The 72089-nt window shown below is 32.9% G+C and overlaps 1 long non-coding RNA gene and 6 other non-coding genes across 7 annotated transcripts; 3 read left to right on the top strand and 4 right to left on the bottom strand.

Moving 5' to 3' along the window:
- Positions 1-22960: 22960 nt before the first annotated feature.
- TRNAM-CAU (transfer RNA methionine (anticodon CAU)) lies at positions 22961-23033 on the bottom strand. Its single transcript has one exon. It is a non-coding gene; the product is annotated as a tRNA-Met (tRNA).
- Positions 23034-23541: 508 nt separating this feature from the next.
- On the bottom strand, positions 23542-23614 carry TRNAM-CAU (transfer RNA methionine (anticodon CAU)). The gene has a single exon. It is a non-coding gene; the product is annotated as a tRNA-Met (tRNA).
- Positions 23615-25407: 1793 nt separating this feature from the next.
- On the top strand, positions 25408-25480 carry TRNAM-CAU (transfer RNA methionine (anticodon CAU)). Its single transcript has one exon. It is a non-coding gene; the product is annotated as a tRNA-Met (tRNA).
- Positions 25481-26878: 1398 nt separating this feature from the next.
- On the bottom strand, positions 26879-26951 carry TRNAM-CAU (transfer RNA methionine (anticodon CAU)). The gene has a single exon. It is a non-coding gene; the product is annotated as a tRNA-Met (tRNA).
- Positions 26952-57769: 30818 nt separating this feature from the next.
- On the top strand, positions 57770-59848 carry LOC149477306 (uncharacterized). Its single transcript, XR_016317659.1, has 3 exons — positions 57770-58321; positions 58448-58509; positions 58584-59848. It is a non-coding gene; the product is annotated as an uncharacterized LOC149477306 (long non-coding RNA).
- A 5425-nt stretch (positions 59849-65273) lies between these two features.
- On the top strand, positions 65274-65346 carry TRNAM-CAU (transfer RNA methionine (anticodon CAU)). The gene has a single exon. It is a non-coding gene; the product is annotated as a tRNA-Met (tRNA).
- Positions 65347-71303: 5957 nt separating this feature from the next.
- TRNAM-CAU (transfer RNA methionine (anticodon CAU)) lies at positions 71304-71376 on the bottom strand. Its single transcript has one exon. It is a non-coding gene; the product is annotated as a tRNA-Met (tRNA).
- Positions 71377-72089: the final 713 nt, after the last annotated feature.

Here is a 72089-nt window from a genome sequence, read left to right as displayed (position 1 = left end):
GTGTGTTCCAGTGTGGAAAAAGGACAGCTATAGGTGATCTAGTGGCTAGTGCCATCACTTTTCCATGCTGGAAATAATAGCTGTTAGAATGCATTACTTCACATGAAATATGAAGTTTAAAAATAAAGTTATTTTCTAATACAAATTTCTTACTGAGCAGTATGGACAAAATGCACACAGTTAAAATGCTACGTGGTTTGAATAAATCCGTATTCTGTGCAAATATAAGCAAAATTAAATTTTTATCGGGAAAAATAGGTCATTTACCTATTTTATGGAAAAAAATAAGTTACAAATATAAATTTTACTCAAGTTGTTCGAAATCGCTTTGTACAATGAAAATAAAAATGTTTATGAACGTTTTAAAAATGGGAAAATGGATTCCGGTAAAATCCTGTCTTGCAAAATCTTAAGACAACTTCGCTCTATGTAACAGTGTAGAAATTCCTAGAATGGAGGCTAAGTGAGAAAAAGGTATCAAAGTACAAAGACATAAGGCGCTAAAAGGTTGAAAGTTTAAAGAAATACTTTCTTGGATAAAAAGGAAGATTATAATTTCATTATTATCACAATACTCACATTTCCTGCAAAAAAAGAGCTTATTTGTCCATAAAAGGCCGGCAAAGCACCTGTAACACTCAAGTGTTACAGGTGTTTATGGGCGGTGATGACCACTTAACATCAGGTGGCCCATCTGCTCCTTTGCTTGCTCCAACATAAAAAAAATTCCTCAACAAGCCATTGAAATTTGAAATTCGGAAAGCTTATGCGAATATCAGCTTAATAGCAAATCAATAGAAATGTGAAAATATTCGACATTAAAAAGGGTTAAAAGTCGTAGCGTGTATCATCTCATCAAAATCAAGTAGTTTTTATATCATCATCATCAGCCCATATATTATGTTCACACTGCAGGGACACGGGCCTCCTATGTACAGGCCATAATCCACCACATTGGCCAAGTGCGGGTTGGCAGATGACACATGTCGTCGAACTTTTGATTTTTCCACATGTCGGTTACCTCACGATGTTCTCCTTCACCGTTCAAGCAGTGAAATGCATGCGAAGATAAATTGAAAAATCAATGCTTAAACGTATATTGAATTGAGAAACTTTTTCGAAGATGACCATCATAACAACCTATACTTTTATGATTTAATATTGCGGGGTCATATTATACTTCCTGGTAGATATCACATGTCGCCAATCTTACAAGATAATTGACCTACATGGGAACTGTCAAAGTTTTTGAAGTGGTTTGACCTCAATATACCAAAACGTCAGTTCCCTTATAAAACTCATATAAAGTAAGTTGGATGAATAGGAAAACGTTTGTTGCTCTTTCGTGTAATATAATATAGAAACACATTTAATAAGGCAGAAGAATGAAGGTTTGAGATGAACAAATAGTATTTTTTATATAACTATCAGAAAATTTATTATTTTTTTAATTATGACAAAGGAACTAATTTTAAGTACATAGATACCAACTCGAGCTAAGCCAGCGTGGTGGATAATGGCCTATACCTTCAAGAGGCCCGTGTCCCAGCAGTGTGAATGTATATGGGCTGATGGTAATGATGATGCAGATTTATTTAAATCTATACATGTCATCTATATATATAAAACTCAAAGGTGACTGATATAGTGATCTATCAACGCACAGCCTAAACCACTGGACGTATCGGGCTGAAATTTGGCATGCAGGTAAATGTTATAGGACGTAGGCATCCGCTAAGAAAGGATTTCCCGAAATTCTTGCGGGAACGGGGAAAAACGGGGATGCACGTACAAAGTCGTGGGCGGAAGCTAGTCATCATATAAACTTATCTATTTAAATTAGATTTAGAACTGCGCACTCTATCACACCGTGTGTTTTAACTAAATCCACATATTTCTGCTTTTACTTGTCACTCAGATTCCTTTGTAACAGAAAATATCTGACACTCTTTTGGTTTGATTTTAATTTGTAATTTATATTGAGTCTTAAGTTCTCCTAAAATAGAAAATGACTTAAAATCGATTAAATGTAAGGTAAAGTTGATAGTGAGTAGCTAGTATATATCGAGGTAAAGTGATAAACTATCCCCACGATCAAACAGAATATTATGTTATACCCAAAGTTTATTTAGTACCGTGGCAGGTGCAAGATGATGGAGAGGTTGGAAATTAATTAAAATTTACTGTTTTGTCCTATATCTGTAGAGGAAACGTCTCAGTGTATCGATTTTGATGATAAGTTTTAGTTTTGAGTCCCTATTGTATTTATGTTTTTTTAATAATTTCTGTTACACTGTCTTCTTTATAAAAAGCAGTCATTAAATTATAACCTTTATGATTTTTAGTTTTATAGATCTGTGGTATTAAATAAACTTTTTCAAAAAGTCTAAGACTGCTTTTAAATTGTTATTAAGATTATATGCAACAATGCGATTAATAGTTTAATTCGTTTTAAGAATAATTAAATATTTGAAGAACTTTCTTGCGAAGTTATCGTCTGTATCACTAACTTTGTCATTAGGTTCTTCAAATATCTAATTATTAATAATTATTAGGGTGCTCAAAATTTATAGTTTCATAAGAGAATCATTAAATTTTAGCTCTATTCTGTTCTTTATTTTTATTATTAACGGTCATTGTATTTACACACATAAAAAGGAATATTGCAAGTCCAGTAATAATTATTAAACTTGATTCAAGATAGGAATGCAAATATTCAAAGAATTTAATTAAATATATTAATTTTCATCGCTCCACGACAAGTGTCTCAGTAGGCTAAAATAAAGATGAAGAAATTGCTTAATCAAGCGATAGCATTTAAATTAAAAGAACTTCTTTTAACGCCTGTAAAGATCTCTAACTAGAATCAGATGTGATTTTCATAAAAAATACGAAAGAAGTATCTACGTTTGTATTCAGCTTTTGTCTAGAGAAAAAAATAATAATTTGATTACTAAGGCCGCGTTTCCATCTGTCCGACAGTCTCTCTGACAGCAAATTGCAAGTCTACTTGCAGGTGGAAACGCGCAATAAGACTTGCAAGCTGCTGTCAGACAGTCTGTGGGACATTTCTTGCGGAAGTTTTCTTGCAAATGCACAGGCGGCCTTACATCATTATTTCATATTTGTCACATTGCCTTCCTTTACATTATAAATAAATGAATTCTTGGCGGTACGATGGTGTTTATAATATAAGAAGCTTAGTAGAAAAATATAACTAATCATTTACCTATATGAATTACCTTTTAACAAATACCAAGAAATTCATATTCTTCATGGATTACATACTCGAAGACTAAAAATTATATACAAAAATACATGGAAGAAACATATTTTTACAAAGGATACAAAAGATTGTTACCCTTTACCTTTGAAAGATTTACATATAGCTGTATAGTAACCGTTTAACATAATATCTTTGTTGTTAAAGGATCTTAAATAACATGTCCATGCCCGAACTAACAACCCCTTATTTTTGTCTTATGGGTCTTCTACACTATGGCCAGCGTTGGTCCAACAAATGATCGTCGATGCTTGCCGCAATTACAGCGATTATTGTGGTATAATGTATTGTATATGAAGGCAGTTATTCAAACGTATTGTACATCATAATTATGAATAAACAGCTACAATGACGCCCATTAATAGACATTTAGGCCCTCTCCACTATCATGATTGCCTCAACTCGCCCAACGCTGCCCATTGTGAAGAGGGCCCATTACAAAACTGTGGTACGACCCTATTAACGTATACGTCAGTTATAAACCCTTTGTCATTAAGGTAGAGAACTGACATTTTGGTAGGTACATGAATTATCTACATAAAGGATCATTTTTCGAAACTTATTCGTGGAATGTCGTTTTATACAACCAAAAATGTGTTAACTTCCAGCCATTTTATTATACACTGTAGGTTTTAAAATAATTTTGATCAAGAATTGAAAAATGGTCTATAAGACTACTGATCTCTACGAGAAATGAGGGGAGGTTGTAAGGCTTTCTTTAATAATTATTTATGATGTACTGTAGTTTTGTGTTTTTGAATGCTCGCTTTCACGAGCAGAAAGCTACATTATTTCTCAGTGACATAGTTATTTATTTTTTATTGTATCCCGTGTCAACTCGAAGTTTACCAGCAAGTAAAAAAAAAACAAAAAAATATGTAATAAACAGTAATAGTAACAGTAAAATGAATCTATTGGACGTGAGCCTCCCCTCACTGACCCAAATTTTGTGACCTAATCTTATTTCACTTCTAATTTTATCATCTCACTAGCTTTCCACCCGTGGCTTCACCTGCGTTTTCAAAGAAAAACCCGCATACTTCTCGTTCCCGTGGGATTTCCGGGTTAAAACCTATTCTATGAGTTAATCCAAGTTATCCTCTATATGTGTGCTAAATATAATTGTAATCGGTTCAGCAGTATTTCCGTGAAAGAGTGTCAAACACATAAACATATACATCCATCCTCACAAACATTCGCATTTATAATATTAGTAGGATAGGATAGGATAGAATAGGATGAAGGATTGACCACTCGAGTTAAATACAATTCCATATTTACAAAATGTGTACTTTAATTGAATCATAAAATTAAATCAAAAGCCGTGCCTACAAAATCTTAGCAATCAAAGTTTTATTACGCGCCATTAAGGAATGAATGAATAATTAACAAAATTAGTCACGTTTCATTCATAACGCGAAATGAATTTTTAGATTTTAATTAGGCGCAAAACTTTGGGTAATTGAGTTAAATGTGCGATCATTTGTATTAATGAAGCGATGATTCGGAAGATTGAATACATTTATCCTTTTGTTTATCTTTGACTAGCTGCGCTTCGCGGTTTCACTCGCGTATCTCCGCTCCTGTTGGTCTATAATATAGCCTATGGCCTTTCTCGATAAATGGGCTATCTAACACCGAAAGAATTTTTCAAATGAGACCAGCAGTTCCTGAGATTAGCGCGTTCAAAGAAACAAACTCTTCAGCTTTATAATATTAGTGTAGATGAGTGAAATAACTAAGATTGCAAGTTCTAATCTGTCGATCTTATGCATTTATTGTAGTTTTAAATGTACAAGCATCAAAAAGCTTTTCTTCGCTTGGATAGCTTACATTAAAATGTAGGTAATAATACCAGTAGTTTAGCAAAGTAGCATAATATAACAATACGTTGTAAAAATAATTTCAACTCACGGCAAGACGATATAGCTTTCCGCCCGCGGTTTCACCCGCCTTTTATAAGAAAAACCCGCATAGTTCCCGTTCCCGTGAGAGTTCTGGGATAAAACCTATCCTATGTGTTTATCCATGTTACCTTCTATATGTGTGCTAAATTTCATTGTAATCGGTTCTGTAGTATTTGCGTGAAAGAATAACAAACATACACATTACACACACATACATTCATCCTCACAAACTTTCGCATTTATCATATTAGTAGGATAGGATAGGATAGGATGTAATAAAATTTATCCAAAACAAGCCAGCATTAGTAACTGAGTCACAAACTTACATTGTTTACATTGGAATCAGTTTTATATTAAAAAAGTCCCAACATAATCAAGATGTTCCATTGCTTACAAAATAAATATAGTACCTTAAAACATAACAATTCACCAACAATGGGTCCCAACTAGGCGAAACGTGTTACAACTCTGTTAGCACCGAGGCAATTTGGCTAAAGAATACGTGGAATTTGACATTAGGATCGCGAACGCTTGTAACCGAATACAACGAAGGTTGGGGGTGGACTGAGAAATAGTTTCAGCTACCAAGAACGCGAGAAAAAAATACATGTCCGACAAGGTTTCTATTTCGCTTAATTTGCATTTTACAATAAAATTTATTATTGTAAATAACATTCTTACCCCTCCCAATTACTTCACATGTAACTCGACGAAAACTTTCTTTAATTATCTATTGTAACATAAAACCATGGGTAAAAATATTGCCGAGGTGAAGTTTTTTATTAGGTATTACATCTACAAATATTTATTAGGTAATCTACAGTGTTTTTATTCATATTCATTTAAAGAGTTGGATCGATTTTTATGAAAGTATAGTGCATATAATATCTTCGGTGGCAAACTATTATTAACAAATTCAAACTCAAACATTTATATTTTATTCAGTTAGACTTCTTCACTTTTGAATCGTCATTAGATACATATTTTATACATTTACCACCGATTCGGAAAGCAGTATCTATGAAGAAGAACCGGCAAGAAACTCCAATACCTCTAAATGATAAGTGTGTTTTTGTAGAGCAACATTTACCGGTCGCTCTATTATAATATACAGAATTATCATTCATAACAGTCCAGTATATAACCACCTTTTACTCAGTAAATTCCGGTCATTTTTCACCCGCTACAAATGAGATAGGTACGTGATGGTCGGACACGATAGCTTCCAAATCTAACGTAGGTACCTCCTTGTGAAATTTATAAAAGCATTGTATAGAACCTTAAATTAAATGTGATTTATTATTAGCCCGCAATTTGGCAATCTTTTGAATCTTTTGTTGAAAACATGGGTTTCTTTTTAATGGATAAGGGTCAGATATCTATGTCCTTATTTTATTCTTGCTGGTATAGGCAATGTTATTATGGGGATAAATGTGTTTTAAGACTGATACTGTGAATTGAAATCGATTGAGCTGTTTTTGTGTGATTAAATATCACACATACAAACTTCATACATAGGAAAACTGCAATGAAATTTATGTAGGATGTTAAAACTGCAATGAATATTTATACTATAATTATTTCCAAATACAGGTGATTATTTTTCCGACCCAAATATCGACCAATAGAATTGCACCATTCGACGTCACGTGGTACAACCTACATGGTATTATACTGATAATTTTTTGAAAATTTTCTCTGGTCGTTGACGTCAAACTGACAGGTTCAATTCAATTGTGAAATTATTGGCCGACATTTGGGACGGAAAAATAATCTCCCGAATACCACACGAGCTTCAAAATTATCTGGCATTTCCCTCAAGGTTCCCTGCAAACAAATAAAGTCGTCAAATTTTGACTAAGTTTTGACTAATATTTAACCTTGACTAAGAACTTGACTCCTTCATTTGTTTGCAACGAACCTATCGGAAAATACCCGATAATTTTGAAGCTCTTGTGGTATTATAAGTGAATATTGAAACCGTAATATTATATTTCTCATGATTAATAGCAGGTAATACAATATTGGACGTTTATATTAAAGTGAAACTTTTATTACATCGTCTCAAACTTTTTGGTCTGTGTAGCGCATGTCGCGTGTATCGCGGCAACCGACCGTCACGCGACATGCGCTACACAAAGCAGTGTTCGGAACCGTTCGAACAGTTTCACTTTTACCGTGGTTTCATAAAACCACACAACATTTTTTTTTATGTGCTACGATTTAAGAGGGATATATAAGTAATATTATGTATGGGTACCTATATAAACATATTACACATTTTTATAACCCTACTTTTTCATTTAGATTCTGTACTTTTTGTCTCCGCAGGTTTGGCTTTAAGATACAAAAAATCTTAAAGTCACAAAAACAGAGCTTAATCCCAATGTTTACTTGATTTTATTGTAAATAAGATGAAGTTGATTCATCCCTGTTTGTTTAGGGTGTGGATAGCAAAACACCATACACTCAGATTTATTACATTTTTCCTTGTATTTTCACTGTTTTATGGTTCATATATTTCGGGATGTTGATGAAATGTTTAGTTTGTTCTGAGAACATTCTAGTTTCATTTTTAGAGCCTGTAAACACTATAAGATGGATGGGAAGAAATAATTTTGGATGGAAAAGTATGACGATAATTTTCATATAAAGAAAATTTTAAACTGTCGAACTGCTTTATTGAAAAGACAACACAGTTTTCTTTCTGTACATCTATATAATAAAATTAATAAATTGCTTGATATTTATCCATGTACTCTGCGTGATGTAGAATTAAAAATTAAAAACTGGCTTTTTACTCTAGATTACGAAGAAACGGAAAATCTTATAACTTGAGTATATAGTACCCACTATTACACACACACACACACACACACACACACAAACACATACACACACACACAAATACACACAACACACACACAAATACACACAACACACACACAAATACACACAACACACACACAAATACACACACACATTCAAGGCCTAAACACTAAAACACACACATGCATGCCGAAAAAAACAATTTCTACTTTTATTTTTTGTTTGTTATACATTTTTATCTTTTTTTATTTTTCTTATTGGCATTTCTTGAATATTCTTTGGAAGAGGGCGCTGACTCCTGACATACAGGTTTTTTACCTAGTTTGGGAGTCAGAGACTTCAGCATTTAAAAATGTTGTATTCTATTGTCAATAAAGAATTTTTATTTATTTTATTTTAAACAAGTTAATTTATTGCGCAAGCCGAATAAAAGCTCCTCCAAATTTAGAATTTGTCGACTTTAATTAATAATACCTACAATAAATTGGTTTCAATTTGGTTTCAATACTGTTTCGAATAAAATAGTAGTGTTAATTTTTTTGTCCTACGTATTGCCTAGAAGAAATTTGACAATAGGCACAGATTAAATATCTCATATGCACATATGCACTGACAGAATAAGTTACAGCTTGCCATACGCAAAAAACAATATTAACCCTTGGCATGCCTGGTGGGCATAAGTTACACTCTATGCCTGGTGGGTCTCTCAGACCCCGATTTCAAAATGTTTTTTTTTTTTCTATAAATTTTATTATGTAAGATGATTTAATGATTCAAGACGCATGCTTAAAGGGCAAAAAAGAGATAGAACAAAAAAACCCTTTAGAAATTAATCAACTTTATTAAAATATTTGAAATTAAACTTTAACTCACATTTTTAAGCAACATTTCGTGACTATAACTTTGTTAACATATAATTAGTATCCAAAGTAATGAGATCATAATCAGACTTTAATCCAGTGTAAGGCACTATCATAAACTTAATCTAAATAACAAAATAATTAGTCTTCATCACTTGCATTTACACTTTGTAAAGCTTTCTTTTGGTAACACTTTGCGCATTGAAAAATCGAGTGGTTAAGACAAATGTGACAACTACATGTCTCACAAATGTACTAATGGATGGACAGAGGCACCTCCATTTCAGTATCCGAAGTGGTGGAGCCTGCATCATTTTCTTCCTCCTCAATCAAATGCAACTAAGTCTTCCTCATCCAACTCTTAGAATAATAAACTAGCTATATCCTCGTCTGTTAGTTGTTTATTCATGATTAAACTGAAAGAAACAATAAAATAGGATAATGTAATGTACAAACTAATATTATTTAACGCCAAATTCCAATATTTATAAGAAAAAAGAAAAATAAATACTTACAAAATAAAGTCACGCCGTATGCCTGGTGGGGTCTGTGGGACCCGCACGCACTTTATGCACGTCTTTTTACGCTCGTAGCTCGCCTCGGGCTGAGGAAGCAGGCGGAGGGCATTCCGCAGTTAGTAACGGCCAGCTACTAAAAACGGTGAGGCGTGAAATTCAAATATAAACGAACTACAACGGTTCGCGCGTTGGTGTGGGTCTGACAGACCCTACCAGGCATGCCAAGGGTTAAATTCTCCACCGTAATATGTACTGAAGATATAAAAGAATAATACAGTGATATCAATCACGCGAATGCAGCCAGGTGACGAGGTAATTGAAAATACATTACCTTATACGTGTTTCAAGATACGAATGTTACTTTTTTATTACCCGGGTTATACCTGCGTTTTGATTGCCATGTCACACGCCTGGTTTATGTTATCTGTGTTCTGTTTTATTTTTAACTTGTATTGTGTAGTACTAATTATATGTAATTTTCAGTAAGTATAACAAATTTTCACATTCAGATTTAAAATATTTCTTTTGAGAGAGCTATTTTTGTTGAACGAAACTATTTTTTGTTTATTTCCTTTATAAGATAGTCTACAATAATATATGATTGAAACACACAAAATATTATGAACTATATTTTAATAAACAACCGTAAACTAAATGTAGGTATTAAATATTAATAAATCAATGCGAAGCTAATTTACGATCATGTTTGAATAGGCACAGGTTAATTGTTGGCTAGTTTCATCAAACTGCGTTAATAATTGAATAATGCTTGTAATACTAATATTTATATTTTACATTTTGCACGCCTCATAAGCGAAGCGTTGAGGTGGGTACTACTGTCACTTCGCGCAAAACATCTGATTTTTCAAACTTAAAATGTCTTTATGTATCATACATTGCACTTGTAAGATAATACATACACACACATATTAAGAAAAAACACTATTTTTAACGTTCATGATATTTTTGATGTCATTTTTGTTATTTAAACTAGTTAAAAAACAGTTTAAAAAAGTTCTGTCTTGGACGTCCGTGTGTCTGTATGTGCGGATCCTTTTTCTTGTTAACACGATAGCGACCGAAATACTTTACTAATCGAGTCTTTTTTTTTCTCTTACGCTTGAGTATGCTCAGGAATAGAACCCTTTCATTTTTCAGGGTCTGATTCGATGTGGTTTAAGGACGCATATACAAATTGACGCGCATCAATTTTACGTTTTGAGCACGGACATGTATCAAGATAGACTAAGCGAGTGTATGTACTTCCCGTGTCCAAACTAAGATTATGAAACTTACTTGACGCTGGCCTACACTCAGTCCGCGCTTGCAGTTCGCCAAGGAAAGACGTGAAGCTGAATAAAGTAAAATGCCGAATTACGCCGTTATAAACTGTAGAAACTCCACAGCTGTGAGTGGCCGAGTTAGCAGAGATGTTTCCTTCCACCGGTAAGTAATTTTCTAATCAGAATATGCACTATTTATTTTAAAATCAAATAAAGAATATCTGTGGAAAACGATCGTGACAAACACGGATACCAAATCATACGAAATGATTCGGAATACATTGCGGCTTTTACTTGGCACGGTAAAGATCGAGTCGTATGATAACAAGCAATGAATAGCGTCTTCTCATTTTTCTGTTCTCATTTTTCTGTCCAATTTTGTGGTTAGTGATGTTCATTTGATGCAACAGTTCTCGATTCTAATCGATTTTATAATCGAACAGAAAAATGATAATTTGAAGGAGCAATTTTTCAGAAAAAAAGGCATAGATTTTTTTTGTCAAAACTCCTTATTGCTTAGACTATGTTTGTTTTTTCAGTTTTCCAAGTAACCCGAACATAAAAGAAAAATGGATTGATGCAACGGGACATAAAGATTGATTGATTGACAGTTTCATTACTTTCTTTCGATGGCCTCTCTAGTACGTAGTACACGGTAACTCAATGGGCATATGTAAGAAAAAGCTAAAACACATTAGTTTACTTGTTAGAATATTAAAAGGTTTATAAATTTATTTTATCATTCCTCTGTCTATGGTAATTATCATTTTTCTGTCTTGAATCGATTTAGTAATCGATTACGATTCATTTATTTAATTACCTCTTATGCTGGCCATACACCATACTTTCTATCGTCCGATCGGCATGACGCTGTAGCTTGATCCAATCTGCAGTTTGTCCATAGAGACCACACACACAACGTTTGAATTGTCCAATCGGCAGCAACGTTGAGTTGAAGCCATGGCGTCACCGGTGACAGACGACGATGTTTTAGCCATTTTGGGCGTTTTATTCGTAAAAATGAAACAAAAAAAGGATTATATGCCGGGAAGATTGTTGTTATATATATGTACCTATTTAATGAGAAGTACCCAATGTGTTAAGTAATCTGGTACTTCATCTATCTCCCAAACAAATCTTATCCAAATCCGTAACCGTTGACATCTAAACATCCATATACTTTCATATTTATTCACCAAGCGAGCGAAGCGCCTATGCTACAGCTTGGACGAAAAATGACCAGAAAATTGACCAGACTGAAGTGACGATCGCATACCGCCATACACGGTCCAATCGACATGATCCAATCGCCATGATCAAGCCAAAAGAATCGAAATTCGATTGTTCCGTCAAGTATAACTATCATGCCAAATAATGCCAATCCACTCCCACACATGGTCAGTTCTAACTGATCCAATCGGTAGCGTCATGCCGAATGGACGATAGGAAGTATGGTGTATGGCCAGCATTATACTGGCCATACACCATACTTTCTATCGTCCAATCGGCATGACGCTGTAGCTTGATCCAATCTGCAGTTTGTCCATAGAGACCACACACACAACGTTTGAATTGTCCAATCGGCAGCAACGTTCAGTTGAAGCCATGGCGTCACCGGTGACAGACGACGATGTTTTAGCCATTTTGGGCGTTTTATTCGTAAAAATGAAACAAAAAAAGGATTGATGGAAGGATATATGCCGGGAAGATTGTTTTTATATATATGTACCTATTTAATGAGAAGTACCCAATGTGTTAAGTAATCTGGTACTTCATCTATCTCCCAAACAAATCTTATTCAAATCCGTAACCGTTGACATCTAAACATCCATATACTTTCATATTTATCCACCAAGCGAGCGAAGCGCTTATGCTTCAGCTTGGACGAAAAATGACCAGAAAATTGACCAGACTGAAGTGACGATCGCATACCGCCATATACGGTCCAATCGACATGATCCAATCGCCATGATCAAGCCAAAAGAATCGAAATTCGATTGTTCCGTCAAGTATAACTATCATGCCAAATAATGCCAATCCACTCCCACACATGGTCAGTTCTAACTGATCCAATCGGTAGCGTCATGCCGAATGGACGATAGGAAGTATGGTGTATGGCCAGCATTAGACATAGATCTAGTTTGATCTGATTTCTTTCGATTTACTTCGATGGGATAGGACGATACTAGAATCGCCGCGCGAGTGGCGTCCTAATCGATTTAGCGTAAAATGAAATTACCATCACTAAAAAGCGCTCGTGACGTCATAACGCGTCAAGGTCAGTACAAAAAATATGACACGCTTGGTTTTCATACAGATCGCGGTACTTGCGTAGTCTATCTATGTCTGTGGTTGTATATGTGTGCGTGGCTGCGTCCGCGCCTGTGTTGAGTCAAGATAATAAAGCAGTGCGAATCGAGCCTTCGAGTGTTTCTCCTGTTTCCTACTACGTATCTAACAGAAACAATGTCATGAATTTACAAATTACAAATTAAAGATTTTAACGATTTTAATTTTTAAATGTATGTATTCACGTAAAATCAAACACAAGAAAATAGTTACGAATATCATGAATGTTTAAAACTTGAAAGCTTTTTTCACCACATTCGTTCCTTGTCTTCCATCTCACTCCTACAATATACAACGAACATGATCTCTGACATTTAACTTCCAAAGACCGTTTCCTGAATATTTCCGCATAGTTAAACAATACCTCTGGTTTATAGTTATTATGCCCAGTGACCCAAAATCGCGATCCGATGCTATCCTACTTTATGAGATTGTAAAACACAATTTGTTTTACAAAACATATTTACTCGTATTTATGTCGGCGGCTTGGGGGTTTATTTTAATTAATACTAAGATTACAATGTGTATGACAAAGTTCTGTGATAGATATTTGATTAAAATAAATAAATCGAAAGATAATTTTCCACATCATTTTCGAAATAATAGAGCTATTATTATTAAGTCTAAGCAGACTTCAAATAATATTACTAAAAATTTCATACACTAGCTGTGACCCGCGGTTTTTGTATTGCTCCGCTTCCGTTGGTCTTAGCGTGATGATAATATTATATAGTCTTCCTCGTTAAATAGGCTATCTAACACCGAAAGAATTTTTCAAATCGGACCAATAGTTCCTGAGATTAGTACGTTCAAACAAACAAACTCTTCAGCTTTATAATATTAGTATAGATTTAGCTTGGAACTTAAGAATTTGTGTCTAGCAATACATCAATTAATTTATAAGTCTTCACATTTGATCTAGGCGAGGTAAACGTTTAATCTTTATATGTAAATGATAAAAGCAAAATATGAGTAACAAAATAATACAGTAGTTACATTTCCCGGCACTAAAAAGTGATTAGTGAGTATGTTTGTGCCATCGTTACTCCAAAATAAATGAACAGATTTGGTAACGTTGCTAGAATAAAGGGTTGCATGCATGCAATTTCCGGCGTCAACAAGATTAGATATCTGTATAAAAAGCAACATTTTCAAAGCTCCTAAAGTACAAAATACACACCAATTTTCAACACTTTATCACAGATAATATATACATTGAATTAATAAAAAAATTCTTAACTAAAAATACCTCATTACTAGTTATGTAACGCAGCGAAACACTATCTTTTAATTAGACATTCGTATTCAGGGAAAATGTGGCAAATTATATTTTTTTCACTCTAGTTATATTATAAATACAGATTATATAATTCAGGACTCCGATCTTGACATGTTTTTTATCCAGTGCTACCTGGAGTGGCTTGTCCAGCGCGAATTAAAAAAATACAAGCACTTTTAACCCGAAAACAACTCTATGCCTTTTTCAGTTCTGAGTAGTAATTAAATTTTGTATTTACAACGTTGCATTTTGATATTTTTAATTTGTAAATTTATTATGAGGCAGTTTCTTTTGCTTTAATAATTGTGGCTTGTTTTAAAATTGGTATTATTTTAAAATAAATTTCATGGATAATATTATGTATTTTATTTTATGTACCAATGTATTGGATAAGAGAGAAAGGAAGTTTCTTTATTAGTTGATCAAGATAATATTCAATCTAAAAAAACATAATTCGAGGAAAAAATAATTAATTTCTCAAAATCTGTTGAGTAATTTTAAAAATCTAACAACATCAATCAAACATACAGGCACACAGACTGCGGTAAGCAACTATTAGACTACAAGCCCGCATATGAAAAAAATATGGGTCAAATGAACCACCAGGGGTCATATCTAGAACGAAAGAAGAGCAAAAAATAATAAGATTCATCACTATGCCGTCACTTGTAAGCTGTCCAACTGAGTGCAGATGAGAATTGAAAAGTACAGGTAGACTCGGTAAATTTTGGTCATATATTTTTGTACGGCATTCTTAACCATCGATAGATCCATTAAAAATAATAAGAAACCGCTCAGTGCCGTACAAAAATGTTGGTCCACCAAGTCGGAATTTTTATTTAATTCCCGAGAGTTACCGGGGGTAAATTTGGTCATTTGACCATGTACGGCATCTGTGTCATACTATTGCTATACTGCTTTTAATCCATTATTCCGCAACGCCGTACAAAAATCATGGGGACAAGGGGAAAAAATCGAGAGTTGCAATCCCCTCTCTTTCCCCACTCCAGGGGGTCATTTGACTAAGTACGGCTTCGGTTCCAAAACATTATCTAGCACTCAAAAGTACTATTAAAAGCAATGCCGTCAAAAAATAATTGTTCTTTTAAATGTATACCAATAATCATCTTAATTTCATCGAATTCTTGATATAAAGAGCTGTAAGGTCATTTGACCCTGTACGGGAACTTTTTTTTTAACATGATATTGTAAAATTAAATTGTTGTATAGTATTGCCGTTCAAAAGAAACCGTTCTAAAAAAAGTTATAGAGAAATGCAAAACCAGAAATTTTGTTAAAGTTTAAACATCGTAGGTTAATGAAATATAATAGTTTTCTACACTTTATTCGTTGTTTTAAATAGTATAAACATAGATAAATAAGGAAAAAACGATGCCGTACATTTTTGTGCAGACCACATCTTTTAGGCTGATGAAAGCGACGAAAGCTACAATTTTAAGGGTGCTTTATGGCCATTTGATACAGTACGGCATTAACATATTTTTACCCAACTACGGCAAAGCAAAAGGAGGGTTATGGTTTTGACAGGTCATGTATGTATGTTCATCTATTCCCTCGTAACTTCTAAACTACTTATCAGAATTCGACAAATGACATATCATTAGAAGCGTCTGAATTGTTCACTGGATAACCAGCGACCAGCTAGCTAAAGGCTATATGGGGTTTCACAAAATCTAATGTGGCGCCCTCTAGCGGACAAAACATACAGAGTAAAAAAATAAAGTTAAGATAAATATGCCGTGTTTGGTATCATTTGAAAGCGCTTTACTTGTACATTTTGAATATGTATATATTACTAGCATTTGTTTGTGACTTTACCTGTATTCATGGGCTGATTGCATATAATTCACATCTTTTCGTTCATAGCTTTTTTATTAGTTCATCAATTTAACGGAGTCCATTCCACTTGACTCCGACTTTCCAAGGTGATAATTAACCACCTCGAGCTTCTTAATATTAATGTATATTTATATTTTATTATCAAAATATAAAGCAAACATTTCGTTATATGGATTTTTTCTTTTTCAGATTTTTCCCCTTTGAACCAACGAAAATGTACGGCACATGAAAAAATATTATCTATGCATAAAATACTTTAAAAATAAATTTATTTCGTGTTGTGTCAAATGACCCCCTGGAGTGGGGAAAGAGAGGGGATTACAACTCTCGATTTTTTCCCCTTGTCCCCATGATTTTTGTACGGCGTTGCGGAATAATGGATTAAAAGCAGTATAGCAATAGTATGACACAGATGCCGTACATGGTCAAATGACCAAATTTACCCCCGGTAACTCTCGGAAATTAAATAAAAATTCCGACTTGGTGGACCAACATTTTTGTACGGCACTGAGCGGTTTCTTATTATTTTTAATGGATCTATCGATGGTTAAGAATGCCGTACAAAAATATATGACCAAAATTTACCGAGTCTACCTGTACTTTTCAATTCTCATCTGCACTCGGTTGGACAGCTTACAAGTGACGGCATAGTGATGAATCATATTATTTTTTGCTCTTCTTTCGTACTAGATATGTCCCGTGGTGGTTCATTTGACCCATATTGTATGTTATATATTTGACCCTAGGACGCGTTTACGAATCTGACAAAAATACGCAGTTTTTCGGTGCATTTTGCGGCGAAATAGTACAAAACCAAATTAAACTAATAATTACCATAAATAGATTACTCCTTAATCTTTAAATGGTACTATATTTTAAGTCGAAAATTTTGGTTTATAATATTGAAAAAAATAATTTCCGTTGCCTCTTCACCCAAAATTGACAATATCGTGCTGAATAAACGAACATTTTTCTTGTATTTAATAAAACAAATTGATTTATTTAAAAATATTTTAAGTAAGTAGACATGTCTAACTCAAAAAGGTACTAGATAAAACTATCAAAATGTTACAAATAGGCTGAGAAAAAAAATAAAATCAAATCTTATTTTTTCACATATTTAGCTGTATCGCGTGATACTTATTGCATTGAAATAAGGGTTATTTTATTTGTCACTACCTTGAATTTTTGCAACACAATTTGTAATGAAATATTTTAGTAATTTAGTCTGCGCTCAGCCGCCGTTGTGAGTAGACACTGTGACGCTTGTAAGCAGCTCCTCGTTTACGAAAAGATCGCTGTACGTATACAAAATAGTTGACATAGTCAAACTTGATCCTTCACGCATTCTGCACCGACAACCAAGGCACAACAAGGTAAGATTTTATTTATAGTATTTTATACTTATGGGATTATAAACTAGAGTTTCTGACTTGACGGAGTGACCTGCAGGTGTACTTCGAAGACTGCTACTGGAACTAATAGACGAGTAGAGCTAGGTATGCCGAGTTTGGGCTCGTTTTGTTAGTTATGTCGAGACCTTACCTCCGGACTTGATGGAGTGACCTGCAGGTGTACTTCGAAGACTGCTACTGGAACTAATAGACGAGTAAAGCTAGTTATGCCGAGTTTGGGCTCGTTTTGTTAGTTATGTTGAGACCTTGCCTCCGGACTTGATGGAGTGACCTGCAGGTGTACTTCGAAGACTGCTACTGGAACTAATAGACGAGTAGCGCTAGGTATGCCGAGTTTGGGTTCTTTTTGTTAGTTATGTTGAGACCTTACCTCCGGACTTGATGGAGTGACCTGCAGGTGTACTTCGAAGACTGCTACTGGAACTACTAGACGAGTAGAGCTAGGTATGCCGAGTTTGGGCTCGTTTTGTTAGTTATGTCGAGACCTTACCTCCGGACTTGATGGAGTGACCTGCAGGTGTACTTCGAAGACTGCTACTGGAACTAATAGACGAGTAGCGCTAGGTATGCCGAGTTTGGGCTCTTTTTGTTAGTTATGTTGAGACCTTACCTCCGGGCTTGATGGAGTGACCTGCAGGTGTACTTCGAAGACTGCAACTGGAACTAATAGACGAGTAGAGCTGGGTGTGCCGAGTTTGGGCTCGTTTTGTTGGTTACGTCGAGACCTTACCTCCGGACTTGATGGAGTGACCTGCAGGTGTACTTCGAAGACTGCTACTGGAACTAATAGACGAGTAAAGCTAGTTATGCCGAGTTTGGGCTCGTTTTGTTAGTTATGTTGAGACCTTGCCTCCGGACTTGATGGAGTGACCTGCAGGTGTACTTCGAAGACTGCTACTGGAACTAATAGACGAGTAGCGCTAGGTATGCCGAGTTTGGGTTCTTTTTGTTAGTTATGTTGAGACCTTACCTCCGGACTTGATGGAGTGACCTGCAGGTGTACTTCGAAGACTGCTACTGGAACTACTAGACGAGTAGAGCTAGGTATGCCGAGTTTGGGCTCGTTTTGTTAGTTATGTCGAGACCTTACCTCCGGACTTGATGGAGTGACCTGCAGGTGTACTTCGAAGACTGCTACTGGAACTAATAGACGAGTAGCGCTAGGTATGCCGAGTTTGGGCTCTTTTTGTTAGTTATGTTGAGACCTTACCTCCGGGCCTGATGGAGTGACCTGCAGGTGTACTTCGAAGACTGCAACTGGAACTAATAGACGAGTAGAGCTGGGTGTGCCGAGTTTGGGCTCGTTTTGTTGGTTACGTCGAGACCTTACCTCCGGACTTGATGGAGTGACCTGCAGGTGTACTTCGAAGACTGCTACTGGAACTAATAGACGAGTAAAGCTAGTTATGCCGAGTTTGGGCTCGTTTTGTTAGTTATGTCGAGACCTTACCTCCGGACTTGATGGAGTGACCTGCAGGTGTACTTCGAAGACTGCTACTGGAACTAATAGACGAGTAGAGCTGGGTGTGCCGAGTTTGGGCTCGTTTTGTTAGTTATGTTGAGACCTTACCTCCGGACTTGATGGAGTGACCTGCAGGTGTACTTCGAAGACTGCTACTGGAACTAATAGACGAGTAGAGCTGGGTGTGCCGAGTTTGGGCTCGTTTTGTTAGTTATGTTGAGACCTTACCTCCGGACTTGATGGAGTGACCTGCAGGTGTACTTCGAAGACTGCTACTGGAACTAATAGACGAGTAGAGCTAGGTATGCCGAGTTTGGGCTCGTTTTGTTAGTTATGTCGAGACCTTACCTCCGGACTTGATGGAGTGACCTGCAGGTGTACTTCGAAGACTGCTACTGGACCTAATAAATGATTATAGACTGTAACTAATAAACGAGTAAAGCTATCTTATAAGAGTGATATAGTCTATAGCTCTTATAACACAATTTTTGTTTTAGATGCCAAGGCCGTTCGGGAAAACGTAGTTCAATAATGTTTCTCTGGCACGTGTATGAAGTAAATAGGGAAGCGCTTGACCACAATCTCGCCTGATGTTAAGCTGAGATGTGGTCCAAGATGGAATGCGCTTCCCTAGAAGGTACCTGTTCACTCTACGCTTGAAGACCCCCATATTGTACTCGTCGGGGAACACAGATAGTAGTCTAATTATTGTTTTATTTTTATTCTATTTACCTATACCTATGTGTTATTCATCGAAATAAAATACTGTTATATATATCTATATTTATTTTGTATCATTGTATTCCATTCATTAAAGCCTAAATTAGTTCCGCGCTAGCGGTACAAAGTTCGCCGGGCCAGCTAGTAGTAATAATGGAAACTAAGAATTAATAAAAAAATATATTTTTGGTGAGTATTATCCATTTTTTTATCTTATACCCTACTCTTCCCTACCCTATCATACTCTATCCTACCCTACACTACTCTACACTACTTCACCCTATTCTACCCTACTTTACCCTACTCTACCTTACCAAACTTCACATAAACCATCTACTAAATTGTCCGGAAAAAGCCTTGTTTGGATAGGTGAGCCCTTTCTTGAGTTATAAAATGTTTCAGTATATTTGAACCTAAAAAGTTTTTGTAAGTACCTATCAGTAGTATATGCATGTACAAAATAAACGTTTTGTCTTTCTAGTTTTCGAAAACCCACTTACATATTTTGATACCACAAAAAAATTATATACTAACAAAACGAGCCCGAACTCGGCACACCTAGCTCTACTCGTCTATTAGTTCCAGTAGCAGTCTTCGAAATACACCTTCAGGTCACTCCATCAAGTCCGGAGGTAAGGTCTCAACATAACTAACAAAACGAGCCCAAACTCGGCATACCTAGCTCTAATCGTCTATTAGTTCCAGTAGCAGTCTTCGAAGTACACCTTCAGGTCACTCCATCAAGTCCGGAGGTAAGGTCTCAACATAACTAACAAAACGAGCCCAAACTCGGCATACCTAGCTCTAATCGTCTAGTAGTTCCAGTAGCAGTCTACGAAATACACCTTCAGGTCACTCCATCAAGCCCGGAGGTAAGGTCTCAACATAACTAACAAAACGAGCCCAAACTCGGCATACCTAGCTCTAATCGTCTATTAGTTCCAGTAGCAGTCTTCGAAGTACACCTGCAGGTCACTCCATCAGGTCCGGAGGTAAGGTCTCGACATAACTAACAAAACGAGCCCAAACTCGGCATAACTAGCTTTACTCGTCTATTAGTTCCAGTAGCAGTCTTCGAAGTACACCTGCAGGTCACTCCATCAAGTCCGGAGGTAAGGTCTCGACGTAACCAACAAAACGAGCCCAAACTCGGCACACCCAGCTCTACTCGTCTATTAGTTCCAGTTGCAGTCTTCGAAGTACACCTGCAGGTCACTCCATCAAGCCCGGAGGTAAGGTCTCAACATAACTAACAAAAAGAGCCCAAACTCGGCATACCTAGCTCTAATCGTCTAGTAGTTCCAGTAGCAGTCTTCGAAGTACACCTTCAGGTCACTCCATCAAGTCCGGAGGTAAGGTCTCAACATAACTAACAAAACGAGCCCAAACTCGGCATACCTAGCTCTAATCGTCTAGTAGTTCCAGTAGCAGTCTTCGAAGTACACCTTCAGGTCACTCCATCAAGTCCGAAGGTAAGGTCTCGACATAACTAACAAAACGAGCCTAAACTCGACACATCTAGTTCTACTCGTATAATAGTTCCACAATAGTTCCAGAAGAATAATAGTTCCGAAGTACACTTTGGCATGTACTTGTTTACCAATCAATCACTGTCCCATGAAATTAGGTAAATGGTATCTAGTATCTACTTTTGTGACCATTCAACGTTACAAACAAATCAAAGTAAATTATAAAAAAAAAATATTGCAATAAAAATAAGTTCAATTATCAAGTCGTGTCAGTTTAGTCATAATTTCGTCGTTTCTCGCATTTCGCTGTGTGTGTGAGCCGTGCACGTGTAGTAGTTAGACTCAAAACCGTGTATACAACAGTTTCTTTATTGGATTATCATACTAATGATATGCATTGGCTATATAGCCACCACATTTTTTACCTATAGGAATTCATATCTTGAATTGAACCGATTTTTCATTATTATAAATAACTAAAGAATCGTGTGTGATAAAGGATTCTTTGTATTTAATTCAAGCGGAGCATAGCCGTTTCGTATAAAATACATATTATGTATTTGTTAAATAATTAATAATTATATCTACAGCAATACTTATAATTAAAAAAAAACTCGAGCGATGTCAAGAGACATCCGGATGGAACGAAGTGTTAAGTTAGAGAGAGACAGACGGCTTACAGCTCTAGCAATGAGTATCGTGCCAACTTTTCGTAAGAATTTTTTCCGTCTAGCCCCCTTTCACAACGCGCGATAAGGAACTTCGTTCAAAAACTCTATTTATATATATATAGCTAAACGCTTGCTTAACGTTACTTATTATTTTTAAGCTATTGCATAGCTTCTATCGCGGGCCTTGAGCGCGGGGACCGAATCCAGAAATTCCGTAACGAAAAAACCTCACGCTACCCACTCCGACGGGCACGGAGGTGTGGCTTGAAGGCATAGCATGCAATAGCTTTACCGCGGCAGTCTCCGAGTGCCACGCGTCTTTTTATTAGTAAGAATATGAAATGAAAAGATAAGATCGTGCAATAAAAAGTTGTGTCGCAGAATATTATTATAATATGATGTAATTTTTCCCATTACATGCAAACATTCTCCTCTATATAAAATTAATATAGAAGAGAGGAAAATTCTGTTCCTTTTAACTTTATTATAACTTCAGCTTGACTGGACCAATTTTTATTATCTATTTTAATGGATTTTTCCTCAAATAAGAGATATTATTAAAACATCTGAGAATTTCGCAAGGCTGTATTGAATTTATCGGGTCAGCTAGTTTAAGCATACCTATTCTATATATTGTATATTGGCTCCTTTTTTTCTCGCGGAATTAAATAAATTAAGTGTCAAAATAGTTTTATCGTGATATAACCAAAACTAAAAGTAATTTAGTAATTAAACAAAATGTCTTGTCAAATCCCTCGCAAATGTTTTAACTATTAATGTAATTGTTTATGAAAAAAAAAATCATAGTAGTTAGGTTGTCATGTCAAGTAGAAATCGTAAAAGTGTGAAAATTAGAGGTAACTTCGTGATTTTTTTTATCGAGTCTGCAATTTTAATATTTTTTTTTTGATCATACAGAATCCTCGAAAACATCATCTAGTCTGATATATATTTTATTTTTTAGTTTTGGTCTTGAATATTCATGTATTATCTAATAGAAGATTGGAAATTTTACTTTATAACCACTCAAAGATTATCAAACAAACAAAAAATATTGCCCCGGGTGAGGATCGAACTCACGACCTTAAGATTATGAGACTTACGCGCTGCCTACTGCGCCACCGAGGCTGGTGATTGCATTTCGAAACTATAGATATTATTCAGCATACTATTTAATGATCATTTTATTTCCTTTCAATAAAAGCCTGTAGTTTAGTCATTCATTTGTTTAGACCTAATAAATAATTTTCTGGAACATTAGTGTAGTGTTAACTACTAATTATTTTAATGATTTTTTTTAATAACTCACATAATATTATTATAATGAAATTCAAAAGAAAGAAAATACCTACATTTAATCGCAAAATTTCTACTTAGGTATAGTAATTTGATTTTTTTTTAATACTGCACATATATTGAAATTTGAAAGAAATAAAGCAAGAAAATACATTTAATCACAAAATTTCTACTTTTACGTAGATTTTTTTAAATTGGTTGAAGTAGATGCATCTGAGTAGAATTATTACGTACTAATGTATGTATAAGTATTAATTATGTGTTTACCTTTCCAATGGCGAAAGACTTGACAAGAATGCCTTATAATAGCACTCCAATAAATGATTATACAAAAAAATATTGCCCCGGGTGAGGATTGAACTCACGACCTTAAGATTATGAGACTTACGCGCTGCCTACTGCGCCACCGAGGCTTATATGCGGGTAGATGAAAATAATAATTGAACTTTTTAATAAAAACAACAACAAATAAATAGATGTTACAAAATGTTGTTATTAAAACCGCATGATAATATTTAGTAGTTTTCAGTACAATTTTAGAACTACTTCATTAAAATATTATTTTATAAGTTCCCTTATCTTAATAATTTAAATTCATTAAATTTTATACTCACTTTGGGGCGCTTATCTCAGGAACTACTGGTCCTATTTGAAAAAATATTTCGGTGTTAGATAGCCCATTTATCGAGGAAGGTTATGGGCTATAATATATTATCATCTCGCTTAGACCAACAGGAACGGAGCAATGCGGGTGAAACCGCGGGGCATAGCTAGTCTTATATTATAATCTAAACGGACGAGTATCTTCAAATTACATTACACAGTACTATAATATAATATTATATATAGGTACCTATGTCATTTATATTCTAGTTAAAATTAACGAATTGCGCTATGGAAGTTTTTGACTTTTAAAGTAACAATATAAATTATCACGACACCTCATTCTTATGACACCATATTGTTTCAAAATAATAATACAGATTCCTATATATTTATTTTAATCTATACTAATATTATAAAGCTGAAGAGTTTGTTGTTTATTTGTTTGAACGCGCTAATCTCAGGAACTGCTAGTCCGATTTGGAAAATTCTATCGGTGTTAGATAGCCCATATTTTATCGAGGAAGGCTATTGGCTTTATATCATTTCGCTAAGACCAACAGGAGCGGAGCCACGCGGGTGAAACCGCGAAGCGCAGCTAGTATAACATAATATCTTTTAAAATTAACATTAGACATAAGAGAGATACAGAAATAATTTTCATTGCACTTTATTATACAAAGATGGCATTAGGGTCATTAGACACTAATCAGGTCGTATCGACGAGTTCGTAGATGCTCTAGAACCGCTACGCCTACTACGTCGTAGCTATAGCTGTAGCTGTGCAGTAGACACGGCTACAGAATAACCATTTTCAAGTATATAACGCTCGCCAAACTTCTTGGTCTCAAAGTAACGTGGTGGGGGAAGTTTGCGCATCAAGTTTTAGTACATTTTTATATGCGCAAGCTTAGTTTGAGGCCTAGAAGTTTGGCGGGCGCTATATAAATACGTCTCTGAGTTTTTTTAATTTATTTATATTGATGTCAGTTTGATAAAAAAATAAATCAAAGTTAATATCAATCAGTATGAAAGTTTGTTTGTTAATCACATTTAGACTACTGCAAAATATACATACTGTGCCGGTTGGAGTTAGGTTAGGCTTAGGTTAGGCGGCGGCGTTAGGTTTTTTCGTTACGGAATTTTTGCATTCGGTCGCCGCGCTCAAAGTCTGAGATAAAAGCTATGCAATAGCCTAAAAATAACCTGTGCTAGTCAGAATACTCAAACATTCAATAAACCACAACAAGTTCAAAGCAACCATGCAAAATAATAAACCGATAATCTTCGATAATCAGTTGAACTAATCCACAGACTACACAATACAGACAGATGCCAAAAACTGAACACGCCTCAATAAACCGTTTCAATCGTATGCATTATGCATCACTGCTCTGTGTGAAAATTTTTATCGAAATCAATGCAGCTGATAATGTTAGTGAAATATTGGAACATTCATAAACATTCAATAACATATTGCTATAAATAGATGTTGTGGTATAAATACAAATTGATATTTCAATACGACAGAGATTCACAATGATTATTTTTTACGATTTTCTTCGATGGTACCTACATAATTATTTCAACTACCCACATACCAGCCTCGGTGGCGCAGTAGGCAGCGCGTAAGTCTCATAATCTTAAGGTCGTGAGTTCGATCCTCACCCGGGGCAATATTTTTGCAACTTTTATGGTAAATAGTTAATACAAAATAATTTTGAAATGGAAATTAACGTAGGAATAACGTAATCAACACTCCAAATGAGTAGTATAATACAAGACTTTTTGAATTTGCGTATTATGTATGTAGAGGGTTAATCACAAAGAAAAAAAATTTTGCCCGCGATATAAAAATTTGCAGTAGAAGGATCGAAGGGGCTTTTCGATATTTTATTAATAATCATGTATTTAACGTCTCTGACAATTTTCTGTTCTATGAAAATTTATAAGTTGTTTAACTCACAAGTTTTTCTATTTAATATAATTTTGAGTATTTTTATTTTTTATATTAACGCTACATACAAAGAAAGATATAACCAAAACAACATTTCGACCTTGTATTAAGATCTGCTTTATTCCAACTACAAAACTACATATATCATATAATAAAAGCTATCTAGATCCTACCTACCTCAGCCTCACCCTTTCTTTTAAAAATACGCCGATATTTCCGTGGGTTTGAACCTGCTGTCATTCATTTTGGCATGTTGGATTGACGTGATTAGGGTGATTTCTATACGAATTATATTCTTTCTTTTGTTTCGTTTGGTATTTTATATTAATTTACTAGCGACCCGCCCCGGCTTCGCACGGGTGCAATGGCGGCCGGCCGCAAACGCTACGTCCCGCAATTTTTAAATCTGTAATATCTTCGAAAATATTCACTTAAATCATACGGTGTAAAGGGCCATATAGATTTATTCTATATTAAATGAACAATGTATTAAAGATATTTAATTGGTTAAGGATTAATGCTGTATTGGTTAAAATCGCTTCGAAAATTAGCCATTATTTGTCGTAAAAAGTAAATGACAAAAAAAAGTTATTGTGGGTTATCCATAAGAGATAGACATATATACCATCACGGACTTTTCTGTAGACCTTTTCAATGTGTACAATACTTAGTACATTATTTTGATAAAACTCGTAGGGTTCCGCCTGCGTTTGCAATGTAAGCGGAAAAAATGTAATTATTTACGACATCACATTAGAAACCTCAAATATAACAGTACTTCTCAACTATTTAATGGATGTTATTATACATATAAACCTTCCTCTTGAATTACTCTATCTATTAAAAAAAACTGCATCAAAATCCGTTGCGTAGTTTCAAAGATTTAAGCGTACAAAGGGACATAGGGACAGAGAAAGCGACTTTGTTTTATACTATGTAGTGATAGGTAATACAATACTTTTTAATATTTACTATTTCAGATTATTTAAGCCAGTTTGACTAAAATTTTATGTATGAAGAACGTAATGAACTAATCGCGTAATATGGGGCAAAAATTATAACGATTAATAATTATAATTATAATAGTTAAAATATAATGAGTATTAATTAAAAATATTGCCCCGGGTGAGGATCGAACTCACGACCTTAAGATTATGAGACTTACGCGCTGCCTACTGCGCCACCGAGGCTAATGAATGTGTGTGAAAATAAAGATATTATACCTTCATTCAATTATATACCCGACAAAATTAAAACTATAGTCTTAAACCTCTAAAACAAAAATCGAAACTAAAATGATTCAAAGAAACACACAATTTTAAAGACAATGCAAATATTAACCTAGATATTTTATCATATAACTTATTTACAAAGAAATAAAGTAACAATCGACTCCATAGGATTTATGTTCATCACTATGCAATCATAACATTTCAGTAATCTAATTGAATTAATATCTATTATTGAAACGCAATTATATCCGATGACAGCTGTCAATGTCACATTTGACAGCTATCAAAATCGGCGCCATGTTTTTAGAGGATAATAAATATTTACGATGATTGTAATATAATATTAATTATATTACAATCGCTTATAATCAATTCTCGTCAAATCCTTGCATGTTTTAAAGTAGATAATACCTACATAGTTTATAAGTAGATATTTTTTATTTCTGAAAAATAAAATAACTTTGTATTTTTGTAGATATAGGTAATATTATGTATTCGGCTTAGTTGACATGTACATAAAATAGGTACAAGAAATGATTAGGTATTTCAAATGTTTAAAAAATACGACTGAAACATGAAACTTAAAATTAACTGGGTGTAAGATCCCTCTTAAAACATAACCCGTTTTCTTGCGAAATTGGGTAAAAGAGATAAAGTCAAGTGGCGTCGTTTATTGTTATCTTAATCGCATTACAATGGACAGTAACTCTATTTGAATATAAAAGGATTATTCTTATCCCTTTAGCTAAGTTAACTCACTTAGAAGCCCTATAATAATTGTACCTTTAAGAAAAGTTTTAAAATAGACAGTGTACAGTTTATAATGCTGAGTAATAAATGCTAATGTAGCGTCAATGCTGATTTTCAGCTTGTCAGATAAACATATACGCGTTTGACGTTAAAAATCTAATGAATGAATGAATAATTAACAAATCTAGATTAATAAATGAATAATTAACAAACATAAACAAATATAAATGATAAACAAAAGACCTTTTTGCTACAAAGCCATTTCCTCTAATCAACTATTGTTCAAAAGTAAAAATTAAAATTAATTTCATGGCCATTTAATATTGTTACAAAATGTTGTTTTAGCTATTATACATATTTTCACAACTTCAACTTATAAAGTAATTTATTTAAATTAAATAATTTAATTCTTTCTAGTCTTTGTAAACTGTACTATGAGAATAGTACAGTTTACAAACTTTAAATGTAGTTAAAACAAGATCCAAGACATTGTTTACAGAACAATACAAGTCAGATGTCAAATTGCAACTGTAACGTAAAATGGAAACTTGGAGATTCGCAAGTTGCAGTTGTTTTAAAATATTCAATATTGAATGAAGTGAAATAAAAACTGTAAAAACAAAGAAAATGTCGTTTTTTTGTTCAACAAGTTGTTTTATCTTTGACCTTATGAAAAGCTCCTAGAGCGTTTAATACTTACGAGATTTATAATATTTGACATTTCAAAATTATTCGTAAAGTATTCTTTTTTATGATAGTAATATACCAAACTAAAACATATCATTCTAATATCATAAATGTACCTATGTGTGTTTGTTACTTCTTCACGCAAAAACTGCCTAGCCGGTTTTAATGAAATTTGGCACAAACATAGAGGGTAACCGAAAATCCACGGAAACGATAGGCTATGCCGGTTTTCCTTTGACTACGTGGGCGAAAAGCTAACATAATTATCAAATAAAAGCTCTAGTCTAAAATACATTTCTACATAGGTAGGTATAAAATAAATGGTACATCTAGTACACACATTCAATTACACTGTTTTCATACGACATGCTATCAAACGGAAAGTTAGTCAAAGCCAAATGACTTAGCACTACCGAGTTCACAAGGCTTCGTGCTTAAGTTCTCAGATGCAGATAAATGTGACTAGTTCAAAGGACGTATCTGTACTGAACTAATCTTTGACAGCATAGATTAAATATGAGCACAGATCATACATGAGCATAGATTATACATGAATCGCGGAGTGAATGTACACTTTGACATAACATTTTAAGGTTAATGCGAAAGCTTCTTACGTGTGTTAATTTTAATGTCAAGGCAAGGTGTATAGGTTAATTTATGTGATGACTCTGCAGGTTAAATGACTAAAATGAAACTGATAACTGGTAGTCTACAGATTAAATTACTAAAATGAAACTGCTAAGAAAAGCGAGTAACTTTTAGTTTACACTATTTGAATATAGGATACGTGGAAAGACAAAGCAAAGTTACTAGTTAGTTACTACTACAAAGCAGAGGAGGTTTTAACCCTTTGGAAGACGTTGATAAAATATCCATCCAGAATAATCTATCTTAAATTAATTATAACTTAGAAAATTAAGAAATCATTAATTAATTAATCGTTTTAATATATTTTTCGACAACCCAAATATGAACCAAACCTGCTTATTCCAAAATACGCTTTAAAAATATTTCCCTTCAACTTACCGTAATGCGAGAAACAATACCCGCTTCACACAAATTGCCCGTAGCGGTAACCAATCACTGCAGATGTCATGAATCCTATCTCTGAACAAAGACTCAAATGTGCCGTGAAACAGTTGAACGCACCTGTTATAGATCAGATTTCCCTTAGCGCTTTGGTTATTTGGTTTTCCTTTGAATTGTGATAACGGTAAAACACAATTGAAAAATTCAAAAGTGCACGACTTATGCTCTTTCGATCGACGAAAATAAGGAAATAATTTTAGTTTTTCGTTAATAACTATTAAATGACGCTCTTTCTTTCTTTCTTATAAGTGCTCTCAAGATATCGCCTTCAATAAAACACATTAGATACTTACTTATCTATGACGTCACAAAATCTACATCTCGCTGTTCCCCGCACAGAATCGCGAATGTTAATTTGAACCAGCTCAAATGTCACACGTCAAGCTTATCATGTGGTTAGGTAAATTGTGCGGGAATCATTTATAAATTATTGTACTCGAAACAGGCATTCAGCCTCCTTGGTTCGGTGGTTTACATGTGTGTGTGGAACCGAAGGGGTATTCCGTATTGGTTACCGGTACTGACTAACAGAATAATGTATCAGTCTGGCAGGATGCAGATCACCTTCTTCTCTATAAAGAAAACCGATGGAGCAGTATGCTTCTTTATTTTAATAAATCTTTACATATTAAGATTTACATTTATTGGTCAACCCTAACCCTTTTTTTATAAATGTTATGCAAAAAAATAACAATTTTAGACTCGCTATTCATAAAGCACTGTGAAACATACTCGTAAGTGCGGTTTTTTATGGAAAATATCATCATGTATACGAGATGAAGCCACTTTTTATGTACCTACTGTATAATGCAAACTAAAATTAAACTAAAAAATAATGGTACTTATCTTAATTATTACATTGTTTGAGGTACACATTACTACTACATTTTAACCTTTTCCTACACAATATGTTCTTCACAAATCTTGAAATAGGTGAAAATAATGCTAAAAGAAATTGCTCCAATTTGAATCAGCAATTCGAATTTTCTGATGCACTATAAAAAATAAAAAAAAATACATGATTTCACATTGTAGTCAATATCTAGGTTTCCGTACCGTTGCATAATTGGATGTCAGTCAATATTTAACAATACGACGAAAACCGACGATTTTCAAGTGAAGCTTTTCAATGGACTGTTTTAGTTTTATGTTAGTTAAATCTATTCTTTTCATCAGCCTTTACTGGGTGAATTTAGATGTTTAATTATAAAATGCATTAGGGTTCAAAATAGTTGAAATTAATGTATTACTGGGAACTTTTGATAAGACGAAGGAAAAGACAAGGTAATTTTAAGTATAGTTTGTAGAAATCCTCATCATTCCTTTCTTTGTAAATAATATTGGAATAGACATTCTAATGGTACATTTACATAGAGCTAGAACTAGAGCATTCTTTCGATCACTTTTAATGTAAACGAAAACTCGTATTCAGTGTTGTTCAGTATAAAAACATTGCATAGAATATTTTCGAACTAAACGAATTTGACATATTGGGGTTAGAATGAGCATTCGTTTAATGTAAGTGCACTACAATTGAAATAAAACACTTTTTATTTCTCATACTTCTATTTTTCTTAACAAATGATCCAATGAAATATTTTTTAGCCGTTTCTATATCCAGGCACTTTCACAAAACAGTATTTAATTCACTCCACTCTATTCGATTCGACCGTAATCAACATCGGCTCAATAACATTACGCCTAATGCGGGGGCAATAAACCCTCTATTTGCTTTAATTTGACAGATGCCAGCTTATCACATTTAGGCAGGAAATAATCTATTAATAATTATATTATGCATGTATTGGCAATTAAGTTTGGGTTAAATGTATAGCTACATACTCTTTGTTCAATAAATTCTAAATGTAATCGTGTTGGCTTTTTTATATTAGCTTTCTCACGGCCCACGGCTTCACCCGCTATGTCTATAACCTGATAAATTATATATACTTAGATCGCGTGGGACACACATAAAGTAGAATGTAGCTTTAATATAATATTCCTTTACTAGCTGCGCTTCGCGGTTTCACCCGCGTGGCTCCGCTCCTTGGCTATCAAACACCAAAATAATTTTTCAAATTGGACCAGTAGTTCCTGAGTTTAGCGCGTTCAAACGAACAAAGAAATAAACTCTTCTGCTAATATTATAAATATTAAGTGTTAATAATATTCCTAAATTTCCTATTTATAGTTATGGATATTTTACCAAACAACTTAAGATATCAACGTCATTGGAACACACTGATATACCTATTGATTTTCTATCGTTCGACCTTGAATATCTCGGAAACGCGGTCACGAGATTCTGTTACACTATTGAAAATATCTTAACACTAGAGCGCTCGCGCCTAAAATTTTCCTTGAGTGCACGCGTGGGTCACATATGTCACCCAATACGACGCACGTTTTTTTTCATAAAAATCGTAGTTAAAAAAGTAAACGAAGTACTTATTTATGAATCAACTTTATTTTTAAGTGATGAAACAAAAAAAATATCAATATTTTCTCATTTTACTTAAATTATGAGCTAAACATAAACCTCTGTGAAAAGTAACTAATTTATTACTTATTGTGATCAATCAGTTTTTTTACTTTGGAAACTACAAATTTGGTAAAAATAATCATCTAATTATAAAGTTTAAGAATAAGTTGTTCTTATCCAATAAAATTTTATTTTCAACTAGGTTTCCGCCCGCGGCTTCGCTCGCGCAGTCAAAGAAAACCCGCATAGTTCCCGCTCCCGTGGGATTTCCGGGATTGCGTCATTTTCCCGGGATAAAAAGTAGCCTATGTCCTTCCTCGGGTATCAAAATATCTCCATACCAAATTTCATAAAAATTGGTTCAGTAGTTTAGGCGTGATTGAGTAACAGAAAGACAGACAGAGTTACTTTCGCATTTATAATATTAGTATGGATAAAAAATAAGTATGTCCTAGCACTCGAATATGAGTATTTTATTTCGATTTTAGTTACCCATATATTAATAATTTCTTAAAAGTATAAATTGATCATAAGAGCAGTAAAAAATAAAAGCGGTATACTTGATTTTCACTCGTAATTGTATGATTTCAAAAACTTCCTAGAACGCTCGCGCGGGGGACATGCGTCACCCATGTACTTTTATATTTTCGCAGAGTACACTTCGTTGCACCTAGGAAGCTGACACGCTGCTAAAATGTCCGGTGATTGGTAGTCGGGGAATACCTGAGACAACAACACTTAAGCACGATTGTTTAAAAAAATATTTAGCAATATATAGCACTGGGTGACCTATGTGACCTATGTCCCCCGCGCGTGCGCTCTAGTGTTAAGAATACACGAATAAAGGTTATATAAGTTTCTGTTATTTCTCAATCTGGGAAACCAACATGGCCGACAAAATGGCGGGAAAATTGAACGTCTTTTAGATTTGTATCATAAAACCTAGTATTTAAATAAATAAATGATTTGATTTGCTATATCTTCTATATATATATATATATATATATATATATATATATATATAGAAGATAACCATCTCATCAACCATATATAGAAGATATATACAGGGTGTCCCAAAAAGTAGTGATATACTTAAGCTAGGAGGTAGAGGACCTAGAGGGCTATCCGAATCACCCCCATGTATGTTATGCGATTTTTCGCACTTGCACTGAGCAACAGCGGCGTCATTTTAAAAATTTCTGGTAATTAAACACCTTTTTCTTGGTTTTAATTTGTTTTTATTAATCATCATGTTAATAAAATTTTTGCACTTACCATATTTAGATTTCAATTTTTCGATTGAAGCCTTCTGAATAATAAAATGAAATTTTTAGGGTAGCTACCTGATAGATAGAGCAAGTTTTTAAAAGCCAGATGGAAAACTTTTTTTATGTGACTTTATTTTTTTATGGGCCCTTGAAGTTGTGAACATACTGGGTAATTTCATCTTTCTTGGCATTTAATTCTTTTTTTATTCCATTCAAAGATCTAACGATAGTAAATGTTAACATACTGAATTGGCCTCTCTTTCAGCTTAGCACACATAAAAAATCAAGCATCTAGCGCAATAATTCATGTCAACATAAATAAAAATCTCATCGTACTCAGCGATAGATAAAAAATTGAAAAAAATGTCATAACTCCGAAAATACGAAAAATCGCATAACATACATGAGAGTGATTCGGATAGCCCTCTAGGTCCTCTACCTCCCAGCTTCCGTTCATCACTACTTTTTGGGACACCCTGTATATATATTTATTTATTTATTTATTATATCTTCTATATAAATACAATCATCACAATGTTTTTAAACTTCTGAAAAAGCTCAACTGATTTTGATGACACTATATGAGTCTAGTAGGTCGTAAAATATATTTCGAATTGCACATGAATATATATACCAAGAAACGAATAGTTAGAACTAGGCTCAATTTTGATGCTAAATCAATTTGGCTTTTAAAGATAGGAGGAATTAATACCAAAGCCTTGTCTCATAATAATTATTGTGTGTAATTCTGTATAATTAATGCGTACAACTAATACATATATTATTAAAATATATTTGTTCGGGTTTAATATTCATGCTGCAAATATTCCGCACGTATACAAATTTATAATGTCACTCAAAATACCAAATATATAATTAAAATTAAAATAACGAACCACTTTTCATTATATTTAAATTAAATTTTATGACGTCACTCACAGATCAAAATATAATTAGTGATACTGCATTGTGTTTTAATCAATTATATTTTATGAATAATTGAATCCCAATTTTCCTATGAAATTGTACGTGTTTCATAAAATATATTGATAATTATTAGTCTCCGAGGTTATACAATTATTAAATAGTTTTATAATTATTTTTGTGGGGAAACTTTCATAATTTCTCTATTCACTCTATATGTCTCTATTTCTCACTTTTAAGCTATTTTTGCATCGAAATTTGGCCTAAGCATTGAGTGCATCGTATAAATATATCACTAAAATATAATAACATACACCGCAGAAACAAAACTCTTAAACCAACATACGTCGAAGTGTTTCAAAACGGACTATATTAAATAATTGTATATCACGCCTGAATATAAGATTTAAGAACACTCCAAGATAATAAAAAGATTTAACATACAATAGTTTTTGTCAAAAATACTTGGCAAAGCGTATAACACTTTCCTAAGCTTAGGTACATCCAACATCGTCAATACGTATTGATACCCTGTGTTCGGAACAAAACAATTTCATGTCCCAATATTTTACGACTCAAATATTTGTCTCATCTATTACTTTTCCGTTGAATAAAAACCATTTCATAAGGGAATTACGCGCGAAATGACGATAAAGGCAAACGACAATGTTAACATAATATTATTGCAAATAAGGGAGATATTAAGTACTTATTAGGTTATATTGGCGGAAAAATTCATGAATTCTATTATCATTGTTTTTTTACTATTATACGCTACGTAATATTTGGTCTAATTCTTTATGAAAATACATACTTGCATATAAACTATTGAACGTTATGTTACTAATTACCATGACGTCATTAAGCTCTGTTTTAAAGGTTTTGTTTTAACCTTGTTTAAAGTGTCTTTAAGTACTTTAGTTATTTACATAATTTTGTTTTCATTTAAAGCTCTATGAAAAAAGCAATACCTACTATATATTTTTATTAAATTACTTTCTTTATTAAAATACTAAGAAATCAAGCACCCTTCAACACTAAAATATTAACTTAAACTTTCACAGGAATACAAAACTAGTCCAAACTTACTTGACTAGAGTTGAAAACGGATTTACGAGAATTAGTGCATTTGATTACTTCTTTAAAGTGTTTCTTCACTTTTATTTATAACAATAGAGAAGAAAATCTAAAAAAATGTATAGTTAAATCCCTTTAGTTTCTGTGATCTGTGGTTAAAACATACCTCTATTTTATATGAATGAAAATTATCAACCTCACCCAAATCCTGTTAAAGGACAGGAGTATATTGAGTATATTGACCGTGATGCCGTCTTTTGAGGGTTCAGTCGGCCATATTGTTAAGAAAAGTCTTTTCTGGAAAGCTTCTCTTTATAAAATAGTTTATAAGGTAAATTCGATGCAGTCAAATATGAGTGCCAATTAACCGAGTTTATCACTACATAGTATAAAATAGGCACATAGGGTGGTATGCTTAAATCTTCAAAACTACGCAACGAATTTTGGTTCATTTTTTAAATAGATAGAGTGACTCAAGAGGAAAGCTTTAGTATATAATTTATTAGGTTTTAGACAAAGCGGGCGAAACCGCGGGAAGAAAGCTAGGATAATATAAAGAGTGAGAGCACTACTGCATTTTTTCTCCCGTTTTTAATTGGTTCTTCCACTGCTGACAGTACAAAATATAGGTGACATTTTATTAAGCACTAGCTGCGTTTCGCGGTTTCACTCGCGTGGCTCCGCTCCTGTTGGTCTTAGCGTAATGATATATAGCCTGCCTTCCTCGATAAATGGGCTATCTAATACCGAAAGAATTTTTTAAATTGGACCAGTAGTTCCTGAGATTAGCGCGTTCAAACAAACAAACTCTTCAGCTTTATAATATTATAAGTATAGATTCGTAATATAAAACTAGGATCTTCTACAAAGGCATGTAAATTACTATTTCTAAAACTGATTCTCAACATCAATGAAGAAGCGTGTGGTATGACCGATTGCGATGAATGGAAACTAACTGCCATTGTTGTAAAGCTTATGTGGCTTTTATCATACTGGCCTCTGGGTTAGTTAGACTTTAGTTTTAATTAATCTAGGAGTCACTTCTAATGGGGTTTTATATGCACTAGTATGATTAAAATGAAACATTTTGCAAATAAATTAAATAACAGTAATATCTTCCTTAGTCTCCTTGGTACAGTGGTTAACGTGTGAGCGTAGCACCGAGGGGTCCTGGGTTCGATTCCCGGTGGAGACAAAAAAAAAAGGTCTCGGTCTGGTAGGACACAGAAGGCTTATCACCTACTTGTCCCTAAAGAAAATCGATCAGCGAAACAGATGTATTTAATGCATCTAGTGGGGACTAGGGGACATGGGACTTCACTTAATATCTTCCAAAATTATTACCATCCCAAATTTGCAACTGTATAACTTTCTGCTTGGCACTGGTTGCTTGGAAGAAATTCCTTTTAAGTAATAAAGCTGCCAATTGCATATTTTACCTGCTTTTGTAAAACGTTTTATGTGTGCAATATAGGATATATTAATATGTAAATCAACAATAAAGCCGCTATTTTAATCATATAATATATCCTGCTTATGCTTGTAATTAATGTGTGCAATAAAAATATGTATATAATATAAATAAACTGTCTAATTGATTATGAAAATGCCTTCAGCAAAAAGCTGTTTAGAAAGGTGGCGCTACATTTAGTTGTAACATGTAGATACGTGACAAAAGCCTATCAATTAATAATAATAATAAATACTAGTTTTACATTCAAAATATTTCATTCTAAAACTTTTCGTGATGTTTAAAAACAAACACAATGAAGTTGAAATGAACAGCTAAACAGAATCAACATAACAACAGTACATTAGCGAAAAATGTAAAAACACAAAATAACAGCTTAAAAATTGGAAACTCTTTATTTCGCTCCTTTAATCTCGGGAGTTTAAAGTTGCAGTTGCTTTCATACAGTTTTCAACTCGTATGCACGAAGCTTACGGGTGAAAAGTCGGTAAAAGTTTTGTATTATGAAACCATGTTTTGAAGTGTATTCATGAATTTTTTGGTACTTATTATTACTTTAATATAATCATCTATACTAATATTATAAAGCTGAAGAGTTTGTTTGTTTGTTTGAACGCACTAATCTCGGGAACTACTGGTCCGATTTGAAAAATTCTTTCGGTGTTAGATAGTCGAGGAAGGTTATAGGCTATATTTCATCACGCTACGGGCAACAGGAGTGGAGCCACGGGGGTGAAACCGCGCGGAGCAGCTAGTTACTTATACATATACATACTAACGAGTAGATTTCCGTAAGCGGCTTTGTCCAAGTTTTTCAAAGAAAAATCCTTCCATATATATATATCCATAGTTCCCGTTCCTGTGGGATTTCTGGGATGTCCTTTGTGTTAATGCTTCTAATGTTATAAATGCAAAAGTATGTGAGGATGGATGGATGTTTATTTCTCTTTCACGCAAATACTACTGAACCGATTATAACGACATTTGGTATGTAGGTAGCTAGACTCAGAATGAGGCATAGGCATTTTTATCTCGTTCATTCCACAGGAACGGGGACTATGCGAGTTTTCTTTGAAAACGTGGGGGAAGCCGCGGGTGAATTTCTAGGACAGTTTTAAATGAATGTCGGTGACGCTTATCTCAGTAGAGATATCTGCACTGACCGTACCATTACAGAAAATCCTATATACTATAACCAATAATCGCCATAAAGCTTCGTTAAAGCTGTGCCAAGCAACAAGTACTCGTGAAGTGAAATTGATAGCAATACATGTGCAATAAATGGTGCAATACGACATGGCAACGCTGTAACGTGACCACGGGGAATGACGAGATGTACGAATATTGGAGGCGCTTTTTAAAGATTTTGGGCGTTTTTAGTTTTTTTTATCGCTTAACCAGGCACTCGAGCTGGCGGGTTACCTGAGGGAAAGTGATGAACCATAAGCATTCGCGTTACCTTTACTATCCTTATACTTATTTCTTTAATCTTTCATATAATTTCTTTCAATGCGGCAATTTTTTGGTATGATCTCTGGAGGATGTAAATTGTTGAGTCTTACACTGAGTTAATTCTAATAGGAATTTTCCTTTATTCATACAGGCAAGGCTGCAAGTAACTACTGATTTAGGTATACGTTGTATTTTGATAAAACAAACTTCACATCATCACATCACTTTCTGTCTAACGTAATAGCATGTAATAGATAGTTTTTTTTATAGTCATTTGTGTGTGTGTGTGTGTAGTATGTACCTTCTGTATCATTCAGATAACCATTACGGAGAGGCTAAACGAGTTTAGAGTACTAATAATTATTATAATATAATTTCCACAAGATGTAAAATTGATGCGGTAAAATATTCATAATATAAGTTAAAAAATTTATAATCTATTAAAACGATCGAAGGTGGTGTATAATTCATATATTTTGGATATTTTACCACATCCATTTTTCTCACATCAATAGAGGTTAAGAAAAGTTGAGATACTTCAGTCATTTTTCAGTGTAGCCGGCTAAGCGTGTAAGCCGCACTGATGAACGACCGGTCATAGCTTCGATTCCCGAGCGATGTAAAATCAATATCTATTGTTATTGTTTGTCTTTATATTGTTTCATTTGGATTTGAGGGTTTGAACAAGTTGTAAATTCTTATTTAATATATCACGTAACTCATTTTAAGTCAACTTAAAAATTATTTTTATACTGTATCTTGAATAAAATGTTTTGTTCAAAGACATTTGTAATTTTGTGTTGTCTTACTCTCTCCCTCTACTCTCTTTTTTGTTATTAATATTATATTCGGTATACGGACATATTTTTTTACGTGTATAGGTATCGACATTAAAAGTAACATGATATACAAGAATTCATAAAGCCCATCTTTTAAATTGCATGAAAAACGGGTGTTGTCAATATAAAACAAATGAGCGACGCCGCGTGTTACATATTTTAATATGAAAATCCAATCTCTTACGTACTTTTTTATGGAATATGTGATGTTGCCACATGTGTACTTACGGAGAATATAAATTGATATTTCAAGTATAGATTGTTGTACTTTTTGTCATGTAAAAAAGGTTTAAACTTTACAAAGCGATTACTTTAGAATATTACTAGCTTACCGCCCGCGGCTTCGCCCGCTTTGTCTAAAACCTAATAAATTATATACTCAACACTTCCTCTTGAATTACTCTATCTATTAAAAAAACCGCATCAAAATCCGTTGCGTAGTTTTAAAGATTGCATACAAAGGGACATAGGGACAGAGAAAGTGACTTTGTTTTATACTATGTAGTGATATAACTCTCTATTGGTAGACCACACATGTAAGTAATATTGTTTTTCATAAAAGAAAACGTTTAATTGATGATTTTGTTATCTTGAGTTATTTGTAGGAGTAATATTTAAATGCAAGGACTTTACAACCTTTTAACCTTTGGAAAGGTCTTACTTACCTTACTATTTATAGTTAATAGTATATTTTTTATTAATGTATAATATGAAATTGATATTAGTTTGTTCAAAATAGAAGTTTGTTACGTATACGCAATAGAACGTCCGAACAAATTTGGATTGAATTCTGAACTAATACTTATAAAATTGACTTTTTAACTATCTACTTTGTGCTAGGTATATGAATTCTACAGAAACTCCTAGTCAAACGAAATAACTATTTTATCAAACAAAAATAGGAAATAGCGTTCAAAGGATTGTAATAAAGTTGAGAATAAAACATGTAAACTATAGCAGAGTCTTTTGAAGAAGGCTCTCACGGGAAATTATACTCAGCAGCACTTTTGTCGAGCCGTAAACAACGTACTGTTAATGCTTGCACTATTGTAAGCTTATAATGGTATTTATCTTTGGAATAATATTGCTTATTTTTTTATTCTTATTAAAAACCATACCTATCTAAGTAAATAAGCTATTGGCATAGTTGGAAAAATCGAAAGAATATAAAAAATACAGTTTTGGGATTCGATCTCGTGTCCTTTTAAGTATTTTGATAGGCTGTTTAAACCTAAATTAGGTTTGAAATAAAGTTTGAAGTTTATACAAATCAGTATAAAAGAACTACAAAAATGCAATTAAAAGCTTCGAAGCAATATGTTTATAATCTTACTGGAAATAATTATGAATCCGAATCCAATAACTTTCTCTTAATATAAATCTATAAATAATATTTCATAACATTTTGGCGACTCAAAGATTTTTATTCCATTTGGTACACGGCCGCTGGGACCATAGTGTGTCAAGCGAAGCGTGCATCTTGCATTGAATTTTCCGTTTTTTCTTTTGTATTGTTCTATGAATATAAAAGGGTTAAAAATACGTGTAATAAAAGATAAAGTCTTATGAAAGCAATGCTTACAAAACCTTAGCTAATTATGAAAACAAACATAAATAATTTTAATTATTATGTATAAAATTATAATTCACAAATTTTGTAGAATTTTTTTAATTACATGGCCTACGTATGTATACTTACGCCATGACTACGTATTTGATCATTATATAACTTGTAGGTATATAGAAAAATTGCAAGGAACTTTTACAAATTATTTTCAAAACCGTTAGGTACTAATTAAGTCGACCAATTGCATAATAAACACAATAATTGCTTTTCAATCCTAAACCTCAATGTAAGGTAGCTTAAAATTTCTGAAAACTAATAAAGCTATAAAACGGGGACTTTTTGAATAAACCTTTTACCAAATACGGTAAAAATACCGAATAAACTTTTTACGTAGTCAATAAAATAGGTGACATAGCCTCAATATCAAAGTTTCCCCTCTTTCGTGTATACGCGCTTTCATACCGTAAAATATGCAGTAATGTTAAAAACCCCTTCTATACATATACAATTATACAGGCTGTCCCGGATTTCGTTTGATCAATGGAACTTATGGGTTTTTACGTAAAGATTACTTAAGAAGAGATACTTAACAACACGACATAAAAAATATTTAATATTTTCTTAAATACGCAGGTATTTACATCCAAAAATTAGCGCAACTCACCGAAACTGCGCCGCAAATACGGTATAGCTATGAAAACATAATTTTAAATGGCCGCTGTACGTATACATGTATACATAGAGTTTTAAAAATTTATCAAACAGAAAAAAGATTCGGAGTAAAATATTCTGTAAGTATTTACGTAAGTCAGAATTAAAAACTATATTCTGTGGATTATCTTAATACTATTATAAAGGCGAAAGTTTGTATGGATATGTATGGATGTTTGTTACTCTTTCACGTAAAAACTTCTGAATCGATTACAATGAAATTTAGCACACATATAGAAGGTAACTTGGATTAACACATAGGATAGGTTTTATCCTGGAAATCCCACGGGAACAGGAACTATGCGGGTTTTCCTTTGAAAACGCGGGCGAAGCCGCGGGCGGAAATCTAGTGTATAATCATTATGTGTACCACATCTGTAACATCCTGTATAGGTATGATGGTGTTCGTTATAAGTATGAAGTATTTGGCTCGACAAAGTACCTATTTCTCAAAGTATGCATTTTTGCATGACGTTGATGACGTTGAAGATTTTAAACGTATAAAAAATTGTTTTCTTTCTGCGACAGGAGTCACCTTATACAGCTAAATAAAATAGCTTGTAAAAGCAGTGTGACACAGTATTACCATTATTTCCTACAGTAGTGCGACGAATGTACTTGTGCAGAGAAACGGAGGGGAACTGGCGGGGGTCGGGCGACGCGGGCCGCGTAAAGCAAACACGCTTAGTTTGCTTTACCTAGCGCGAAAGGATGACGCAGTCGTATTTTTTGTGTAATAATTTTATTATACATAGGTACTTACTACTTACATATTCTATTATGGCGCGCACAAACTGTTCGGTTTACGGATGTAAATCTACATTGAAATCCCAGAAGGAAACAATATTTCAGAAAGATTGTATTAATTGTATCTGTTGAATTAAAATCAAAGCAATGTATATATGTTGTCCTCATTATTTTCTAGTCAGATTGTACATCCCAATGCGAATGCATTACTTACTTATATGTTATAATATACAATTAAGAACATCCAAAAATAAAGTGTCCACGTAAATAATATTTAGCAGTGCAATATCTGTAATTATATATTTATGAACAAATAATTACATCAGATTTAATAATCGCAATTATTTTGAATGTACATATGAATAAAGATTTCATCATAATATTAATAATCACAATTGTTTTATTTCCCATTTGTTGCAACCCTAGCGTATTTTCGTGTGGCAGCGTCATTACCTACGCTGGCGGCGGCATCGCGCGACATCAAAGGCGATTCCTTACTGTAGGAAATAATGGTAATACTGTGAGTGTGATATGCACCTTATGATTCTGTATGAGACTTCATTTATTGATGCAGCTCATTGCTCAAACCTGTTTTCTTTGTATTGTTAAAATTTATAATGCTTACTGTATTGTTTTTTTCAGTTACGTTTAGTAATAATAGAAAAATATTTACTTATATGCTTATATGAAGCAAAGTAAAATTGCAGTTAAATTTTTCAATTTCAGTCATGTATTCGATCATCAGGATAAAATTGCGGATCAAACTTATGGTCTAATAATATAAAATGTAACCCGAGATAATCAAGACGGGTAATAAAACTAAAACACCTGGCACTCGTCTATATAAAGTTGGATTAGTTGATGTAATATTAATTGGGCCAAGCTTGAGCGTGTTCGTTCCCTTTGGAATCGTGTGGTCGAAGTTAGAAGTGCGCGAGATTTCGCTAAAATCACTAGAAAATAATATGTATTTGAAAAACTTGTAATTTTTTTATATGTTTTCCTTTATTATTCAGAGAACAAACTTTATTCATTTTTATTTGCAGTGTATAAAACAAGAGACATTCTAAAGATCTCAGCTGGTAACTTCTAAGTCACGTATTCTGAAAATTTCAAAACATGCATTTATTTCGTTAGATAGAGTTACCTTGTAAAAGGAAACTACTATGTTAGTATTCTTTAAAGGTATAGGTTTTTGCATTAAAAAAATGTATGTATATAAATTATCGTCACGCTACTAAATTGCAGATGTAATTGGCAGTAGATGTGTTGTGAAAAATGGCCAGAAATATATTTTATTTATTTCCACAAAAGAATAAGTATTGTACACATCCTCGAATAATATTCTTTTCATTGTATTTTCTTACAATATTCAAGCGAATATCACCTATATACCATTAAAATAAATGTTAAAATACCCCAATCGCTCTCACTTATTACTTGCACGTATTTACATTCTCGCATTTACTATTTAATGGACCCGCGACACTAACGACTGTTCGACCTGAATTTAGATAATAATCTAGAATCCAAGGAGGATTAGTTCTAATCTCATTTTATTTTTAATATAAACTCTTTAAACATTGCATATATTCATTTTACATTCGAAATGTTAATTACATATTCGAATGTAAAATGAAAATCCATACTAATATTATAAATGCGAAAGTAACTCTGTCTGTCTGTCTGTTACTCAATCACGCCTTAACTACTGAACCAATTTGCATGTAATTTGGTATAGAGATATTTTGATACCCGAGAAAGGACATAGGCTACTTTTTACCCCGGGAAATAGGATAGGTTTTATCCCGGAAATCCCACGGGAACGGGAACTATGCGGGTTTTTCTTTGACTGCGCGGGCGAAGCTGCGGGTGGAAAGCTAGTACATAATATAAAAAAGCGTGTGTGCCGAGCACACGTGTCGGAAATGATACTTCTTTGGCGAGATTCAAATATACCGAATTCGTCGCCTTACTCCATAGCGTGACGGTATTGCCATCACGTGACCTTTAAATTTTACCCTCAACCCACCTAAAGATGTTTCACTTCAAAAAAATACACAATATAATATGTTATATTGAAAATATTTATATTTTAACATGCCACAAAGTAGGTACCACAGACCACTGAAGACATAATATTATATTCTTACTAGCGGTCCGCCCCGGCTTCGCCCGTGGTACATATGAAAAATAGATATTGGCCGATTCTCAGACTTACCCGATATGCACAGAAAATTTCATGAGAATCGGTCCACCCGTTTCGGAGGAGTATGCAGACTAACATTGTGACACGAGAATTTTATATATAAGATATATTATATAAAAGACGCAATTACTATTTGAATATCTTTTATGATATATTTTCATTTACTTATAAATACCGATATAAATTTAATTAACTATAAACTCTCGAATGAATAAAAAATCATAAAACTAGCTGCTCTTTTAAAATGGATCCTTTATATATTTTCTCCTTTCAAGCGGTTTTGCTTGCAATCTCTTGGTAGTGAAGTTTTTAATTATTTGCCAGTAATTAACGGTATCGTCTGAGAGCACGAGTTACGGATTACCGCTAGTTTATAGAACTTAAGAAATAGTAAAACAATCAGGGAATAATTGTATTGGATTCGAAGCACGTGCCGTTCTGTTCTACACCTAAATTGAATTTTATGGTTTCTGCATATTTTTGTTGCAGTTTAAAATGAAAAAAGATCGTGTGTGCCGAGCACGCGTGTCAGAAGTGAAACTTCTTTGGGAAATTTCAAAGATACCAAAATAGTCGCATATTACTCTGAAATTTTACTCTCAACGCGCCAAAAGAAGTTTCTCTTCAATAAATGTTTGTGATAAGTGTAAACGTATTTATTTTTCACATGTAAAACAAAGTCATTGTCCTGGCATAACATAATAATAAAACATCAAATGAATTCTTTGTATCGCTCTAAAGACTTGTATAAATCTACATAATATAATTGTAATAATCACTGCATAGCCACAGATCTTGAGAAATGATGAGATAAACAGTAAAAATAATATAAACTTTGTAAGTTTTCTATTCTCGAACCTTCAACTTTTTCAATAAAATCAGAAAACAACACACTTGTATAAATAAGTATATCTAATTAAGAATACAATAAATATACCGTATTATTTGACGGAAATTCATGAATGAAATATGAATAAAAATACTTTAATTTAAGGGTGCAAATATTAAAATACAAACAACACATTTCAAAGTAAATTTGGCCTTCATTATAAATTTTAATGAATCAAGACGGAAGGCTGCAACTGTTCAATAATATTATTTTTCTCTCTGATCTTTGACCTATATTTTCTCGTTTATTTTTATCCAATTAAAATATACAGGTAAGTTACAATGGTTAATAATAGATAGTAAAATCATTTTCTCTAACTTATATGATTAAAGACTACTGATTTGAATTGTCCCATATCCATTATATGTTGCAGGTATATTGTTGAAGCCGTCGATTTACAATTTTACTACTGATATTATAATAAATGAAACTAACCTGTCTACCATAATTTATGTTTTAGTACATAGGAGAAGTAAAATCATTACTAAAGAAGATAATTTAATCTGTATTGGTCTAAAGCGCATCACACACGGTGAAGATACTAAGTATAATATTTTATGTTAAGATTCTCTAATATAAAATATTGCAGTATCTTAAGGTATCCGGTATGAGCGTTCTGACCATCATTTTTATTTTTGTCATTGCGTACTAAGACCCCTGTAGAACCACCATCCTGTTACAAATGACCCGAAATTTTGTGTCAGTATCTCCCGGCCTATAGATGGCTTATCGCATTGAAGGTAAAATATATATTATCTTCGTCGTGTGTTATGGCTCATAGGATTTGTATGGCGAGCGATAGTCGGAAATATGCTCTAAGATAATAATATATATTTTACATTATCTTCACCGTGAGTGATGCGCTTAAGATGCGGCTGCTCTAATCTGAAGGCAAGTGTCATTGAACATAATATTTTTATACAGTTTTCGCGGTAGCAAAGTATATTATATTTCTCGTATATTCCGCTGGATCGTGTTTCTATGACACATTAGTTCGACAATTAATAAATACAAGCTCTGTTATTAATTACAAGATACCTACATATTTTTACTAAGCCCGTTTGATGGAATTAACAGTTCTCTACGTGATTTAATGACATAAATTAGTACTTTGGGTCAATGCGAAATCTACCCGTTAATATGTAAATACTAAATAGTGTAGTTAGATGTCAAAAAAGCTTATTTCAATAAATTAAATGCTATTGTGCGGTTCGCGCCAAATTAAACCATAAAATAAGCCGACTGTGGCTAAGCTAAAACTGTTATCGCAAAAACTGCGCGAGTTTTATATTTAGGTGCAACACTCACTTAAATATTAAATATATTAAGTAAATTTTACTGGTGAAAGGGTAACCTGTTTAAAGATTTTCAAAATTACTTTTGAAATGTATACGATACCTTATACCGTGCTCAACTTATATTTACTGGATTTCCGCCCGCGGCTACGCCCGCTTTGTCTAAAACCTTATAAATTATTTACTCAAACCTTCCTCTTGAATCAATCTATCTATTAAAAAAATCGCAGCAAAATCCGTTGCGTAGTTTCAAAGATATAAGCATACATAGGGACATAGAGATAGAAAAAGCGACTTTGTTTTATACTATGTTGTAGTGAAAGTACGAAAATACGAAAATAAGTTATAATAATAACCAAAACCTTTCCCATTAAATTTCCGATTGTACTATTATGTTTTACAATTTAGTCAAGCACGCTTTAGCACGTATAAAAGCGTCTAAAGTATGAAAGTCGATGCTATAAACTCAAACTCAAACATTTATTTATTCAATTAGACTTCTTCTAGAAGCACTTTTGATACGTCATTATATATTTTTAACATTTACCACCGATTCGGAAAGTAGTATGTACGGAGAAGAACCGGCAAGAAACTCCATAGTTGCTCTTTTATAGAGCGGCAAACCTAACAGTGAAATTACGGTTGAAGCCAGGCACGACTTGGCTAATTGGAGCTAGCCAGTAGCCACTTCCATTCCGACGGTTTCGCATTTGACTACCAAATATCTCCATTATTGATCGAGGAATGCATGAGACTTCAACTTTATGACCTTGTTCGATATTTTCATTTAGAGGAAAAAGTGCGTGGTGTGTTACGTGCAAAAAATTACTTGAAAAAGTACTTAAAATTGACATAATTGTCGATTATATAATATTTAATTCAAAAAAGGCTATGTTTGACCTTTGCGGTTGTTAATCAAATTACACTAAGACCCAATTTCACCAATATTTTCTAAATCAGACATTTATTAATCGAGCTTCAAATTAAACATTTATTTTAACATCGTTGTCAACTCTACAGGTCCCAAGAAGGAAATCTAACAGCCGATTATCAAATCGACCATTAACTGAGCGACTCACGAATCATTCATTCGTATTTTAAACCGCCCGAAACAAAATGTCATAGTTGACAATGCCATAGTTTCGCACGTTGGGGCTATTTGTTCTAGTTGTATAATAACTGTCATGTTTGGTAATTCGACTAAATTGAAATGTTCTAACACAGTATACAATTTAATAATCATGTAGAAACTTTTACGTTTGCTGGTTTATATGTCAAACGATTTGGTCGTTACCATGGTTACAAATGTTTGATGTTATTTGGAGATTGTTTTGTTGTGATTTTTCTTGTGTTATTTTAATTTTATTTTGAGTTGAATAAATACAATAATGTTGAAGAAAAATCGCGGTTCAATTTCACTTGGTCGAAGGTAAACTGGATCTGGTTGAAATTACGAAAAAAAATTCGGAGTCCGAAGGAAAGTGCGAGAGATCTCATACTAGAAGAGCAATTAAAACAAGAAAAATAAAGACAAAGCAGCAAGATACATTTAAAGTAAATTAATAGTAAATTATTGTTTGTAATAACCTAGTATCTAGTTGTTATAACCTATTTATTGAATGATGTTGATAGGTACAATCTAAGGGTACAATAAAAATGTTTTATAAAAACACAAGTTTTATTTATTTAGGTAACATGAAAAATTACATATTTCTATAACAATGTCACATTTAAATTAAATTAGGATCATCATCATCGTCAGCCCATATACTTTCTCACTGCTGGGACATGGGATTGGTAGTGCTAACTTAAACTTAAACACGGTAAGGGATCAGGTCATTATCCACCACGCTATCTTATGATAGGTCGGTTTCCTCACAATGTTTTTCACCACTGAGCCATCACTGCACTGCACTACAATAAGCAGTTGGTCTGTAGGTGAAACTGATAGATTCCTAAAACAGAATTTAAAATTAAGATAAGTACATTTCATAATCATGAGGAGGCCTGAGCCTTACCTGAGTAGTGGTGAAGTTTACATTAATTTAAGTACCTATTGGTATTCAATACTAGATTTGACATGACTCGCAGGATTATTATGGTTTAATTGAAAATAATACAGTATGTAGGAAGGAACCTTTTATGCACATAAATATAAATATTACCTCACGAGATAGTTTTACTTACAGATCCGACGGTTATTCGAGTTTATCTTCAATTAATTGCAATACTTCCAAAACCGATTGTTTTGATAAACGAAATCTTGTACTAAAATCAACATCATCATATTCTTCGAAACAATGACGACGTCTTTATAAATTCTGGGCCGTCGCGGTCGCACTATATAATCCAAATTATACAAATCATCCAACACATCTTCATTTTCAAAAATAAAATAGTATGCAGAGTCCATCTTGACAGCAAGAAAACTTCAAATCATTTTTTCTAATCGCTTGTTAAAAATTTAAAGAGCCTCTATGCCACGGGTTAAATATAATGCCGTGTTAAGGAAACTAATCCTCGATTAGGTCATGGTGGGACACTCCCTTACATTGATGTCCCGTTAAAAGAGTTAACAGCGTGTTAAACTAACTAACAGAGCTTGATGAAACTGGGCCTAAGTTTGATAATCTTGTTTCTTTAAAATTTGACGATAGTTATTAATTTAGTTGTTTTTTATAAATAATTTTCAACGCAAACAAAAAATATATATTTAAGTATAATAACGTTCAAATCTTTAAAATCATTTCATATTAATTTCACAAAACACGGATTAAAATTATAATCATTACATAGTACCTATAACATAAAAATTACAATACTTGGAATAAGGTGAGTTACTTGAAAAATAAATATAATACCAGGCTACGTAAAAATTCATTAATTTTACCGTGCACAAAGTATTTTTCATTCTCAGATTATTTCATTTCAATGTTTACGCTGTTTCGCTGTAGCATAATATGTGTTTCATAAAAATCCAATCTTGGTGAAATGAACGTGGTAACAATAATTATAATAATGGTTTATAATGTACACTGTACATAATATATACGAGTTTATACCTGTGACTTCGCTCTTCTATACTAATATTATAAAGCTTAAGAGTTCATTTGTTTGAACGCGCTAATCTCAAGAACTACTAGTCCGTTAAAAAAAAATTCTTTCGGTGTTAGATAGCCTATTCATCGAGGAAAGCTATAGGCTAAGGTATATATCATCACGGTAAAACCAACAGGAGCGGAGCCACGCGAGTGAAACCGCGGAGCGCAGCTAGTATAACATATAGGTTTGTGTGATTTAATTGACTTATGTGTGTGTGTGTACTATAATACTGCGTTAATATTTTCTTTCTTCAAATAATCGCGCAATAGCCTTTCCATAACATAAAAATATTATCATCACCATCGGTTTCATCTTCCTTACCTTAATTTTCATAAGAAGATGTGAGAAAATCTGAAACTTCATCAGAATTTAGACCATGAATCAAATGCAAAAACAACATGGCATAGATTCTTCATAAAGAATTTTCATACAATTAGTTAAAATTAAAATGATACACCTTTTTCGAGTTACTAAAAATACACTTAAATGTTCTCTTAAATAACAAAGCTATTACATTTAAATCAATCGTTATTTCAACAGCATACTTCAAACAATAACATAGTGAAGTCCCATGTCCCTAGTGGGGTAAGGGGCAGATGCATTATACATCTGTTTCACTGATCGATTTTCTTTAGGGACAAGTAGGTGATCAGCCTTCTGTGACCTACCAGACCGAGACATTTTTTTTTCTTCGTCTCCACCGGGAATCGAACCCAGGACCCCTCGGTGTTACGCTCACACGTCAACCACTGTACCGAGGAGGCGATCAAACAATAACATAGAACTATCCACAAATACTATAGCATAAATTTGATCCCGTATGACAGTAATAAAGAATTCGATATCCTACAAACTAGTATAAAAACTTTCATGGGTAAAAAATGGTTGTCCAAAAAGTTTCAAATTCAATGCGATGATCTTATAAATTGCCATACCCTGAGGGTGAAGACGTGAGAAGATTGTAGAGGGCTTAAGGTATGATTTTTCCTTAACATCTTAGTAAACTTGGGTAGTCTTGGAATTATTAAGAGCATACGTTTTTGAATAGTAATTTGGGTGCGAGATAAATGAAAATTGGTTTTGCAGTTTGCTTGGCTATTCTTAAATTATATAAAGGTATTTGGTTTACATTATTTTAAATTACTTTTAACCCGCCTTGGTTGAAACTGTAAGTGTAACACGGTAATGAAAACTCTATCGTACCTATGCAGTTGAAATAGAAGCGTAATTTTAATCTAACTGTATTTGACGGACATTTTTATATACAGAGATAGTTGTAGCTGTAATTGTATTCGCTCAAATATTCGCTCTATTATTTCAGTTACTAACTGTAAATAGTTTACGAAAGGTTATGTTAATAATAATTGAACAATTTAGAAGAGTTATTTTTCCAGTCAATTCAAATTGTAACATTGTTTTTCTGGCAAATCGTTTGTGCAAATTAACGTTACATTAGTAAAATTGGAGAAATCAGTTCAGGTAAACATTTCAGGCACAAACTATGTAAAATAGAACAAAGTGACTAACTGCACAGTCGCGGGACTTAACCCATTTAAAACTTCCGAAAATGTTCTTTGACGTTGTGTTAAAATTTTCACACTTTAGTGCTAATAGAATGATTAATTTATGGGATAGTGAGCGTTATTGTGAACGGAAAAGAGCTGCAGACTGTATCATAACATTTAGCATTTTGTGTGTAAAAATTGTGAGGTTTCGCCAGTAGTTCATGTAACGAACGTATACACGATAACGATTATACGGTAGGTAATAAAAGTTCAGTAATAATAATATACGAAGAAAAAAAGAGCACGTGTCAAAAGTGAAACTCCTTTGGCAAGATTCAAAGATACCAATCGTCGCCTTACTCCATGACGTGACGGTATTGCCACAACACGCCTGAAGTTTCACTTCAAAACTTTTTATATAGTGTCCATTTTGTTATCGTTGTATTTTTTCTTTTAAATTTGATTGTATAGCATATTATTATCTGCGTGAAAATTTTCATCCCTTGCGTATCATTATATTAGGAAAAGATGAAATATTACAAAATTTATTCAGGTTTAAAATATAAGATAGGAAGTTTTTTATTAAAAAATTGTCTCTCATAATTTTCAATGCTCAAAAGAAAACCAGAAGTGCGCCACGAACAAATTCTGAAAAGATTAATTTATTTTTTCACGTAAGTGGAACATAAGTGTGAATTTTTCGTCATTTTTATTACATTACGGGGTTATAAGCAATTACAATGTTCGCTAAAGCGTATAGCAAGCGATGTACGTGCAGTATGATTTTTGTAGCGTACCTAGTACTTTGTATAGTTTCGGGGATAAATGAAACAACTGTGACAATCACTTTATATATTTTAAGTCAAATACCAACTGAATAGATACAATAAATTTATGATACAAGTACCATAGAGGCATTAAATTTAGATTACATACGTTACATGTTACATGACCTAATATTTAAAGATTAGTACATAATATTATTATACCTATCAGTAGAATTATATATATTATACCTATAAGTTCAATTAATTGAGCTTTCGATACATACAATCTAAATAATTTATTAAATCATTATCACAAATTGCTACTTAATCATCTAGCAATAATAGTAATTCTAGTTCAATTTTAAAGTAGTGTAATAAGTTAATTTTAATCCACGAATGGCGACAATATCGTTTTTTATTCAATTTTAAATTTCGTTACGAAATTATAAGGCTTTCAGCTCACAGCACTTGTGTCGTTTGCAAACTTTACCTGCTTTGGTTTTGTACACTGCGAGCCAATAAAATTGTTTCCACTTATATTCTTGTTTGGCCGAAGGATTCTTTTTCTTAATATTGTAAAATTTTTCCCATTATCTAAAATTTAATACGGCTTAGACCAAGCACAAGTACATTAAAGGTTGTATAATAAAAAGAAAAATAAACAGCAATTTGAGTAAACAATGCCTACGTAAAAAAAGAGATTTTAAACCACAACGACAAGGAATTAGATAAGTATAATTTTAGTTTATTTTTACAAACACACAATTTTAAAAGTAAAAATCTTTTCTAGGTTAGATTTTTCATGTGCAAACCTTTACCAGAAACAAAATTTTTCTTCCAAAAATAAAATGTACAAATTCTAGGTCCGCTAGTGTATTCCCACGATTCGAGCGTGATTTATATTATTGTTGCAAATCAGCTTTTTGAGAGGGAATTAGAGCTTGCTAAAATAATTTCTGATTGCGCAAATGTACTTTCTAAGAGTTGTTTTGAGTTTGTTCTCGCAATTATCGAGTTTTGATTTATGTGCAAACTTCAAAATCTTTATTGGAATGAAATGGAATATTTTCATTTTATAAAGAGAAAGGCAATGATTGTGTCGCGGATTGGGTTTTGATTTAATGTTGATGCTTTGTGTTTATTGAAATAAAGCTTACAGTAAATAATTAGTTATATGTATATTTATTTATGAAATAAATACACCTGACAATGATGTATCGAAAACGGGCGTAATTTTGTAATAAAAATCGAAATAAAAGAAGAACTAGTAAATTGTGTATTTCTTTAAAACATTAACTATAAAAAGAATTAGAGCATAAATACTAAATAAACATAATCCATACTAATATTATAAATGCGAAAGTAACTCTGTCTGTCTGTCTGTTACTCAATCACGCCTAAACTACTGATCCAATTTCCATGAAATTTGGTATGGAGATATTTTGATACCCGAGAAAGGACATAGGATAGGTTTTATCCCGGAAATCCTACGGGAACGGGTTTTTCTTTGTAAACGCGGGCGAAGCCGCGGGCGGAAAGCTAGTACTAAATATACATAATATAATATACATAATATTACGAAGTTATAGATTACACATTAAAATATTAAGTAATGCCATAAAAATCATTTCCTTATCACACATAGTCTATAATCATAGTCAGTTATGCAGCCATTATAATTTTTTCCTACCATGCAGAAGTTAACACATGAACAATTCGCAAATAGATTAAATTCGTATTAATCCAAGAATCTTATCTCACTGGATCATTGAGTCGATTGAACCTGTTATAACCTTTGAGTGAATACGCTTATTCAAGCGATGTTTACGCGTATAATGGTTTGATGTTAAAACTAAAGGATAACTAAATAAATTGATAAATTCATGATTCAATGTGAAATGAAAATGAAAAAAATTTTATTTGGACCCACATTATAAAAAGTTTACATACATGAGTGATGAGACACAACAATCGACTAAACTAGGTACTAGACCAGCTGTGCTATAGGCGATCGACGCTTTCCACACTGACTCGCCACTGTACTCGTTAGGTGTAATCGACCCAAAGACACAGTGCCATTATAACGTGAGTAAAAGCGAGTGTGAGTGTGTTTGTGTGTGTGTAAGTGTAAGAGTGAGAATGTAGTTGTAGTAATTGAATAAGTTCACTAAATGTAAACTAAATTATTACTATTATTTTATATGTGTATTCCCCCTCCCTCCCTTTATACAGCAAACACTTTTCCTTTGCCTAAGGGGTCGCCTGGTAGAGATCACTCTGAAGTGATAAGCCGCTCCGTTACACATATTAAAGCTGTAACTATGAGATTTAGTATTTACTTTTAAATTTTATAAACATAATACTTATGTCTAATAAAAGTGTTAAATAAATAAATAAATTATAAATAGCTTATGCTTATTTACTAATAAATAACTAGTAGGTAAGTCTTGTATATATAAGTCTCGTGTTGCCGTGTTTATATATTTTAAACTCCGAAACGGCTTGACCGATTCTCATGAAATTTTGTATACCTACTGGGTAAATCTCAGAATCAGCCAATATCTCTTCACTTCATGTCATTTTTCATACCAAAAACGTTTGCCAGTACAGAGAATATTTTAAAATATTGTAAACATTTCTTCATTATTATAAATATTAATATAATACAGGTAGGGTACCTACACGTTACTACGCTCTGACGCTATAGGTATAGACATTTAAAATATTTCTAAGAAATTCTGGAATCCCTCTTATTTTCGTCTTCCCTTCAAACAATTGTGATACGTTTACCATTGCGTCAAATGGTCCGTTTCCAAGATTAACTAAACCAGACAGGCGATCATTCTTTTTCAAATCTTCTCCTTGTTCATACATTAATGATAACACAAGTCAACTGCAAATCACATTAATCTGCCTTTATGTTTTCCCTTATCTTTGATCACCGTCGCGAGGAAATGATCAATCACGGTATAACTGATTTCTTTGGAACTATTCACTAGATAAATATACATTGCTCGTTTGATTAGGAAGAAGCGTGAAAGGTTCGATGTAGATGCTTCAATGTATAGCTTGGACGTTTGGTTCGCCTTTCAATGTAAACAATGCTGGACCTGATCGTATAGAATTGGTTTGACATGGGGTCTGGAGAAAGGAATGTATTTTTTTCTATTACGCGTATAAATTCTTGCTTGCCCCGGCGCCGTCTGGAATAAAAACAAAAATTTAATATCATAGTTTGTCACTCGAAATTCTTATGTTAAGAGAATGTTCATTATTGGTCAAGAAATTTTTGATTTTATTCCGTATAAACAAACAAACAAAAAACATATTATCTTTCCTCTCTATAACGATTTATTTTTCTAGTAGCTTTTATGACTCTTCAAACATCTTTTTCTTGCTTCATCAAGGGAATCGATTCGAAATTTTAAACATTTTAGTTCCACGGAGTAGGTACATACACATTTTTTTATATTTACATGCCCATCCAAAGACCTACCGATCCATTGGCTTACAATGTAAGAAATACAACATCATTATTACACTGCAATATATTCTCATTACGTCAGACAGGCTATTTCGCTATTGCTCGCACTATTTCTAGCATTAGTTATTATTTATTGCTTGTATCTAATGTTTATAATTGCTTCTATCTTTTTTACAGGGTGCAGAAGTTCTGCAGACTTCGGTAGAGTTGTGAATGCTGTGGGAGACAGTCAGAAAGAAGAATGTTTGATGTAACATTAAATTTATATTATACACTAGCTGCTCCGCGCGGTTTCACCCCCGTGGCTCCACTCCTGTTGGTCGTAGCGTAATGGTCTATAACCTATAGCCTTCCTCGATAAATGAGCTATCTAACACCGAAAGAATTTTTCAAATCGGACCAGTAGTTCCCGAGATTAGCGCGTTTGAATACATGTTATGTAACATTAAATTTTTATTACATTAAAAAAATATTATATTTAGTTATTATTAAAGTTAACATTTTATTTATTTACAGAAGCTTTTGTATAATGCAGACAAATCAATATAATTTCAGATTATCACAAAAAGGAAAGATATTGTATGTAGGGGAATACCTACACAAAATAATACCTACATGATAATATTTTACCATTATACACGTAAGTATGTCTTTACCGGGTAACATAGACTATTTTGTGTATCGCGGATCAAAGCAGGCGGTCGAAGACGGGGTAATAAATAAAAATAAGGGGCCTACATCGACTTCGCATAAACTTCAAGAAGAATACAAAAGGTCGCAGCCTGTTAGAACAGAATTATTAAACAATTCTCTTCTAACAGGCTGCGAAAAATAACACGAACAAACAAAAAATGCACCAAGCTCACACCCCAAAAGGGGAGCGAGTTACTTTCCTCTTTGGCAGGTTAATAGCATTCTTGTTTTTACACAGTAAATATTAAAAGCACCTCCATTATTCAACATTTATTGTTTGTTTTTTCGTGCGGCGACTTAGAATCTGATAAAAGTTTGTGAACTAATTTCGTACGAATATTTACGGCTAAATTACGCGACTTTCACAAGATTTGCATCATTCTGCTGTTTATTTGATTTGGGACGCCTTTAATTTTGTGAAACGGTACGAAATTTGATTATTATGTAGGTACCCTTGTTATTTTAAATGTTCTTGGTTGCGTATTAAATGTACGTTTTTAAACGTTTTACCAGAATGGTCGAAGTTTTTCGATTTCGATTTTAAAATTTCAAGGTCGCGTCATAGCAATACCATGGAGCATGGAGCGGCGATGGTTATCAATCTTTCAATAATTTTGCAAAGAATTTTAATTTCTGATCGTGAATCTTGCCAAAGAAATTTCACTTCGAACACGTGTGCTCGGCACACATGCTCGTTTTATGTTCTCTCATCTTTGTATTAGGTACTTTAATGATATTTTCGTTAAATCAAAAGATTAAATTGTTTCAGTTTTAACAACTTTAACGCCTTACCAAGTTGTTACATGAAGACTTCTTGTATTTATCTAACTTTTAAGTAGGTAGGTATACCTTCTCAAATATTTATAAATCTTGGATCCATTTTGATTTTATGAGAGCCCTAAAAGTAAAGTTAAGCGAAAAGGGCTTGGACTAAGATTTTAAATCTTAACTCGTATTTCAGTAAGTACCTAATTTTATCAATAGGTATATTTTTTTTTTCAATTTCAAATAATACTGAAAAAGCTTTAATTAAAAGAGAATATATTACAATTTTTAATTATGATTAAAATATATTAAATTTTCGATAAAACATCAGTATATAACATTAACAATATAACATTCTTTCAATAAAATATTATAAATATTATTTGAAAGAATGTTATATAATACGCTCCAAATAAACAACTTATAGAGTTCGGAATTGTGTACAATATAAAATATTTGTTTTAAAGTTGTTTCACACGCTTTTTTTCACGCATAGAATAAAAATGCATGATAATTCGGATAAAACGTGAAAAAAGTGAGGTATAATTCTATTTTTTGTATGTAGATACTTTAACAGTTACTACGAAAGAATATAATGAGTATAAATAATTATGATTTAACTTTTTAATATTTACTTCCTAAATAAAGGCTCTTTAATAATAGCGCAGGCCGCAGATTCTTTTTAACTTGCGTTTTATACCTGCACATATGCATTACACTAACTGCTATGAAAGAATTGTCAGCGAACTTGATTTTTTTCTACTTCTGAATAATTTCTTCTTTCTTTTCTTCCGATAATGATTAAAATCTACTTAACACTTAAACATCACCATGTAATATGTTATTCATACTTATACCATATGAGTAATATTTAAAATTCTAAATACGCATCTAAAAAGCATGTGTGAAAGGCCTTAACAATATGGCTACCTAGAAAAACTTTTACAGCCGACCATAGTTGCGTAGTTCGTAAATTCTTAAGGTGATGAATTAATTTTTCTAACATTTACGGCCCTTTTTAAACCTTCGTAATTTTTATATTATTAAAGTTGTCGTGATGAAAATTCTTGACAAGAAAGTTCAATAGTAACACAATACGTCTACCGTTTTAGAAACATGATTCCATGATATTTTCTCGATAGAAAAAAAATACAAAGTTCTCATTGTTATTTTTTTATAATCTCTGGCATCTTCAAAATAACAAACGTAAAGTTACGACTTTTTGGATATTAACTATAAAATATACAACCTATACGTCTACCGATTTAGAATTTTGAAATATGCGATGGTTTTGAAATAAACAAGAAATACTTGAAATTAGCGCGCGACCAGCCAATATAGCGAGAGCCGCCCTGTACCTTCCTACCCCGATCGCTGCACGAGTCATTCCCGCTACGGCCGTCACACGGGGAACTTGTGTCGCTCGCGCAATCGTAAAAAAGGGTGACAACACGATAAGACAAAATAAGACAAATGGGGACAATAAAGAAAATAAGAAGAAGAAACATAAAGGTTGGAGGAAAAAGAATGCTTACAATTGGAACAAATTAATGAAGTAAGTTGGTTTTATTTTAAATTTGATGATAATTGTATTATAGACGATGTTTGATATGTACCCTTGTTTTAAGTACATAACGAATGTGTAAGATTTTTTCATTTATAGCATAGATAATCTTTTCAGAAATCCGGAATCCAGAAGGAAAATAAACCCACTGATTGTTCACAATGTGAACCCACTCCTTCGTAAGTACCTTTATTCAGTCAAAAATGTATGTTATCAACGTTCTACTGGTTTTATCGCATGATTCCATTTTTAGCAAAAAGCAACAAAGTGCAAAGAAATAAAAAATCATGGTGAACTTAGTGGAAGTATGGCGGACATAATATGGAACAGGAGCTCATTGGAGTAGTATTATATTTAAAAAAATACGAAATAATTTCAAGAATTACATTTCTTAGAAGGTGGTAGATAAGTATGTTGTATAAAGAATTTGATGTTGATATTTATTTCATTTATACTTACTACACCTGTGCGGGAAATTGCTTAGTAATAAAACAGGTTTATATTCATATTTACATAGTAATGTGAGTTTTCATTTCGAAAAATTTTGTGTAAGTATATTAAATTGAGTTCCTGGGTGATCTGGAAACACAATTGGGCCCGGAAGATGGCGCTGCAGTCACTCCTCCTAATGACATGAACCGATTTGGATGAATATTTGTGTGCACATTTCATTTTTGTGGGATGATTGGTTGATTCGCTTTCACATTAGCTAATATTATGTATTTTTGTTGTTAGAAAGTAAACTTAATTTAATGTTTATAATACATTATTATTGGTATAAATAAGCCAGTGTTCGTCTCACATTGCTGTACCTGCCTACCTACCCTACCAGGGCCTAACTTTGTTCTGGCTATTTTATTTTGATTATTTGTAATGAATAATTACAATTATAATAGAGTGCAAAAAATAAATACATGCGTCAATATATTTTGTGTTTTTTTTAAAACAATTTTTCTATTTAAAAAAATATCATTCCGACCGCGGCTTTGCCCGCTTGGAATTAGGTTATATCGTGAATCCTGTTTTATCCCACAGAAGTGTTCAGTTCGGATAAAAAGTATCCTATGTGTAAATCCAGGCAATTAGCTATATTTTATCAAAATTGGTAATGTAGTCTTGACGTGATTAAGTAACAACTAACAAAAAAATATACAAATTAACATCCAAAGTTTCGCATCAGTTTTACTGTATTAGTGATATCTTCCACTCTTGACTTTGACTGAGAAGAATTAGGGTTTATAACTTCTTTCAGAAATAGTACCTTTCATTTCTGGGCATGATGTAATATCTACGTCAGCATCAAATTCTATCTAAATCAATTCAGTAGTCCGCGTTATTGAGTACCATTTCATTTTTTCAGAGTAACAATATTTTTTGTTATTTTAAAGATTATTTATAACCTGTATTATTTTGTAATAAAGTAAACATTACGAAATAATAATAATTATTAATAATGTCTAAGTAGTTGTTGGAAAGAAGATTATTTGTTTATAAGCAAGAAAATAAAACCAATAAATCAACAATTGAATAAAATATGTATAACAATATTATAACTGTATGACGACTCCATACATGTTTGTCCCGAGTCGGCCAGCGGCAGCGCGGCGAGTTTGCAAGAATGACTTCGCGCACACCCGCGTTCGCGATAGCGAGCTATTAGACTCCGCCCGCCAAGCAGTGGATTTTTTTTTGTGTATCGTCTTAAGTGCGTGTCGAGGACATTTCTTTATGATAGTTCAACAACTGAGATTAGTTTTCTCTACAAAACTGTTCATGTGAAAGAATTCTTGAAGGTATATACCTACCTATATTGTGGTGGTACTTCTATTTTCCGGGAATAATTCTGGTTGAGTAATACCTATCTAGTAAAAATAATAAATACTGACGTATTGTATTTTATAAGGGCCGATTTTTCAATGCCCAGATAAACAGCTAGATAGACTTTATTCTTCAGTTAACAAAATATTCAATTTTTCAATAGACGAATAGGACTTATCTATCGAATAACTACGTTATTTGAGGAATAAATCTATTTGCCGCTCCAACGGCTAGATAGCGCGCTATTCGACGGTTAGGCGTTTGAGTTGACAACTGACGCGTCAAAGGGATATTTTCACAGATATTTTCGTATGTCATAACATAGAGCGTAGAATTATTAACAATTAAACCTCTTTCTATATAATTATTATCAATTAAAATCATATTGAAATTGATGTTTTTGATAGTACTGATGACCATCCCATTGAAAATTTGCCGAACGCTGCCTTTAAGTATGTCGTTTCCATCGTAAAATATATAAATTGAAACACAAATTTAACCAAACTCTTTACTCGAATCAAAACAACAATCAACAATCATAGAAGACAAGAGCAATACAAGACAAACTTAAAATGCACTCCTGACGTGAGTCATAATGACGGTTGTTGACAAATTGCAAGAGTTGACTCTATCTCGCTCTAACCTGACTAATTTAATATGTTTGTTTCGCCACTCCGAGAGCAGAGCCGCCAATATGGAAATATTTGGTCAGATAGTTATTCAAAGGTTATTCATCAAATAAATCACGATTGAAAAATAGGCGAGCCGATATGAGTTAGATAAATAATTGAATAAATCTATTCGAGAGGTAGTTATTAGACTGTTTATCTCGGGATTGAAAAATCGGCCCTAAATCGAATTAGTTTTGTTTATTTAATACATAATTTCTACTATCAGTAGGCTAAACGAAAGAGGAAGTTTTTATCAGTACAGATTAAACCAAAAAATAAAAAATGACCGTTTTTGCCCTTACGAGCTAAATAATATACCACACACCACAGATATAGGATAAGCATTTATTGAAATATCTACTTTATTAAGTGAACAAACTCCTTTTTCCTTCTTTCCTTCGTTTTACGTCCGAACCATTTGGTAATAAATAAACCCTTATTAGGACATAATGATATTTATTGTAGAAAGGATCTTAAATATGGATGAAAAAAGAAAGGTACAACAAATAAAATATAGTTCAGTTATGTAGCTGATAAAGATGTTACCTTTTTAATGATTATAGATTTTTTTTTAAATCGTTTGAGAAGTTTTTGAGCCAATTCGTACAAATTTAACGTAAAAAAGAGCACACGTGTCAGAAATGAAACTTCTTTGGCAGATTAAAAGATACCAAAATCGTCGCGTTACTTCAAGAAGTATTGCCATGACGCGACATTGAAATTTTACTCTCAACGCGCCTAAAGAAGTTTCACTTCAATCTTTTTTCTTTATAACATTACGGTCTTACTAATAAAATGTTGCCCATTTGCTTTGCAATGGATTAGGATTGCAATAACCTGTCTTGTTTTTATGATTGACGTTTCATGTGAGCAAGAGCAGGACACAGCTATGGTAGAAAATGGTAGAAATTTATCCATTGTTTAACTTTTTGTGATTAAGGCCGTTAGTATTTTAGTGTATTATACATACTTAAACCATCAAATAATTGTAGCCCTCTAACGAGCCTAATTTAATACAGGTCATTTACTCTGTTACAAACATTGTAATGTATTCTTTGTGAATTTTCCAAAACGCATTTGAGTGGCTTTACATTCAGTCTTGTGTAACCAAACCGACTCATTTCCTCTAAATATTTTCACGTTATAACGGAAAAAATGGGACAGAATTTTCAGAGCACTAGATTTTTAGAGCGTCCAATTAATAAAATTGCTATAGCGCTTTTTAAGGGTTGAAAATTTAGGTGTTAAATTTTGATCTGTAGGTAGTTTAAATTGACACTTAATTTTTAGTCGATAATTTTTGTAGTCTGATATTTTTTCTCTTGCAGTATTTATTCGTGTAAAAGATCCAGATATAGGTATTTCCATATTATATTATTTCATGTAAACTTTAATTTGGATAAATTATAAATATATCCAATTGCGTACCTAGTAATTGAAATACTGCTGTGTATAATAATATGGAAACGGTAGAACGTTAAAAGTTTACTACTTGAATATTTTAATTACGTCATGATTTTTTTTTATACTCATTACTCACTATTCACAAAAGCCTTAAATGTTATCATGAGGAAATTTGATGTCGTAAAAATATCAACAATAGTCAATATTAACAATAGTCACTAACAAAATAAAGTACAACAATAAAATAATCACAGCTCAAGTAAAGGGAAAAGCAATAAATCCATAGGCATGGTGTTTTCGCACGCACCTCATAACACCGGGACAGCCTAAACAAATAGCTTGTACAAATAGAAACGTATAATATTGTATCATTGGATAGCTTCCAATTGTTTTAGCTTTTTTTTTTTTGCAGATCTGAACTATTATAACGCTATGTGGAATGTAAATTTATCCTTGGAGTAAAAAATAACATGATTTGTTTCTTTTGTAATGACAGGTAGTTAATAAATAAAAAATACATCATGTTTTTTATCCTGTTTTTGAAATATTCTCTGCTTACCAAAAATATTTGAAAATAAATATGTTTAGTTCAAAAAATTTGGAATTTTGGTATTTTATAATGACCCTAAATTATAATGATATCATTATTGCACGCCTCATAAGCGAAGCGTTGAGGTGGGTACTACTGTCACTTCGCGCAAAACATCTGATTTTTCAAACTTAAAAATATGTCTTTATGTATCATACATTGCACTTGTAAGATAATACATACACACACATATTAAGAAAAAACACTATTTTTAACGTTCATGATATTTTTGATGTCATTTTTGTTATTTAAACTAGTTAAAAAACAGTTTAAAAAAGTTCTGTCTTGGACGTCCGTGTGTCTGTATGTGCGGATCCTTTTTCTTGTTAACACGATAGCGACCGAAATACTTTACTAATCGAGTCTTTTTTTTTCTCTTACGCTTGAGTATGCTCAGGAATAGAACCCTTTCATTTTTCAGGGTCTGATTCGATGTGGTTTAATTGTTATTAAATAAACAAAAATAATAATTAATAAATATTTATCTATTAAAAAAAAATTATGAGGCGTGCACTTTTGGATTTTCCAAATTATATTTTAAAAATATTTCATGTTTGTTTTTCATTTCGTCTATCGCAATCTTTGTATTTTCACTTGTAAAAACACGAACACGGATGGAAATTTTAAAACGAATCTACGAGCGTGTGTATTCTTCATAAAATATAACCAGAAGTATTCAACATTTTTCGCTCTAGAGCAGTCTTTTTGAAGCGAAACGGTTGTAAAAGTATGGATTTGCGAATGTAAAAAACATTGTTTCGTGTACGTGTTTGTGACCTACATGTTTTTATAGGTTTTTAGTAACAGCTTGACAACATTTTAGCAACATTTGTTTTATTTTAACAAGAAAAGTAGCAAGAAGCAAGCAAGCTTACCTACTCTTTTAATTCTAATTACTGCGTTCCTAACCAATGGTAGATAAATGATAAGATTATAATATTGTTATGAGGATTCAAAAGAAGATACTAGAAGTATATTTGAACAAATAAACAAATAAATGTTTGAGTTTATTAAAGGGCAAATAATTTTATATTTTTGTTACAATTCGACCTATTTAAATCCTATTAAAAACGATGAATTGTATTTACCCACGTATTATGTTGATTATAATTAAAGAGTCGGCCTTGCATGGGTTTTAGCGAATTAATTGCAAAGTTACAATTCGTGAGTTGGCATATTTTTGTATTTTAATGTCACCATTAGCCGATATTTGTTCCCACTGCTGGGACACAGGCCTCCTAAGGCCATAATCCACCACGTGTAATTTGTGTGATACATTAATATGATATTGTACATATATTAGCATTTACTACAAGTATCTACACCTAATATTATAATATTATCTGTGTCATTTACGTTTTACACATCATACATTGTAATTTGCAATATGGTAACGGAGGAAAATGTTTTCTCATTAATTAATTGATACGAGACATGAACGAAAATTCCACGGGATATGCTGTGTTATTTTTGTTTTTAGTAAAAAATAGGTATAGGTAGCTAGTGATTTATCCTACATGCATACCATCTATATCCTACAAATATTAATACCTATACGTGAAAGTAAAGCGAAAATTATGTAGCTTATTTACCAGAATAATAATACTTGCTTTTGCGCATTATTCAGCAGGTGAAACCGCGCGGCACTGCTAGTATAAAATAATGTGTTTATTATTTACTGCTTAAAATGTTTGTATTAAGATTAACAACTTCAACCTTTTAAAATGTGAAAATTTAATTGAAACAGTCAGATGTAACAAGTTGAAGTAATCTTCAAGCCGCAGGTGCAAGTTGATCCTTTGAAAATATAAGTTGAAAAATTGCATTTTTAAAGAGGGATTAAATGCATTTAAGTTTCATTTGTTTACAATTTATTTATTTTTGGAGAAAGAGTGTGTTTAGTATGTTTATGAATCTATACTAATATAATAAAGCTGAAGAGTTTGTTTGTTTGTTTGAACGCGCTAATCTCGGGAACTACTGGTCCGATTTAAAAAATTATTTCGGTGTTAGAAAGCTCATTTATCGAGGAAGGTTATAGGCTATATATCATCACGCTACGACCAACAGGAGCTGAGCCACGGGGGTGAAACCGCGGGGAGCAGCTAGTTTAAAAATAAAACTCTTCATTAGCGATTTAATCTTTATTTAAGTACGTTATTATAAGTACATAATTAATGTCTTCAAACTTATTTATCTTATCTCTTCTCTTTTATTAAAATTCTATACATTTTCTTGATTTCACACTTTGTAATTTTGTATTCTAGATAACTCTTATCTCGATTATATCTTGGAATAATCACAATATCAATCTAATGATATTATTTACAGCAGAATTCGTATTTTAGCTGCAATGTTGTTATATTTAATTATATTTTCATAAACTATGTTATGAAAAGTGTAGTAAAATAAATAATTATTGAAAGCCAATGTGTTTTTATTTTTATTCACCAAATCTCAAGCCTCGGTGGCGCAGTAGGCAGCGCGTAAGTCTCATAATCTTAAGGTCGTGAGTTCGATCCTCACCCGGGGCAATATTTTTAATACCTTCTAGTATAACTTTGATCCTAATCTACGAATCATTATTGATTTTTATTTTAATCGACCACTTTTTTACCGTATTTACTGAGTAGGCTCTTAGTAGACTATTTCTTCTGACTCTTTTCTTTACGTATTACCTTTCAAGCCAGGCGAAGTCAAGACATGCGAAATAAGACTCCACCCGATAACACGTATCATACTATGACCGTAATAGCAACGCATCCGGACCGAAAAGTATCACGTAATCCTCCACTATAGGTATGTGCAATAAAGCGTAGGTATCAATTACGTATTTTAAATTTTATGTTCATTTTCAATCTTACATTTAACAAAACTGTATTTCATATTTTTATAGCAATCAAATGGTTTATATACATAATTTTTGAAAGAATAGCAAAAAATCGATCATGAGGAGGGATTCGAACCCGCGTCTTCCGCCATAAAAATATATTTAACAGAGTTGTTTCTTTAAAAGCCTATGTTACATTTCTACATCTATATACATATATCTATACAAATATTATAAAGAGGAAAGGTTTGATTTTTTGTTTGTTTGTTTGTTTGTATGAATTGAATAGGCTCCGAAACTACTTGGCAGATTTGAAAAATTCTTTCACTGTTGGAAAGCTACATCATTTCTGAGTGACATAGGCTAGGTTTTATCCCGGAAATCCCACGGGAACGGGAACTATGCGGGTTTTTTTTTTGAAAACGCGGGCGAAGCCGCAGGCGGAAAGCTAGTATACATATAAAACTCAAAGGTGACTGATATAGTGATCTATCGACGCACAGCCCAAACCACTGAAATTTGGCATGCAGGTAGATGTCATAACGTAGGCGTCCCCTAAGAAAGGATTTTGATCAATTCTACCCCCAAGGGGATAAAATAGGGGATGAAAATTATTACCATAAAAATTTTTCTTTTCCACGCAGGCGACGCTGCGGGCAACAGCTAGTTGTTCAATATAATTCATAGATAAATCAAAAACAACATTATCAATAACATAGACTTTCATACTAACACTAATCTGGAATTAAAGGTAAAGAGAACAAATTAATAAATTATAACTATCTGACCCGGTACCCTTTATACTGTTTCATGAATTTTCCTCATAATTATTTAGCATTTTAGTAATTCTGATGCTTTGACAAGAAAGGGTCAATTAAATTCCTTGCATTATAAATCAAGAGTAATCTATACTTAATATTATAAAGCTGAAGAGTTTGTTTGTTTGAACGCGCTAATCTCAGGAACGACGGGTCCGAATTGAAAAATTCTTTCGGTGTTAGATAGCCCATTTATCGAGGAAGGCTATGGGCTATAAAGTCTGTCCCTTCCTCGTTAAATGGGCTATCTAAAGACGAAATAATTTTTCAAATCGGACCAGTAGTTCCTGAGATTAGCGCGTTCGAACAAACAAACTCTTCAGTTTTATAATATTAGTACAAATTATTATGTACCAAAGGCGAGGCTGGAGCGAACCACTATTAGGTAATATAACAACAATTCCTACAACAAATCTTTATAAACTCATCATTTCATAATATACAATAGGTACGAAATCATTCCATAATTTACAACACGAAGTAAATCACTAATGAGAAGTTATCCAAAATTATAAAACAATCCTTTTTTTTAAACTAATATTCTCCACCCACCTTCAGTACCATCTTGCATTAAAATAACATCTGTAATGGTATCATTTTCAACTATAAGTTGTAATTATCGAGTAATTTGGAGCACAGCCAAGTGTGATGCCTGCAATATGGCGATGTGATTGTATGAGGCTTAAATAAGTGCTTTTTAGTATGTACTAGTAGAGAAAATATTAAGCATACCTAATAATATAATTATTGTAGAAGTTATAAAAATATTTTGTTACTAACTTATTAGGTACTTTTTAATTCCTAAAGAAAGCCGATAATTAAAAATATTCTAACGTGAAAATTAGTTCGCTATATTATGATTTCTTCAAATTATAGTCTATAAGTTCATAGCAACCTACCCTGTTATTTGAATGATATTTCGTTGAAATAGTATATATTTAAGTTCCTAATTATTAAGTAACTAGCATTCCGCCTGCGGCTTCGCCCGCGTTTTCAAAAAAAACCCGCATAGTTCCCGTTCCCGTGGGATTTCCGGGATAAAACCTAGCCTATGTCAGAAATGATGTAGCTTTCCAACAGTGAAAGAATTTTTAAAATCTGCCAAGTAGTTTCGGAGCCTATTCAATTCATACAAACAAACAAAAAATCAAACCTTTCCTCTTTATAATATTTGTATAGATTAATGAACTTACTTTCCTAAAATAGTGTTTAATGAGTAATCGTATATACAATATAAACAACCCGTTTTTACACGTAGGTACATAACTGTCACCCAGAACCCAGTTACAACTCAATAAAGATTTACATGTACCCATTCACGTTTTACTACACAGGGTAAATAGAGGCGAGGAATTTCCCCAAATTAGACGTTTATCTGGACCGTGAATGCCTAAATAAAGTCAGGTAGGATTTGGGTGTAATTCAAAAGTAGGTTACCACGGAGCTGAGTATTCTTATAAATTGTAAAACTTCAAAGACATCTCTCACGCGCGCAGCGAGCCGCGAACCAGCGTGGTGCGATATGCTACGGAGCTTTTAGATTAAGGCATGGGAGATAGCGATTTGAGTGTTGTTTTTTAAAGTTTTATTAAGAAAATGTATGGAATAAGAGAGAATAGCCTTAAAAAGCTATCAATAGTAGATACATTTTTCAGTCAGAAAATACCTTGTTAAAAAGTTGAGATGAGTTATTTGAAATTAGGTTGTATAATACAATATTATAATTTATAATATCAAATACTAGTTGTGTATTAAGTATTTCTATAGGTAATTTCTTATTATGATGTATAAATTAATATTCGCATGTACAGTATTAGTAGGATAGGAGAGGATTGTAGAATTTGAGAAGTAATATTAGACCGGGAGATACTGACACAAAATTTCGAGTCATTTGTAACAGGATGGCGGTTCTACAGGGGTCTTAGTACGCAATGACAAAAAGAAAAACGATGGCGTGAACGCTGGTACCGGCGGCTTAGTCGCGTGGGCGTTAGTCGAACTCGTCGGAAAATAGCGAAAGTCAAACGATTTGTAACAGTATGGCACTTATTTTTCCTGTAAGTTTGAGGATCAACAAATATAAATACAAAATTTCAAAGATCTATGTGTTGGAAATCTTCACTTATATAAATTAATAATAAATTAAGTTTTCAAGTATGACAGCAATTTTTCCCCCTACTAGAAGTATGGCAAATATAATAATGATCACATTTTATCAAATACTCTCCAAAAATCCAAATGCAATACTGGTACAAAAAGTTTGGCGAAATAAAATTTTTTTGCAGATTTTCGGCGGTATGGCGACCATTTGGAATCGTCCGAAAAGTATGGCATGGCGATTTTCGTAAATGGCTGCACGACGATAGTTACCTGTGCAAAAGTTAGCCTGGTACAAATGGTTGAATGATTGTTTTATTTAAATCAACACATTCGCATCGGTATGGCGGGCTGTAAGTCACACCGGGAAAGTATGGCATGACACTACCGCCTACTACTTTTTTATGGGCTATCGGTAAATTCTAAAATTTTTGTGTTACAAATCGTTTGACTTTCGCTATTTTTCCGACGAGTTCGACAAACGCCCACGCGACTAAGCCACCGGTACCAGCGTTCACACCATCATTTTTCTTTTTGTCATTGCGTACTAAGACCCCTGTAGAACCGCCATCCTTGTTACAAATGACTCGAAATTTTGTGTCAGTATCTCCCGGTCTATATTTTATCTATAATATGACAAATTGAAATAGTGATTCTTGATAGATCTATGTTACGGAATTTTCCTATGTTCTCTTAAACCACCGGATTTGTATTGTGATTATACCCTTGGAGTTTGGACCCAAAATCGCTACAAGCCTATAAATTAGCCCGTTAAAAGTATTCGTAGCTGGGGCTTAACTTGAAACGAAATGACTACACATAGTTCTCTATACTTTGTTACTATCTCCACTAAAACAGTTTTACTTACAGTATTTTACATTGTTACTTGTATATGTGTATGTGAAATTATTGGAAAATCGACCTTGTTTTATTGGGGTAACGTTGACATTTAGTTTGAAATGTAATTTGATGAATATCGGGTTTTAATGGTACAAGATCGCAGATGTCACCAGAGAGCTAATTATAGATATTTTGTACCACAAAGTATGTATGAAGATGAAGTATGTATGCTTCAGCATTCACTTTGAGAAATATAATAGGGGCAATAGTATATTGAAAATTGAGAATAGTCATGCCTAAATAGATCGTAGAAAAATATGTTTAGACAATTGTAACCATTGTAGTATTTGTAGTTATTACGAAGATTCAAAATTAATTTCTATTTCATGACGCTTTTCTTGAAAGGTTTAATATTAATAAATAAATTTCTGAATTTTAGTTACGAGAAAGCTATTAATATAATCGTTACATTGATTTGATTTTATATCCATTCGAATATTCCTTTTCCTGCCTCAAGGCAAAAATGTTATTGAGTAAAAAATATATTCAGCAATAAATCGGAATAACATCCCATATATCCATATAGTTTACGTGGAAATGATTATCCTTGACATTTTCAATTGTTCCTTTTTTGTGATGTAACGTTTTGTTTTGGTTGTTACGTTTCTATTAATTTTGTATAGGTTGCAATAATAGTCGTAGTTTTTCGGGCCGCAATAATACCCAAAATTGATAATGGGTACACGGTATAATTTAACACGAACACAACCAAAAATAATTATATACCTAGGTAATTATACAAAAATAGAACGAGTTTTTATTATGTCAAAGTTCGTTCTCGCAATACTATTATTTAAAATACGAAATGAAGAACGCAGAATAATATAAGACAGGTAGTCTTACAAAGACCGAAAAAGTTGACTCAAGATATCCAAGAAATTTCAATAAAATAAGCTCTAAATAGCGAGATAATGATATAAAACTTTATAGAATTAGGCCCGTGCCTATAAAGCATGTTAGGGGATTTATACATTTCCCCCGCGAATTTACAGGAAAAAATACAGATTCGCCTTCAGTCGTAAATTCTCAATGTACCTATATAAAAATATCCAGAGATAAGATTCAGAATTCTGTTACCTTTACATTTTATGTAAGTTATGTGACATGCGATCTTTGATAAATTGTGGTCCAATTGTAATGTCTGTATTGTATTTTTATACCTAAGTACTTCTTATGTTCTTATCTAATTCGCTTAATGAAATAGATATTTTTTTACCTTCATTCACTCATGGATTAAGAAATATTTTTGAACATAAACAATTTCATTCGTGATATTGCATGCGGTATCCAATAACAACTTAAATTATAAGGAATAGTGGTTAGAATAAAACCACAGGATAAAAAAGGCACACATCAAAATACATGAAATTGAAACAGGCTTTTCAATATGTATTTTATAAAAAAAAGTCAGTTAAAAATCATACATTTCACACCCAATTCACACCCATACAGATGAAATTTCATATTTTACGTCAAAAGCCTTGAGTGGAGGCGGGAAAAATGACAGCTGTCAAACTGATCAAGTATGGCGGACGGTGGGCGCACAAAACATGTTATGGTTTATTGAATTATATATTAAGTAGTTAAATGGTCCTGATTCGGACATAAAAATTAACTATAAGCTTTTATAAAAGCTTTAACCGGACTTTACAAAATTACAATATTATGCGATCTAAAAAATATATTTAATACAGTTATAAAAATAAAATAAATAAAGTTTACTTGGTTCAAAATACACAGACAACAGATAAAACATAAAATATTATAAAATTATGCTTTTTAAAAATAATTAAACAGTTAAAAAAATCAATATTCAAAATAATACAATAAACAGTTTCAAAAATATTGCCCCGGGTGAGGATCGAACTCACGACCTTAAGATTATGAGACTTACGCGCTGCCTACTGCGCCACCGAGGCTGGTGAAAATTGTTGCGAAATTACGCTACCAATATTTTCAACAGTTAATAATACATTATATAGTTCACAGATAATGACTTTTTTTATTACAAATACAAAACACACTACCTACAACTGATTTCAGTGTATTATTTTATAAGCAGTACAATAAATAATTAAGCCTAATTTATAATGGACCGTTATTAGAAAAGACAATAAAATTTATACCTAGGTAATTAGTTTAAAACACTAATATCAATAAACAATCTAAGTATAGATACCCAAACTCCAAAGAACAAAAAAAAAATCATAGATTGCTACCACTATACAAAGTTTAAAACTTTTAAATTTAAACAAATGTGATCATTTGATCACTTACAACCAAAATAATCGAGAAAAAACTGAATGAGTTTTGTCACAACCATTTTTAATTTTTATTGCTCTTAAAAAGATTTAAATCCGAGAACTCCGTATTAACAGCTTAACATGCTAACAGTCAACTCACAAAATATATTCGTATTCTTTGAAATATTATTTCACATTCCTCGAAAATTCCCTTACGCTGCGCTAAAATATAAGGTAAGAGACGTCTTTCGTTTATTCTATTTTCTACGAGTTCATTCGAGTTAATGCAAATTACAACAAAATGGTAAATTAAACTTCACACAGGTTAACGACCTTGCTTTACAAAATTTTCTACTCTGAATACTAATTGCATAATATTTTTCATAACT

Source organism: Colias philodice, chromosome 25 (assembly GCF_061535455.1).
Source record: "Colias philodice isolate Cphi_HAF_F1 chromosome 25, ilColPhil1 Martin Lab GWU primary, whole genome shotgun sequence".
NCBI lineage: Eukaryota > Metazoa > Arthropoda > Insecta > Lepidoptera > Pieridae > Colias > Colias philodice.
Note: the sequence above shows the minus strand (reverse complement) of the source record. Positions and strands in the feature narration are given on the sequence as shown.